Source organism: Cucumis melo, chromosome 12 (genome assembly GCF_025177605.1).
Source record: "Cucumis melo cultivar AY chromosome 12, USDA_Cmelo_AY_1.0, whole genome shotgun sequence".
In the NCBI taxonomy this organism is placed as follows: Eukaryota; Viridiplantae; Streptophyta; class Magnoliopsida; order Cucurbitales; family Cucurbitaceae; genus Cucumis; species Cucumis melo.
In genome coordinates, this window is record NC_066868.1 from 8,090,746 (window position 1) to 8,162,834 (window position 72,089).

General features: G+C 34.7%; 1 protein-coding gene and 1 long non-coding RNA gene across 3 annotated transcripts; one reads left to right on the forward strand and one right to left on the reverse strand.

The window, feature by feature from the left end:
* Window positions 1-42,028: 42,028 nt before the first annotated feature.
* Window positions 42,029-46,686, reverse strand: LOC127144205 (uncharacterized). 2 transcript variants are annotated; one of them, XR_007815773.1, is made up of 3 exons: window positions 46,580-46,686; window positions 46,156-46,415; window positions 42,029-44,023 (listed from the first exon to the last, which is right to left on the reverse strand). It is a non-coding gene; the product is annotated as an uncharacterized LOC127144205 (long non-coding RNA). The 2 variants fall into 2 exon arrangements; XR_007815772.1 differs by having other exon boundaries at window positions 46,558-46,661.
* On the forward strand, window positions 42,829-46,340 carry LOC103501011 (uncharacterized). Its single transcript, XM_008464490.2, has 3 exons — window positions 42,829-43,985; window positions 44,549-45,219; window positions 45,322-46,340. The coding sequence occupies exons 1-3, from the start codon at window positions 42,829-42,831 to the stop codon at window positions 46,338-46,340; spliced, it is 2,847 nt and encodes a 948-aa protein (XP_008462712.2).
* Window positions 46,687-72,089: the final 25,403 nt, after the last annotated feature.

Genomic DNA, 72,089 nt, shown 5'->3' on the forward strand with positions numbered 1-72,089 from the left:
AGACTGTAACGCCCCAATAATTTGGAATTTAATTTTGTCATCTTAAGCATAGTTATTGAAACCTTGGACGTTGTTATTAATGAATTTTGGTGGTGTAATTATTTAAGTTCGAGGATAAAATAATTTCTCTAATTGGATAATTAAATTTGGTAAGGTTGTTTGTTGAAGATAAGATAATTGAGTTAAGATAATGTGATATTTTGTTTAAAAAAAATATCTATATATTTATGAAAGGGAGTGTTGTGATTCGTTGATTTTGAAAATTTAAGATATTGGAGCATTAATTGAAGAGAGAAGATTTGTTTGTTTTGATTTAAATGAAGGAAAAGAAAAAGGGAATTTATTATTGGGTTCTTTTTATAAATGAGCCTTGGGACTCGTGCATAAGAAAAACAAAAAAAAAAGAAAAAAGAGAAAAATGAAGAGGAAGAAACCCTAGACGCCGCGATCCGTTGCTCCCGGCCGCCTCCATCGCGCAGTCGATCCGCTCAAGCTCTTCCGTCAGCCGCTCGCTCAGCCGCGTCTCCAGCCGTTCGCATGGAGCCCCGCCGCTCCATCCCCGCGTCGCCAGCCGATCGTTCCCCACAGATCGAAAACCCGACCGCAACGCCGATCGTGCAGTCGAGCGAAACGCTCCGTCGACCGCGTCTCCTCCCCATCCGGAAGCCTTCGCCGAGCAACCGTACTTCGTCTCTGCCATCACCTGAAGCCGACCCGACCCGCGCTTCTCCCTCACGACCGGAGCCGCCCCCCTTTCCTGTCAAGCCACACGCGGGCGCGCCTGCACTGTAGCCTAGCCGCACGCCGTGTGAGTCGCGCGTGCCCTGTCGAGCCGCACTCCTCCTGCCGTAAGCTATGTCCGCACCTGCACCAGCATTCGTGAGCCGAGCTTTCCAGCCAAGCCGCCAGCTGATTTTTTCACCTCTCCAACCAAGCCAGCTGAGCCGCCAAGCTCCCTTTTAGCCCTGTTTTGACCCACACTTTTTTGTAAGCCTCGGTAGGTCGATTTTGATTTTTCCTATCCATCTAGGGTAGTTTGACCCTAACTAAATTTGTTGTTGGATTACACTGATCTATCTTAAGATTATAGAGAGAGAGAGACAGATTTTTACATTGTGCCTGCTGATTGACTTTATGGTTAGCGTGAATAGTATATCGATGCTACGGTCTTCGTCCTAGAGACATAGTAGTAGTTGAGGATGACTGATATGATATGTTAGGGTTGGTACGTTATGGTTGATATGTTATGGCATGAACTGATGAAATTATTGATATGCATGAGCAATTATGATGTGGTTGATGAGATGTCGTGTACAAGCGATGTGTAGGGTGTATGTTAGCTTCTTATTAGAGTCGTACCCACATGGGTGTCCTTCGGGATCACCACTATTATGACACAGACATGATGGAGAGACCCAACGGGGTCGCTCACACTTAAGACTGTTTAGTCTGATGGGATTACCAGTCTGACATTGACATTGATATAGACATGACGTGAGTGATCCGACGGGGTCGTTCACAGCCCGAGCGTCTTAGGTATTCCCTTGGGAATTACCAAGGACCAGCTTGTCCCTACGGGAGCACATGTTACACGTGTTTGGGGACGTGCCAGTTCAGGGGTATCACTTTTCAGGGCTCTAATAAGGAGTTAACAAGCACCTAGTGGGACTAATAGGGGGTCCCTTACTGAGTATTTTTATGCTCACTCTTTCCATGTCCATTTTTCAGGCAGAGGCAGAGGTAGGAACAAGGGCAAACTGGCGAGTGACCAGAAGTGATCGTGGTAGGCCATAGGGACACGTTTGCTTCCGCTTGTGTCAAAATTGGATTTTAGTATTGCATTTTAGTTTTTCGTTTATTTTATTGGTTATTTTATTTCGTTAAAAGTAGATAGGGTCCGAGTTAGGACTTTGTTTTTCACTTATTTCACATTTTCTTTGTTAAATATTTTTATGTTATTTGAAAACTTGAGGTTTTGACTTATTCTATTTTCAAAACTTTACAAACTTATATATGTTCTTTTAAATAGTAATGACTTCGACTTAGTATAAGGAGTTGGGTCGCTACATAGGGTTTTGATTTAGATCTAATCTCTGATTCCCATCTTTAGATTCTTTCTTATACAGATCTCCACCTTCCAAACCTATTCATTTCTTGGTCAATTTTGGTATGTTTCAATGTTTGGAATTAGCTCTCAATTATTTGCTTTATTTATTTACTTTAATTCCATCCGGTGACTTTTGTTGCAGATTCTGTTTGGTTTTGAATTTCGTATTCGAGTAATTCCTTTCATGTTCTGTTTCGGATTCAAACTTTCTTCTCACTCTGAGTATTCTTCTTTTTCGTTACTCTTGTTGTTTGGTTAAACAGGGGGGATCGACTGGTTGTTTTTTTTATTTTTTTAATAGTGATTTTGTATACTTGATTTACTTTGTTTTTTCGGATGAAGCGGTGTTAAACAGACCTTGAAAATTGGCTCCACAAAGACAGCATCACATGGGCGGTCAGATGCAGTTAACCAATGCTACGGCGGCGACTACCTTTTACGAATACGCGGGCGGTGGGGACCCTGCATAATGCAGGTCCCACTAACAACGTTGGTGATGCTGTCATGGCTCGGTGGCTCAGTCCGCTGGCTTGCAGCATTTGGCCTCTCCTTTGGCTAATTAACGCTCCCTCCTCATATAGGTACACCGCTTATTATCTCCAAGCATTTCTGTATGTTGCAACTAAAAATTTGTTGTGAGAGTAATGAATCAACCCGTTTTTTTCTCTCTAAGTCAAAAAATATGTGGAGTTCGGGTGGGGTCTTTAGTCGAGACTACATATTTTTCCACGTAATCTTCTAGAACTGATTCGAAAGGTTACAATAGCTTCAGTGATTGCTGCAAATATTTGGACAAGCATACGACTCATAGCTAATCTATTCAAGAATTCAGGGTATTACAACTGGTTGCAGAAACATCTTAGTGAGGTTTGAATTTTAAACATACTTTTTATTTTTGCCTGTTTGAAATACTTGTGTAGTTTATATTAGATATATATTTAAACTAATACGTCAAATAATAGTTTGTCCTGTTTGTGTTTGCTAAGTTTCAACTAAAACGTTTCACTGGTTATCAACCTTACATCTGAGACTTGAAAGGAAATGAAAATTATGAACTCAACATTTATCTTTGTGCTTAAGTTTCAACTAACACGTTTAACAGGTTGTCAACCTTACATCTGAGACTTGAAAGGAAATAAGAACTAAGAACTCAATATTTATCTTTGTGCTTATGTGATAGTTTTGTTATGCTCGGTAATGACGCCGGGTGTTTCTTTATTTTCTGCATCTTAACTACTAATGTTGATGTGTTTATCATTGCATTTGTTATGCGCTGTAATCCTTATTTTTCGTGGTGGTAGTGTGTTTGTCTACCGATTTTTATTGGTTGTTTAGTATGTTGTAATTTTTTGAATTAATTAAGTTGTATTCTTATATTTTGAATTAGAGGTCTATTCTGCACCATATATTAAAGAAGAACTGTATGGAATTTTAGTAATGAAGTGATAAAGGTCCGTACAATCTCCCTAGAGAAAAGTTGGAAGAGTTGCAATTTTCATATTGGCTCGTGTTTGGAACTATTCAAGTTGCACTCTTACATTTTGGTTCCAAAGTATAAACTTTTGGTATTTGATTTTTTGGTTGCTTCCGCTCGTAATTTTTTTTGAATGCGTTGTAGTGGCTTAGTGAATTTATGTTTATATGGCAGTGTGATCATTTGTTTTCTATCAGTCTCTCTTTGCAGTTTCGTTGGTTGTGTTTGAGTTTTTTAATTTTTTGACTAATACACTCAGGTTTATGTATTTGTTTCAGAATTTTGTAGCAAATATTAGAAATAGAATACTATGAACATTTTAGAAACACTTATGTGTAATGATCAATCATATCTCATAAAGAAAACCATTCAAAAAGTTGCAGCGTGAATCTTTGTCAATGCTTTCTGTCGTTTGACAATTTTAGTTACTCCAGTTAACTCTCTTTTTTCCAAGTATTGTGCAATCGCCTGGTGGTGATATTGTGTTAACTTCCTTGTAGTCTTCTTTGTGTATAATTCTACGTAGAACTTTTTGTTTACTTTTGCATCATGTCATTTTTTTTTCCATTGTTTAACTCTCTCTATGAAAAACAATGTTGCAGTTGATGGGTAATTTTATAGAATTAAGAGTAAGATACTTAGTGGAGGGACAAAGAAAAGAGATTTAATTGTTATCTCGTGTTGAGGTGAATGTTGCTGATAAAGTTGGTGGCTATGTTATGTTCTTCATGTACTTTTTTGGTTTTTTTTTTTTTAAATCACGGAATGAAATACTATTTCAGTTTGAGATATGTTGAGGGTATTAAGAATATACCAACCTAGTTGAGATATTCAAGTACACCTTCTATATCTTTTAGTTTTCTTGCTCGGAAAAAAAAATTATACTTACGATTTGTATGAAATTTTATACAATACTTTTATTAGTTTTCAAAACTTAGCTTGTTTTTTGAAAACATTTGTAAGAAATAGATAACAAAGTATGAAATTGTGTGTTTATAAACGCACAACTTATTATAAGAGCTGTTTCTACAAAAGTTTGTCGATTTCTATAATAATGACAATATTAGGCCAGTGAGAACTTTCCCTATTTTTGTCGTTACCTTTTAAATTATTCAAGTCTTGTTATTATTTATTCAAAATAATTTACCTTGTAAAATAATTTTAATGCTCTGTTTTTTATTTCAATGGGACGGATTTGTTTTGGAGTCTAATTCAGCTTCCGATACTTTTTGTTGGATAATTATGCAGGACTACCATCATTTGTTGTCTTTTCTCCCGGAAAATCAATTGATTGCATTAATAGGTAAGCGAGGTTTCATTGGGGTTCAAATTTCAAACCAAACAAACCTAAATTGTTGTTAAATGTAGATCTCTTTCTTTTTGGAAACAAACAAGCGTAAAGAATAGATGAGGGTTTCTTTAAATTATCCTAAAGAGATAGGCTAGTTGAAAGAGCTTTTAGTTGGCCAAATCAAAGAGGGATATGTAATTATGTTAGTGCTGAAAGTCCAATTGTAAGCATTTAACTTAACTCTACCATTAACCTCATAGGTGATCCTTAGCATCAATCCAACGTTTTTGCTTACAAAAGTGTAACTTTAATTTACCCCTTACACTTATATTACAAGAATCTTTCTAAATATTTGAACATATTTCTTCCTAGGTTCAATGAAAATCTTTCTTTCGATGATATTACATATTGGTTTGCAACAACCGTACTGTATCTACCTCGAATCATTTACTACTCAAAGGACACATTGGTAATATTTAGGATCTCATGGTGTTATTTATGTTACATTTTTCAATGGTTCAATTTATTGTTTGATCGTGGTATTCTATGTCTCAATATCCCAAGTCTGTAGTGTAGGGCCATATCACCTTTACACTCCTTGGGGGGGGGGGGGGGGGGGGGGGGGGACTTTTAATCTTAGAAGTTTGTAGTCTTTCAAGCCAAAGATACATAACTGTATTCAAGTCTATTTATTGTTGGTTCTGCACAATCGTATATATTTCAAATTTATATGCTATTTTGCTCTCTCATCTCTAATTACCATGATCTCTAGTTCTCTCCTCTCTAATCGTAGTTACCTTTACACTATGTTGTTTTGTTGAATGTATGAGTAACTCTTTGCTAAGGGAGGGAGATACTTCTATGGGTCAGTTTATTCTTTGACAAAAAAAATACATATTTGTTTCTATAATTCTTTTGTAAATGAGAACAATTCCTTAAAAAGTGTTTGGTGCGAAATGCATATTTGTTTATGCAGTTCTAAAGATTAAATGATGCTTCAAATGGATTGTTGGTTGTTGATTGTGTATTTTGTGCTGATATTTTTGTTATGAAATGCAATGGTAGGAAAGGTGAAGGCCTTTAATAACACTAGAATGAAGCGGTCGATTAAGGTGCCCACGATTAGTAACAAGCTAGCAGATATGATGATTATTCATGGAAGAAATATGGTCAAAAGCCAATCAAGGGTTCTCCACACCCAAGGTATACAAATATGATTGCTTTACTTTTCAGCTTATTGTGTTGATGTTGCTTATTTCTTTATAGATTGATATTGGTTTTCATAATAATGTTATGTAAAAAAATGTTGATTATTCATTTGGCGGGCAATATTATGAGCTAATCAAGTACAAGAGTTCATAGGTTGCCACATAAAATGTTTTTTTTTTATTTGGGAAAAGAATTGTATATGATTGCATCTATGGAATATTTCTAACATTAGATTAAAGAGATTTAGGAAAGCCCGATGGATGGGGTAGACTAAAGAGAGTTATGTGGATTGGGGTGTGGATATAAAATCTTAAGAACTTTTCATCCTTCTCTGCAATTTTAGTGCTTCAAATAGCTTTGTTATTCTATATAAATGGTTTATTCGGATATTGTTTGTAGATAATTGAAGTCATATCGGGTTGAAAGCTAAGCGATTGTGCAGAGATGGCCAAGCAACCGTTGAAAATTGAAGACTGAGAAGGCATTTAGGATTTTTAATTATTTAATTCTTGTATTAGAATCTTTTTTCATGTACTATTGTAGAATGTATATATAAACATAATATTAAGATTTTATTTTGTGTATTCAAATGTAAAAGACAAATATTATAGTTTCTAACATAATATGAATTTCATTGATTTGTTGGAGTGTGAAAAACATATTTATCTATATTGACCCAATGTCGGTCTATAGGACAATAATGTAACAATTAAATAAAAATAAATTTGTAAAAATGAATCCAAAAACTAGGCATTTATGTCGGTTTTAAACCGACATCAGAGTTCAACCGACATCAGAGTTTAACCGACATTAAAGGACTTCAATAACACTATCAAAGATGTCGGTTGAAAACTGACAAACCGACATTAAAGAGGCCTTTAATGTCGTTTTTAAACCGACATTAAAGCCCAACCGACATTAAAGGGGTTCAATAACACCATCAAAGATGTCGGTTGAAAATTGACATTAAAGGGCTTTAATGTCGTTTTTAAACCGATTAAACCGACATTAAAGAGGCCTTTAATGTCGTTTTTAAACTGACATCAAAGGCCTTTAATAACGCTCACAAAGATGTCGGTTGTCAAGTCACATTAAAGATCTTTAATGTCTATTTTTTTAAACCGACATTAAAGGTCAGATTTCTTCTAGTGTATTATGGATATAACCAATATTACACTTAAAATTGTGTTATAATATATACTGTAACATTGAATATTAATTATATATATTAGAGATTTAAAGTGTTACATAGACACTTTTTAACTTGTTTTTAGAGTTATATCGATAATTTTACAGTTTTAAGGTTGACATTGATGTTATGTCTGAATACCCTTCGACTACGATAGATAATCATGCATATATTTCATACTTATTTATATGTTTTAATTGTAATAGGTTGTGGTTATCTTGCCGCTACGGTAGCCAATCATGTATATCTAAAATACTTTTTAGATATTTTGTAGTTAGTTTTTAGTTTGAAAGTTATGCTTTAGTAGTTTTACTTGTTTTGAGAGTTAAAGTGCTATTTAGATCATTTTTTGAGATTTTGGGGTAGGTTTTGAGTTAGGAAAGTACACTTGGACATTTGTAAGTTGTTTTGAGATTTAAGACACTTAAAATGTGATTTTTGTATGGTTTTTAGTTTCAATGTCCCATTTGAATAGTTTTCACTTAATTTGAAGGCTAACATGCTTGATTTGGGCACTTTTAACTTGTTTTTTAGTTTGAAAGTTGTACTTAGGCATTTTGAAAGGATTTTTTTAGACTCAAGACACTTTCAAGTTGACTTTTAGTTTGAAAATCACACTTAGTCATTATTAACTTGTGTTCATAGTTAAAGTGTCAACATTGATCATGCATATTGTGGTTTTAATGTTTAGAACAATTAGTAGTTGGATTTTTGTCGGTTTTTAGTTTCAATGTCACAATTAAGTAGTTTTCACTTAATTGGAAGGTTTACGTGCTTGATTTAGACACTTTTAACTTGTTTTGCATTTTAAAGGCTATACAGACTTTTTTTATATATATATTTTGTATTTGGTTATGAATTTAATTTGAAGGCTCACTTAGGCAGTTTGAAAGGATTTTTTTAGGCATAAGACACTTTTAAGAAATTTTTTAGTTTGAGAAGCATACTTAGACATTTTGAAAGGATCTTTTAGACTTAAGACACTTTTAAGTTGATTTTTAATTTGAAAGTCACACTTAGTCATAACTTGTGTTCATAGTTAAAGTGTCAACATTGATGATCATGCATATATTGGTTTTATGTTTAAGAAGTTACACTTGAGTAGTTTTAACTTGTTAAAGTACCACTTATACTATTTTTTGTACATTTTGAGGAGTTAGGAAAGTACACTTCAACTAAAAAAAGCAAGTTAAAAAGTGTTTAAGTGGCACTTAAACACATTTTAACTTTTTGGATCGGTTTGCCACTTTTGCTATACGTTGTTGTAATTTGCTACAAGGTTAACTTTTTGTCCATTCTATTTAAAGATGACTAGGGACTGGATTAATCTAAAAAGATAAATTTTCAAGTGATCATATTGATGGAGTTGCTCAATTTATGGAAGTGACTAAGTGTCATGTAAATGAAGTGGGAAAAACTAGGTGTCCATGTAAGTATTGTCAAAATTCAATAACATAAACATTGGATGGAGTAGAGCGCCATTATTTACATATGCAATATCTTCTTCATATAATAAATGAGTTTACCATGGAGAAGCAACGAACTTAGCTCGATTTGAGCATGGTGCTACTTCATTAGAAGGTGGTAGATTAAGTGGAGAGTCTATAATGTTGGCAACGAGGACGATGATATTTTAGATCTTTTAACTAATTTCCAAGGATCAATTGGGGTTGATGAATCCATACACGATATCCCATTTTGTAGAGGCGACGTTGAGCCTACTGTTGTTGATCAAAGACAGATAATCAAGATCAGTCCCGAATTGATGACGACTTTATAAATGACGAATGTGAACAACTAGAATCTTTGGATTCATATGGTAATGAATAAAGGGTATATATTATATATTTAATTTAGACATAATTATTTTAAAATATAACCACTAATATAGTTGATTTTGCAGCGTAATGGTACATCCATATCAAACATGATTGGCATTGATTGAAGTTGAACAAACAAACACTCCATCCGTCGATCCTTCCACTCCATCAGGTATTAATATGATATGTAAGTTTATTTCTTATACGTTACTTAAATTATCTAAAATTTGTGTTACTTTTAGGATCTCAATCACGAACTAAAAAGCAAGGAAGGAGTGTGAGAGGGTACGGTCGAAACATAGAACTCGACAAGTTTGTAAAAAACATGGGAAGATTAAGATAAAGACTAACGAAGAGGAAGGAAAACCAGTAACTGCTTTTGCCCCTAAAATTGCGTTAGGCATTGGTACTGCAATTCGAAACACTATTCCATTGAGTTATGAGAAATGGAAGGTGGTACCTATGGGCGTAAGAAAGCTCATGATTGATCGGTTGAAGGTACGTTTATGATTGTTTTACGCATTTTTATACAATTTTAAATGTAAAAGCGCTCCATTTATATATATTATTGAATATGCAGAAACATTTTGAATTTGATCCCATTAACATGGTTGTGAAAAAATATTTGGAAGAAAAGATGTAGAATACTTTTAGAGAATTTAGAGCAGATTTGCACAAATATTACTGTGAATTTGATGACCCGGTTGAAGCTCATGCCCATCCATTAGATAGGATAACACATGAGGATTGGAACATTATATGTGATAGATGTAAAACAGATGCATGGAAGGTATGTTTTCCTTAGTTCAGTAAAATTTTTTATGTATATTATGTACTTGTTATTATTCCTACTTCAATTAGAAAAAACGAGAGACAAACAAAAGAAGTCACTCTGCTGTCAAGTTCAACCATGTTACTAGGGTGAAGTCATTCCTCCATGTTTGACATGAATTGATATGATAAATTGTAATTATCTTTTGTATTATTGTATGAGTCTTTTTTTAGTAATCTTAATTGGATTCCTTTTGTAGAAAAAGATAAAATTTTGTGATGTTGATGAGGTAGAAGTATTCCATGAAACACACTTTCATAAAAAAGAAGGATGGATCAATGATAAGGCAAAAGATGCATATGTAAGTTCGTTTTATCATGACTACGTAAATTCATGTGTTATTAAATATATTTAATATAACTAAATATTTCATATAGTTGGAAATGCAACGAATCATTAAAGAGTCAATTGAAGCTGGTGTTCAGACGATCTCTAGTGCAAAGGCATGCAAAATTGTATTAAGGAGTCGCTCAATGGAAACTGTCAACCCAAAAAGTGGTGAATCGTTAGGTAGTAATATGTCGTGTTGGGTTTTATGTCCTAAAACTCGTAAATAGTAAATATAATCCATCGACCGTTATTAATAAAGTGTTTTATTATTATAATTTCAATAAGTGTTATTGATTATATTAGTTTTGTTTTAATAACATAAATCCAATAAACTAACATTCTAAGCTGTTTGATGAGTCTTGAACAATATGTAGGGACATACGGGGATCAATGTTCAAGATCAGCTTAGAGAGTCTATAGTATAGGGTTAAGATTGGGTACCTTATTCTGGTAACACTGTGGATACAGCTCACTTTGTATTTGATACAAACACATTGATCAAATGCGTTCATGTATGCGACATGCGAGTGAGGATATCTTATGCAATGAGTTTGCATAAGACTGGACCACGAAATAGTATCACTAGATGTAATTCCTTAATTATTTGGGTTTCTATTTCATTAGGATGACCTTGGTAACTTAGTCTTAATCCTAAGTGTATTATGAACTCCGATTTGCGAGGGATTGTCCTTTGATTTTTACGGGTAAGAGTAGCCAGATTGCCAACTCAATATTCTTATCATTTTAAGGACAAGACTGACTGAGGAGCTGGGAACATAATCACACAAGATAGAATTCACTCATTTCCACCTTTAGGGTAAGTACATAAGTGTTCTCTTAAATGGTGTCTCCGAGACTTGAACAAAAGGGTCCTACCCTCTCTATGGCACGAGAGGGGTTTCTGTTTAGTGGTTGGACCATAAACAGGTTGTTCATTAGAGGAGCACTAGTACTTAAGGACTAGAAGTAACCTAGGGGTAAAATGATAATTAGACTCAACTGGTGTTACGAACACTTGTGAAGGACTAACTTACTGGCATTGGTCTATATCCATGGACACATAAATATATCTACAGTGAGAAAAGTTCAACTATGAGTCTTTAGTGGAGTTTACACACAGTTAACGAATATTGATTAATGTGGTTAATGAGTATGCCAATTAATCTCATATCATAGTAGCTTTTGATCTGTAGGTCCATTAGGTCCCTTTCCTATTTATATTGGTTGTAATTTGAAATATTCAAATTTACTTTGGAATTAATATAATGTATATTGATACGTTATAATATAAAGTTTATATTTTAATTTAGACTTTATTATATAAATTTAATTTAGGATATGATTCAAAATTAAATTACGAGAGAATAAAATATTTGAATGAGTTCAAATATTAGTTTAATGTGAATTAGATTCATATTAAAACTATATGTTAAAATTTAATGTGTATGTGATACATATTAAAACTATAGGTTAGGAAAGAAATTTATATTTGAATATGATTCAAATTTTGGATTAAATTAAATATAAAATATTTAATTTAGAAATTAATTAATTAGAGAATTAATTAATAGTTTAGTTTAATTTGATTAAATTAAATTAATTAAATTAAAACTATAGGTTATGCGAGAGATATTCGTTTAAATATGATTTAAATGAAATATTAATTAAATATGATTTAATTAATTAATTAATTAATTAATTAATAATTTTAATATATATTAATTTAATATTTATTTATTAAATTAATAGGGAACGTGGGTGGTTTTCCCACGTTCCCATTTATTTTCTCAACTTCCCACTTCTTTCGTCTGAAGAAGAGAGAATTTTTTGTGTAATAAAACAAAAGAGAGTTATGTGATTTTAGAGGTAGACCGCATTCTCTCTAAAAATATTTTTCTCTGGAAAAATTTTCCTCAATCCAATTTGGTTCCCACAAACTATCTCAATCAGAGAATAGCTTTTCCAAGTGGTGGTGTCCCAAATTTGTGTGTAGTAGATTTAAAGTCATCAACGAGCGTAAGTTCTTCTTCTCTGTATTTTCTTGAAAGCATGCTTATTAGCCATAGAAATTCATTTTATAATTTTTTTTGCTAATGTATTGGTATTTTTAGGTTCCAATTAAAATTGGGTTAAGGTTTTGTAATTCTTTCGCTGTAAAGGGCTTTTTATCCCTTCAATCTACACGTGAGAAAGAGAAGAATGAGATGACGTACCTTAAAGAAGCAAATGAAAAGTTAACCAATGAACTTGTAAAGTGGAAACAAAGGTGGCCAACATAAAAAAAAAAAAAGTTGGATTTAGGAGAGGAAGAGGAAAAGGAGGATGCACCTTCTCTGAAAAAACACTTAGGTATCCTTCTAAACTAAAAATTAAAAAATTATATTGTTAAAGCATGTCTCGATATTATGTGTGGCTATCCTTTAGTTACGGTAGCCAATCATGCATACGTTTCTAATTTATTTTTGTACTTGAGTTGAAAACTTTTGTGGCTATTCTGCATTTACAGTAGCCAATAATGCATATAGTGACATTTAACACCTATTTAACACACTTTTGTCACCCAGACACTTTTTGAGGACTTTTTAGGTAGATTTTGGGTGTGAAAATCACACTTAAGCCATTTTCATCTTGGCTTAACATTTTTATGACATTCTTTTCGGGTTTTTAGTTTGAATTATTTGGGCATATAAGTGTTGTTTTAACCTTCACATCTTGCCTTAACATTTGAGGTCTTTTTATGTAGATTTAGCACATTTAAGGACTTTTTTTTTATATTAAATACATATGTCACTTGTTTGTACTTGTTTTCATACTTGATTTATTTGAAACAAGTAGTTAGAGATAATACACCTATTTAGCACACATTTTAGTTAGATTTTAGTTTGAAAGTTGACTTAGGCATATAAGTGTTGTTTTAAGACTTGGGCACTTGGGCATCTAAGGAAGATTTTTTTTTAGCTTAAATACATGTCATTTCTTTTTACTTGTTTTCATAGATTCATTTAAAACAAGTAGTTAGAGATATTACACCTATTTAGCACACTTTTTAGTTAGACTTTAGTTTCAAAGTTGTCGGGTGGTCTTCTCGAGTAACAAGTTCAAACATTTTCCTTTTCGGAGGATTTTTCGGGTGGTCTTCTCGCTTCCATTTAACTGGGTACGATTCTTCATGTTCTCGATCGCTTTAGTTGCTCCGTTCTCAGAAGTATTTAGCTTTCCCTTCTTCCACAAAAGTGTCCACTCGCAAAGGAACTTATCGTTCTTTAGTTTTGATCTCTCACTCTGCTGCTTCTACCATGTCGAATCCTCTGAGTTTTACTTAACTTGTTGATTGGTTGATTGTTTATAGACATTACTTCGAAGATATGTGATGCTAGGCTCTAATTTAACGACTTAATAGGCGACTCAGATGGGATGATGCAATAAAAGATGCACGTCCTACTTACGTGTTACTGATTTCATAATGTTATGCATGCAGTACAAGTTTTCCTCTCTATCACCCAAGTGTAAGGTAAAAGGGTTTCCTGGTAGGTCCAAGATCAAACTTAGAGAATTTCTATCAAGCTTAGCTATAATGGTTGCTTCGTACTTCTAACGGTATAAATATCTATACAGTATAATGTGAATGTATATTAATCCTAATATGTACACTAAAGATTTTGTAGAAGGTGGAATGGAATGATGTGATTATGAAAAGTGGACTAACTTGTATTAAAGAAAATGTTGGAAATGACTTATTGAGCTTGGCACAAATAGCAAAGTAACAAATATTGTCCCACATTGATAAACCTTGAAGTAGGAAGAGGACATATAATCTCAAGTCTTGAAAGGGGACTACAAACTAAGTAAGTGGTGATAGTATAACCCTGTCCCACACACGTGCCACCGTCCCGTCGAACGGACGGGCTCGGGCTTGGGGAGAAACCAACATAACGATTAGCACCACGGTCAACCGAACTTGCTTTCAGGGTAGTGGTTCGTCACAGCACAACAAGTTCCACTTGATGGAACGAACTACCACCGCTGGTCCCAAAAATTGTTAATCTTCTTTGAGCAACTAGAACTTGATCAAGTAAAGAAGGACCAAGTGATCGATCTAGAAAAACATGCAAAGGATAACAAGACCGTTCGTGGACATCTGCTAAACCACATGTCAAACCCGATGTTCGACCTATTCGTAGCCCAAAAATCTACCAAGGACATCTAGAGCACCCTAGAATCATGGTATGGAGGAGATGATGCTGGACGAAAGAAATATGTGGTTGGAAAATGGTTGCAGTTCCAGATGACTGGCGACAAGCCAGTCGTGGAACAAATACATGAGTACGAGAACCTGGTGGCAAACATCCTATCTGAAGGCATGAAGATGTGTGAAATACTTCAAGCAAATGTCCTGCAGGAAACGTTTCCTCCATCATGGAATGACTATCGTAATCATCTATTGTAAACAGAGACAGAACCAAGCAGGAAAAAGGACATAAAGAGAAAAACTCAGAGAAAAAACAGTTCAAGGCTCCTGGGGGACAAATTAAGAAGAAAAAGCTAGTCTGTTACGTGTGCGGAAAGGAACTTGTGAGATCATAGCAGTCGTAGTAGAGGCCAATTTGATAGAAAATAAGACGGACTGGATTATCGATACTGGATTATCGATACTGGAGCCTCGAGACACTTCTGCACCAATCGAGAACTTCTCCATGACTACGAAGACACTGCCGATGGAGAATGCGTGTTCATGGGAAACTCAGCCACTGCAGGAGTGATCAATGCGTGTTCATGGGAAACTCAGCCACTGCAGGAGTGATCGGGAAAGGGAAGGTTATTTTAAAGTTAACTTCTAGAAAAACTTTATGTCTAAGTAATATTTTATATGTCCCTTCCCTACGTAGAAACCTGGTGTCTGGGAGTTTGTTGAATCGGGTCGGGCTTAAAATTGTACTAGAAGGAGACAAAGTTTTCCTCACCAAAAACGGAGAATTTTTCGATAAGGGGTATCTGTCTAATGGTCTATTTGTGCTAAATACAATTTCCACGAATGCGAATGCTTCTAGTTCTGCCTACGTGATTTAATTTGTTAACTTATGGCCTGGTAGACTAGGACATGTAAATTTTGCATCAATTAGGAAGCTTAAATACTTGAGACTTATTAATACTTCTGAGTCGCATGAAACTGGTAAATGCCCTATCTGTGTAGAAAGTAAATTCCATAAGAAACCTTTCAAACCAGTTGAATCTAGAACTACTGATCTGTTAGAATTAATTCACTTAGATCTAACCGATTTTAAAAACACTACTAGTAGATGTGGTAAAAACTACTATGTATCTTTTGTTGATGATTACTCTAGATTTACTAAGATATACTTGATAAAAACAAAAGATAAAGCTGGTAGCATGTTTTTAAAATTTGAGGAAGAATCTGAAAATCAGTTAGGAAAAAAGATAAAAAGATTAAGATCAGATAGAGGTGGTGAGTATTCTAATAAAACTCTTAAAGACTTCCGTGAGTCAAACGACATTATCCATGAATTTACTGATCCTTACTCACCACAACAAAATGGCATAGCAGAATGAAAAATAGAACTCTTAAAGAAATGATGAATGCCATGTTATTATTAAGCTCCAGTCTATCTGATAATATGTGGGGAGAAGCTGTGTTGTCTGCATGTTTTGTTCTTAACAGGATTCCCTACAAAAGGCTAGCAAAACTCCCTACGAACTCTGGAAAGGACATGCACCAAATGTTTTCTATTTGAAGGTCTAGGGATGCTTGGCTAAGGTACCATTTCCTGCATTGAAGAAATCTACGGTAGGGTCTAAAACCTTTGACTGTATATTTATCGGGTATGCTCAAAATAGTGCTGCATATAGGTTTATGTGTTTAATAATAAAACTATAAACGAATCTAGAGATACAGAATCCTTTGAGCATTTATTTCCGTTAAAGAAATCATTGTCTGTTCCTAGCCTATCTAAAAGAATGCATGATCCTGAAAACCCCTCAATCGTTAGTGAAACACCTGTTTTTGAAACTGTTAATACTTCAAACTTAAGGTGTGAATTAGAACTTAAGAGAAGTAAAAGACAGAGAACTGAGAAAAGTTTCGATCCAGATTTCCTAAGCACTTTCATAGTGGAAAGGCGGGATGAAATTGACTATAACATCATAAACTTGTCCTTAATAGATGAGGATTCTAAAACTTACCAAGAAGCGCTGAACTTTATAGAGTCAAGTATGTGGAAAGAGGCCATTAAAAGTGAACTGGATTCACTGATCGTGAATCATACATGGGACTTAGTGGACCTTCCTATGGGAAACAAGCCAATTAGGTGTAAGTGGATCTTCAAAAGAAAAACAAAACCAAATGGATCAATAGAAAGATACAAGGCTAGATTAGTGGTAGTAGGGTATACCCAGAAACAAGGCATTGATTACTTTGACACATATTCCCCTGTAACTAAGATAACCACAATTAGGGCCCTAATTGCATTAGCTGCAATTCATAACCTACTTATTGACCAAATGGACGTAAAAACTGTCTTTCTGAATGGTGACTTAGAAGAAAAAATTTATATGACACAACCAGAAGGCTTTAAAATTTCTAGCCAAGAAAACAAAGTGTGTAAAAGAAGAAAATCCCTATATCGTCTCAAGCAAGCTCTCAAGCAGTGGTATGAAAAGTTCAATAATACGTTGATAAACAATGGATTTAAAATAAGTTCTTCAGACAAGTGTATTTATTCAAAGGTGTTTGGAGCTGATTGCATATTAATATGTTTATATGTTGATGACATGTTAATCTTTGGAACAAACATGGAGTTAATAACTGATACTAAGTTATTTCTCTCATCCCACTTTGAAATGAAAGACCTAGGAGAAGCAAACGTAATCCTAGGTGTTAAAATCAAGAAAAACAAAACTAGTTTGTCCCTATGTCAATCTCACTATGTGGAGAAAATACTAAAGAAATTTGATTCCTTTGATGTTTCTCCAGTGAGAACATCCTTTGATGCTAGTAAACATCTTAAGAAGAATAAAGGAGATAGTGTGTCTCAACCTGAATATGCAAAGATCATAGGAAGTGTGATGTATTTAATGAATTATACTAGACCTGATATTGCATATGCTGTCAGTAGATTGAGTAGATATACACATAATCCTGATAGATACCACTGGGATGCTTTACGCCATCTATTGAGATATCTTAGAGGGATGATAGATTACTGTTTTCACTTCAACAAATTTCCTGTTGTATTAAAAGGATATTGTGATGCAAGCTGGGTCACAGATAATGATGAGGTTAACTCAACTAGTGGGTATGTATTTTTGCTCGGAGGTGGAGCAATATCTTGGAAGTCTGCAAAACAAACTTGTATAGCTAGATCCACGATGGAATCCGAGTTTATAGCATTAGAGTTGGCAGGACAAGAGGCTAAGTGAATCAAAAATCTACTAGAAGATGTACCATTGTGAGGGACATCTGTACCTGTGTCCATACAGTGTGATTCCCAAGTCGATATGTACTGCCAAGAACAGTGTTTATAATGGTAAAAGTAGACATACGTCTTAGGCATGCAGTCGTAAAACAACTGCTAAAGGAAGGAACCATTTCCTTAGAATTTGTTCGATTTGAGAAGAACTTGGCTGATCCTTTAACCAAAGGACTAACAAGGAAAGTGGTCCTAGATTCCTCTGTGAACATGGGCCTAAAGCCCTTCGAAGATCCATAGCACTTGATAATTGGGTGGTCTATTGCGATAGACTTGATGGTCCATAGCTTCTTATTGGGTAGTCTGTTGCGATAAACTTGATGGTCCATAGCCCATTGTGTGGACAGTCCTTAATATTATCCATTCCGACTATGGACCCAGAAAAAGTTTTGGATCATCCATCTAGTCCATTTAAGGACTGTCCATACAATGGATGATCCAAAACTTTTTCTGGGTCCATAGTCGGTATGGATAATATTAAAGTCTCCATAGCTCTTTTTGAGTTGTTTGACTTGGAAAACTTGATGGAGCATATAATGTGACAGTGAAGGTGGGGCCACCTTCTATGAAAGAGTTTAAAGGTCTCTTTCTAGAGCTCTCACGTCGACCAAAGGTTCGATCATTGTGCATGACCATAAAGGCACAATTTTACATTGCAGAAAAAAAGACTCTTACTAGAGATAGAGCGTGTCGTAAGGGTCTCAACCAAGTGTTACAAGGAGTTCAAGATATAATTCACTCCCTCTAAACAAGGTTGTTGCCTTACTTCACTACGCATCAATTCAAATCTTCAGATATTGGTGCCTAAGCTTAATATCTCTTCTATGCTCAAAACAAATCTCATTCTTCTTCGCCTACCCAGAAACTTTGCTGCTACAGTCATTTGTGGAGGATTGATGGAAATGACTTATTGGACTTGGCCCAAATAGTAAAGTAACAAATATTGTCCCACATTGATAAACCTTGAAGTGGGAAGAGGACATAAAATCTCAAGTCTTGGAAGGGGACTACAAACTGAGTAAATGGTGATAATATACCCTGTCCCACACACGCGCCGTCGCTGTCGTCTGTCCGGGCTGGCGGGCTCGGGCTTGGGCAACCGCGTTCATGTTATTTAACGTTCGTCGTGTAACGTGTTTGTCTGACGTTTGCTCGGACACTCTTTTTACTGATAATCATTCTCCTCCACACTCTTCCTTCATCGCCTCTCTATAAATTGGACAGAACTCCTTTCATCTTTCACAACAAAACATATTCACTTCGACCTCCTCCTCTCTTTCTCTCATTTCCATACCCCATTCGTTCTGAGCATTTAACCCTTTGTTTATATTCCCTGTGCTTACGGGTGCACGTTAGTACTGGAAAGCTATGTTAACCTTGGGGAGCAACCGACATAACGATTAGCTGAACAATTATCCTGATCGACCAACTTTTCTAACAGAAATATGCAGGATGGTCCCCGCGTTATAGGCGATTAAGCGCAATTCTTGATGCGATAAATATTACATAACCATCTTCTAATTAAGGTGAGCGACCTCTTGACGCCTAAACACCACACTTGTTCGCCTTTTGGGATAAAAATGATAAGGATAATTATGCTATGGCTATCTAAATTTCCTTGTAAGAATCACATTGCCTCTTTGTTTAAGGTGGACATCTCGCCTAGTGATGTTAATAGCGATAATAATAAGGCATGGAGACTTATGTAAGTTGTATTCTCTTATCTTTATAAATTTGCAGTAAAAGTTACGCGTTTTGGTACTTTATCTTGCATTATGACTCATTGTTTTACTAAAGGCTACAATAACTTTTATTTGTACAAGTTATCACTACTTCTGACCGTGTTGTGCCTCTGTCGTCTAAGCGAGTTAAATTGATTCCTGTTTGGAGTCCTCTCAAGAGAAGAGTAGTCAAGAAAATTCCCAAAATGATCAAAGGCTTCTCATTTTTCTACATGTTGGTGGTGAGTCTTCAGTTCGAGCCTTTGTGGCTCCCTCCACTTTTCTAGAGAACGAACCACATCTCATCATAATTAGCATCGACACAAGTTCAATTACGTTGATGTTGTTATTGTTGTTTTTGTTTTTGTTGTTGTCGTTTTTGTTGTTGTTATTGTCGTTTTTGTTGTTGTTGTTGTTGTTGTCATTTTTGTTGTTGTTGTCGTTGTTTTTGTTGTTGTTGTTGTCGTTTTTGTTGTTGTTATTGTCGTTTTTGTTGTTGTTGTTGTTGTTGTTGTTGTTGTCGTTGTTGTTGTCGTTGTTGTTGTTGTTATTGTCGTTGTTGTTGTCGTTGTTTTCGTTGTTGTTGTCGTTGTTGTTGTTGTTGTTGTTGTTGTTGTCGTTGTTGTGGTTGTCGTTGTTGTTGTTGTTGTTGTTGTCGTTGTTGTTGTTGTTGTTGTCGTTGTTGTTGTTGTTGTCGTCGTTGTTGTTGTTGTTGTCGTTGTTGTTGTTGTTGTCGTTGTTGTTGTTGTTGTTGTCGTCGTTGTTGTTGTTGTTGTCGTTGTTGTTGTTGTTGTCGTTGTTGTTGTTGTTGTTGTCGTCGTTGTTGTTGTTGTTGTCGTCGTTGTTGTTGTTGTTGTCGTCGTTGTTGTTGTTGTTGTCGTCGTTGTCGTTGTTGTTGTCGTTGTTGTCGTTGATGTCGTTGTCGTCGTTGTCGTTGTTGTTGTCGTTGTTGTCGTTGTTGTCGTTGTTGTTGTCGTTGTTGTTGCTGTTGTTGTTGCTGTTGTTGTTGCTGTTGTTGTTGCTGCTGTTGTTGCTGCTGTTATTGCTTATTATTATTCTTGATTATTATGGATTCTTATTGATTTTTAATTCTTATTCTTATTCTTATTGATTATTATTGTTGTTATCCTTGGTATTCTTTTTATTCTTATTACTATTCCTGATTATTCTTGATTCTCGTTGATTCTTAATTCTTATTCTTATTGATTAATGTCGTTGTTATCCTTAGTTTCTTCTTATTTTTATTATTATTCTTATTATTATTCTTGATTATTCTAGATTCTTATTGATTATTGTTGATTATTGTCGATTATTGTTGATTCTTATTATTATTCTTGATTATTATTGATTATTATTGATTCTCAAATTCTTATTCTTATTGATTGTTGTTGTCATCTTTAGTTTCTTCTTATTCTTATTATTATTCTTATTATTATTCTTGATTCTTATTATTATTCTTGATTCTTATTGACTCTTAATTTTTATCCTTATTGATTATTAATGATTAGGTTAAAATAAAAATTTTACTTCGATGAAAGATAACTTATCTATCTCAACTTTTGGAGGACAACTAATTTTACACTCATGAATTCTAATTCAAAATTTGAAAATAAAATTAAAGATTTAGAAAATATTATTTTTATATATTTTTTAAATTTAACTACCTAATATTTGGTTCTTTAATTATAATAATTAATTAAAAAGGTCATATTGCAATTCACCCACAAAAACTAAAAGAATCCAAAGCTTTTGCTAGTATTGAGAATTTGAGAGGGTTAATTAGTAAAGGAAAGCTGAATTAAAAAACGTTACAAAAAATATGTTTTAGTTTATTACTGAAGTAGTTATCAATTAAAATAAGTCAACATAACTTACACAATCTTATACCCTTTATTATTATTATTCAATAATCATTTTTTTTTCATCTCGTGATCTCGTGGTAGATATCCATAAATAATATTTTATTATAGTCAAAATTAATTAATCAAAGTCATCTTCAATGTAATTCCTATGATCATACAGAAAAAATATATATTACAATTTATTTTTAGAAAAAAATTATCACTATAATATTCGTGATTGGACACACTTGATGAGTTACACAAAGATGGTGCAACCTAAGATATACCTAAATGTTTTTGGATATGAAAATAAACTTTGTGTATATATTTCATGATTATATTGACGTTCATTTTCTTCCTTCAAACTCCTTCTAAAATCACTTATATCTTGGAGCTAGCTCTTTTCATCACAACTTTCATCTTACATTTAACGATGTAATCAAAGTTGTCAATTTTACAAGGAGCTTGATTGAAGTTTTGAGAGAAGATATCTAATTACTGAGTTATGTTTTATTTGATAATTAAAGAGCAATTAATTAGTAATTGGCATAAAACATTAACAAGAAATGTTTTTTAATCTGCTTTTAACTGGAAATATCACAAAACCAAGGTTTCATTAGCACATTTTAGTTTCCTTATGAAATTTAGGAATTTAATGAAAAATTGCTTCTTTATATTTTAATATGCTTGAACTTGAAATGCGAAAACCCTTGGCATAAAATTGTCTCAAGGTGTAAATTTAATTATAAAAAAAAAAAAAAAAAAAAAAAAAAAAAAAAAAAAAACACACATTATGATCATCTACAACATAAGTCATCAATAAATTAAATAAGGATTTAAACATTTTTAGCATTATCAAAACAACTAGATCCACTCATTTGAATATGATCACCTGCCAACTCATACAATATTAATATATAGATTATATTGTGTATTAAAAACGTGAAAACACGTAGTAGTAGAGACTTATTTTTATGGATTTTAGAAATATTTTGATTTAGTATATGAAAATTCTTTGTCATACTTGCAAAAAAAAATATGAGATCATAACATCCACTTGATAATATCGGTGTCAAGTGAATATTGAAGGAGTAAATGTCGACCTCAATGATATGAAATATTGAATGTCTTTTAACAAAATCTATAACTTGAATTGTTATTTCATTCCCTTGTGTTAAAAAATTGAAACAAAAGTTGTAAATTAGAGGAAAACTGGCATTGCAACATATATGAAGTTTGAGAAATATATGATATTTTAAAGAAGCAAGCCTAAAAAAAAACATATTATGATCTTCTAAAATAAATCACATTATAAAGATTTCAATATTTGAATTTTAAAAAATAAAAAAGATATTTGATTTCAAATCATGTTTTTAGCCGAAAACTTTTCTAACAAAAATGTACAAGTTTTATAGAATTTTAAGAGTAAATTGTATAAATCAACTACTTCATTTTAAAAAAATAACTACTTCATTGTCTGAGAATATAGGATATGAAGATTAAAAGATAACTATATTTGGTTGTACATAACTATTCAAATTTAATTTATGAAATTAAATTTGACAATCTTATATAATATCATTCATTCCCTTGCTTGATAGTTTTTTTTTTTTTTTTTTTTTTCAATTTCCATACAATTATATTATCACGTTTTTGTAGAAAAAGAAAAGAATTAATAGTAAAAAAGGTTGAATTAATTAAGTAGTGTTTCGAGTGGGGGTTTTATTTGACATGGAGGAGAACTGTAAGCATTCAATTTGTAAGGTGCAATACAGAAAGTTGAGCATTGTGTTATTTCATTAAGGGCATAATGGAGACAAAGATTAGGCAATGTCAAACTGTTGAAGTTTGGATTTGAAGAAAAGATAAAGTAAACCAGCTTGGGATGGGATTCACATGCCTTTCCAATTTTTAAATACTATATGACAAACTTTTCAATTTCTTCATCAAATTGGAGTTAAATCCTTTCCTTTCTTTTCATTTAAACTTAGCGCACGTGTGTATGTATATGTATGTATGTATTTATATATATATATATATATATATATATAGTAATTAAATTTAAAATATTTGTATTTATATCTCAAAATTTATAAAAATTAAAAAGATAACAAAATTTCTCTAATTTATCACAAATAGATCATTTTTACAAATATTGGTCTATCATTAATAAACCACAAAAACCCATTCGTCGTGGACTTACTAATAGATTCTTATTTTAACCATCGTAGTTATTCATATTATATTGTATTATATATATATATATATGAAAGGGTTGGTTTTCAATCACACTAATCGATACGATATTTGTAGTCAAATTTCAAAGAGTATATGCTCTTTTTTCATAGTTTATTAATTTTGAACTTCGATGAACTTTCATGAGAGAGAGAGAGAGAGAGAGAGAGAGAGTGAAATGTTATTGGGTGTGCCTCCACTTACTTCAACTTGAAGTATGCCATTAATGAACTCCCTCTATTGACCATTGACTTTTTACAACTAAACCTCTTTTCATACAACTTTATATTAACCTTTATGAAATTAATTATATTTTATTAATTAAACTATCATCTTACACTAATTTGAAATCTGATTTGATCACAAGGTCAAGATATTATTAATATTATTTAATTTCATTCCTTAATTATATTACAACTTTTTTAACAACCTTTTGAGATTAGGCAAACCTTGCCAACTAAACATGCTTAATTACTTTTGTCCCTCAAATAATTGACATCTTTTAAACCCAAATTTGTTCATATTATCACTCTATTATTAATTGTAAATCTCTTTGTAACGCATGTTATTATTGCTTCATTCAACATATATTTTATCATTTTTAGGTTTAGTTGACTAATTGGTATTTATCTTCAAAGATTGCTCCTTAACAAAATCTTAAACTACTGTTAAATCCAATATAATTTTTTTTTATCACCATGTTTACTCTACAAATATTAAAAAATTATTATTATAAATTATATTGCTCGTTGAAATCCTAAGATCCTCTTTAGTTCGTGATAAAAAAATTACTTTAAAAAACAAAGAATTTAGTGGAAAACAAAAACAAATTCTTGTTTTTCATTGTATTCAAATACACGTTTGATTCCAATTAAAATTTTAAAATTGGGGAATTACAAAAAATGGCAAAATAGATAAACTATTTACCCCTATGGCTAAATAAGTGTAAATGAGTTTTCGCTGTTTAATGGTTTTTTTGTCATAAAATATAAATAGTTTGGTTTTTTTTTTCCATAAAGTATAAACAGTTTGTATTTTTTATTATTATTGAAAAACCCTTTAAAATTCGTATTTAAAATTTGTGTTTCGTCGTGAATATGAGAACACAAGAATGTATCTCATTTTCAAATTTTTTGAAAACAAAATCTAAAAGAAAAACATAAATTGAAATTCAACCTCAACTTTGGGTAAGTTGAATTAAATGGATTTTTGGATCCTTAAGCAACTGTTAATTAAGTTATTGAACTTAGTATATTTTACTCTTACTTTTTAGGATTTTTCTTAGGAAACTTGACCATGCTGTCAGGATTTTATTTTTGAAATAAGCTAATCTCAAAATAAGAGATTCTCCTACTAGACCTTCGAACTGCAGTAAAAGTTTGCATGTAATTTTCCATTATGCATTGATGTAGTTAATGTGCATCATGTGTTGATGATAATGACTGATAGTTATGGCTGACTTTATGTTGATGATGACCGATAGTTATGACTGAGTTTATGTTGATGATGTTAATGTTAATGCATGCAATATTAATATCATGATTAGAAATGTTATTATTAATATTCATGTCATGCTCATGATATTATGTCATGCTTATGATGTTGTGTTATGCTATAGCTTTATCTATTAGAGTCGTACCCACTTGCCCCTTGGCATCACCACGTTTTTATGACTGTGTAGTCGGACGGGATCACCAGTCAAGTATGAGATGATATGTATATGAGTGACTCGACAAAGTCACTCACAGCCCGATTGTACTAGTGTTTTTTTCGAGTTCACTAAAGACCAGTTTTGTCCTAGGTGTTCTTTTGTGTTCACCGAAGACCAGTTTTGTCCTAAGTGTTCCTTTAGGTTCACCAAAGACCAAAGATGTTCCTACGGGATCACAGATTGTGCATGTTTAGGAACGTACCAGTTTAAGGGTACTACTTTATAAGACTCTAATAAGAAGTTAACAGACACCTAGCGGGACTGGTAGTAGGTTCCTTACTGAGTATATTTTTATACTCACTCTTTAAATGTTTAATTTTTCAAGCAAAGGTAGAGGTAGAGGTAAAGGAAAACTGGCGAATGACAATAAGTGACTGTGGCATGTCATAGGGAAACGTTTTGCTTTCCCCATTATGTTAATTAGTTTTGATTTCAGTATTTTTACTTTTTCATTTTTATTCTTTTAAAATTAGATAGGGCCCAAGTTAGGATTTTATTTTAAAGATTTATTTCTACATACATTAGTTTATTTATGATTTTTATGAGTACTTGAGGTTTTGATTATGAAAACTTTTTTTTTTACACATTTTGATTTAAGAAAGTTTTATTATCCTTTAAGTTGTAATGTCCTCAGCTCAGTATAAAGAGTTGATCGTTACACCCCCTTCAACCCACATTCAAAATTTCCATTTCAAAAACAAAAATCTATTTCTAAACAATATCATTAACGTAATTAATCATTCAAATCCTAAAACTAATTTAAGAAAAAAAAACCCTAAACTATCTAAATAAACCTAACATAAACTAAAATTAACGATTGTAAACTTACCTCAACTAGGAATGTGCGACGGCAGACGGCGGGAGAGAGACACAACAGGCTCACGACGGCAAGGGCAAAGGCTGGGCTTCTCTTCTCTTCAATTGTTGGCGGAATCGCTCTCCTCTAACTTCTCTCTTTCGTTTCGGTTCTGTGTTTCATAGAACTGAAACATCAATTTTATAGGGAAACTCCCGACGCAAGACGAAAATGTCGGGAGATCCCCTTACTCCCAACGTCATTTCCAACGAATAACTAATGGCGTCGGAAGATCTTCACGCTATTTTTGATGCACCAAAATAGCATCGGAAGACCCTCACGCTATTTCCGACGCACCAAAATAGCGTTGGGAGATCCCCACGCTATTCTCGACGCACCAAAATAGCGTTGGGAGATCACCCCTTACTCTCGACGCAGTCCCCGACGCCAAGTAGCATGTGTCGGGAATATTTGTCTGACAAAATTAATGTTAGATAATTCCGATTGATAGTTCCTGACGAGGCACGCGTGCGTCAGAATAAGTTGTTATTCCCGACGTTTTCTCCAACATCTATATCACAGCGTCGGGAAAAGGAGGTTCGCCCAACATGTAAAAATGTGCGTCGGGATATGGTATCTTTCTCAACGATTTTTCTTTCGATGTCTTTTTATGCGTCAGGAGAACCTCGATTTCTTGTACTTTCACAAAATATCTATAGATCTTACCATTTTCAATTTTGGGTTTGATTAAATTCTTGGTCCATTCAATTTTACTTTCAATTTATGGGATTTTATTATACAAAAATTTAGTGTATTTTATATCTAATACATTTGTTGATATTTAAAAAAAAGTTAGAACAAAAAATGTTCATAACCAACTAGACTTGAAGATAAATTTAGTAAGACATATATTACAGGAAATAAGAAAAGAATAATTAAAACACTTTATTAGGGTAATTAAACATTTGATTAGACTTTTTCCCGCAATTCAAGAGCCTCTAACTTTTTTCCCTTTGCACCACATGTTTCTCCATGTCCCTTTTCGTTTCTTCTTGAGCTTCTATCTGCTTACTTTTTAACTCTCAATCTTATTTCCAACACACTGTATTGCATATTATCTACTTTAAGATTATCTCTTACAAAATTAGAAAGATAAAATAATTAGCATTTGGGGTATGAGTAAAAAATTTAATTATGCTAGTTCGAAATCTCTCAAAACTTTGAAAATTTTACCTCTCGATGACATTTCTATTTACAAAAGACAACATTTCAAATTTGGTTATTATTATTATTATTCAAAATAGCTTAGATAACATTTAAAGTGTGCTTGGATTGACTTTTTAAGTATGTTTATATACATTTTTATAAACACTTAAAAACTCAATCCAAACATGCCTTTAATTTAGGGTTTGGGAAGGTAAATTATCCGATTTAAGAGAAATTACTTCCTTATCTATACAATAATATTTGTGTATTTAACCATATTTTTTTCTCATGTAAAACAAATCAAGAATATTAATAAAAATATTCAAGAATAGTGTTTAACAATTAGCATCAATATAGTTCAATCAGATTTCAAACAAATCATAACAAAATGTTGTTTATCACAAATTAAATATACTCCTTTATGTTATATATAATTGTGTTTTAGCACAACGAAAGTAAGGTATAAAAATTTGAATCTCCAAATTTTTTTATCTATCTGTTTTCACTTTTATTTATGAAATAGTTTTTATTAATGTTCTTTAACAATATGAAGATTACAATTGCTAACTTTTTTTCATTATTATATATTCAAACAACAATAAATGTACAATGTATTTTGTTAGGAAATGAGTGTAGAATGTTTGAATAATGGTAGGATCCCACAGAAGTAGTACGAACAAAATTTTCCGTTTAACATAAACTTTAAATTTTGTATGCAAATGAGAAACAATGTATTTGCAATCAAACAAAGACAATTATAAAATTATGTTTTCTAATTTGAATTTTCTACATTGTCAGGCCAAATATAGAACTTCACCAAACTTTGGTCTTCTTTTTAATCTAATTAATTCTAGTGGTCAATGGCAATTGATCAGGTCAACCCACTTAGTGCTTTTGTTACTGTAAATTTTACAAGTTGTTGTTAGAAGCTTTTCAATTCGAATTCTAATTTTATTATCAATTTATTAGCTTTTCAAAAGGTTTTCCACATTTTCTTTTTTTGTTTATTTTATCAATAATGCACTTTTAAGTCTCAGTTTGATAACTATTATTTTTTTTTTTTTTAAATTGTACTCTTATTTTTCTCACTATATTTTTTTTTATTATTGTTTTCTCTAAGAAGGTTATTTAAATTTGTAGTGAAATTTTAAAATCTATTTTTTTCTGTTGGATTTTATTAGTATCTCTAAAAGATAGACAATAATAAAATATAATTATGTTTATAAACTAAGTTTTTTATTATCAAATAATTTTTCTTTTCAGTTTTTATATTTTAACCTGGAAGAGTTAAATATACAAGTAAAAATCGTATTTACAATCAAATGGTTATTGAAAGCATCATCCTATACCATTTGATAATCATTTTAGTTTAGTTTTTTCGAATTTTGACATGAAAGAATTTTTATTATTTTAGTTTTTTTATTTAAGATCTTTTTTTTTTTTTTTTTTTTTTGCTTTTTTATAATTTTTAATCACAATTTTCATCTTTTCTAACTAAAATATTTAAAAAAATTTGCCAAATTTTAAAACAAAAGTTACCGTTCCGAACACTTCTTTTCTAAATTCACTTTTTTTAGAAAAAAATGTTTAATAAGCCTTAAAATTTACGACCTAATGGTTTTTGATAAACGAATGAGTTCTTGCTGAGGTAATTTTAAAACCAATTGAAAATGTAAAAAAGAAAAATTAAAATTCATATTTTCTAAATCAGTAGTTCTAATGAAAGGAAATAGATAATAAATTCTTACTATTAATTTATGTATCCTAATTTTTTATAGATAATAAATTTATCAACGTTATTTTCTAAAAACAACTAAAAAATTATTGTAAATGATAAACTAATAAAAATATTTATAAAATTTTAGATTTTAATAATACTGCTAGACTTGATTTAATGTCTACAAATGTATTGGCAGTTTATCGTGTTTATCATTTCTAGAATCTAAAAATTTAGTTATATTTCTTAAAAACACAAAAGAAAACCATGATGACTACTCGCAAAATAAATTTTAAATAATTATTTAGTTTATTAATTCTGAAGAAAAAAGGGGATGGAGTGATTACTTAAATTATTAGATAAGCATAACTTTAATTGATTTTATTTATTCATAGATTAAACGATCAAATCACGCATATTTTTATATTTATTATTTTATACGCGTTAAAGTGCTTTTCAAAATCTCTTTCTTTCATAAAAATATGCCTTTTAAAATAATAATTAATAGGCTATATTATAAAGAGCCCGAATTATTAAAATTTGCTCTTCAACTTTTTATCTTTGTATCAAAAATATCCAAACTTTTTAAATGTCCTTAAAACAACTCTCAAAATGGTTCAAAAGATATAGTTATCCTTAGTTTTGGATGGAAACCATTAAAATTTTGCTTCAAAAATATTCATAAACTATTAAGATGTTTCATAAATACCCTTAAACTTATACAAGATTTTCAAAAATGTTTCCATTAATCTAGTTTTTACACCAAATTTCTTAGCCCCAAAATAAAAACCAAAATTTTAAGTCAAGACTATAGTTCTAAATTTTCATTGATTCGATAACAATAGAAGAGGTAAATCAATATATTCATTACATAGTAGAAAAAACCACTAATCCCAAAAAATAAACATGAAATTGACGTTAATATAAATGTAATATAAATAATAGACATGTTTACGTATTTGAAAATAATAAAATATTTATTTTCTAATTTAAAAGAAGAATTTATCCCAATTTAAAATTATATTTTGAATTTGTTGTTTTTATAATTTTCCATAAATATCTATTAAAATCAAATTCTATAAAGTTGAGACTTCGGTACATCAATCAACATCCATATTTTAAACCGTGGTTATAAATAAAATTCTACATAATCTTACAATTAGTTTTTAAAAGATTCTCCTTAAAACATACTAAAACAATAACTAGCCAAATAAAAAAAAAATCTTAAAACGATAGATCTATCAAACCATCACTGTATGTTACTAGTCAAATATATTTTTTAAACTTTTTAACTTTTATGTATATTTTTTACACAAACATCAAAGTTGAGTAACTTTTTTGTTATTTGTCCTTATAAAAAAATACCCCAAAACTTCAAATTTTGTTTAAAAAATACACTTAAACTTTCAAAATTTTCAAAAACACTCTCAAACTTTCCAAAAGAGTTCAAAAGTACATTTACCGTTAGTTTTGGATGGAACCGATTAATGTTTTGTTTCAAAACTACCCCTCAACTCTATTGAAAAGTTTCAAAAATACCATTTGAACTAAAAAAAAAATTAAAAAACGACTCTCATAATTAGTATATGAACCAAAACCATTAATATCTCATTACAAAAGTAACATTAAATTGAAAATACTCTATCGTTAGTATGGTGATAAATTTATTTGAAGTTTTCTTGAGATCGAAAAGAATAAATTTAGAAACAAATTATATTGGTCTCTTTTGGTAGTAATGTGATTTAATTTTTTAGTTTTTCTATTTTAATTAAGCTTATAAACGTTAATTCCAACTCTAAATTTATTCAATTGTCAATTACTTTTTAGTAAAGACGGTTTTAGGCTCTCCTAAGACAAAGACTCACTCTCTGAAGAACTTGAGCTTCCCTCAAGTTTGTGAGACTCCTTTTCAAAGTGTTGTGTATCTTTGTGTTGAACAAAATCCCCTTTGAAAATGCACAACGATAACACAATAAGCAACCCTAACTTCTATAGCAATTGCACACTAAATGAAGGAAGATGTCGGTAGGAGAAAAAAAGGCAATCATTGATAAGGAAAGTATTTTGCATAATCAACATTTATGTAAGCCATCATTCTTTTTTCAAAATAACAGCAATACAATAACTGTAACGCCCAGCTTTTCTTTTCGTTTTTCTTTTATTTTATTTTTTTTTATTTCTTTTGTCTTGCTGGAATTAATAGGGGGAAACCCTTATTAAACTAAGGTTGGAATTTATTCTATTTTTTTTTTTTATTTATTAAAGGAGGATTTAATCAATTAATTAGTAGCAACTAATTTATAAGCTTGGAAAGGGTCAAGGGTGTTTCATTGAAGAGAGAGAGAAGAGAGATACTTTTGGAAATAAATAATAAAATAATAGAAAGGAAATTAGTTTCTCTCTTATTTAAAGAGCCTTGGAACCCGTGCTAATTTAATTCAAAAAAAAAGAGAGAAGAAAAGAGAAGGAGAGGAAACCCTAACTCCCAACCACGCCGCCGCCGCCGCCTGTCGTCCGCCTCAGGCCGCCGCGCCAGTCTCCCAGCCGTCGAGGGTCGGTTCACGCCAAGCCGCCGCACGCCGAGCAAACCGAAGCCACGCAGCCGTAAGCCGACGCCCTCGCCGAATCGAAGCCCCGAGCCGCGACGTCTCAGTCGGGAGTCGAAGCCGCAGCCGTGCCGCTCGTCTGCCGGGAAGCGGAAAAGCCGAAGCCGTCTCCCTCAGCCAGCCGTAGTACCGCGCCGCTTCTGAAAGCCGAAGCCGGAACTCGCCGCGCCGCTTCGATCGGAGGAGGATAGCTCAGCCACGCCGCACCGCTGAGATCCGACGCAGCGCAGCCGGATCGTTCGTCAGCCAGCCGCCGCGCCGACGGGAATCCAGCAGCTAAGCCTCGCGCGCCGCCAGCCGTCGAACCCGAACCCGGAGCCGCTCCGCATCCGCGCGCCCTAACCCGAAGCCGATTCCGCGTGCGAGCCGCGTCCGCGTGCGAGCCGCGTTCGCGTGTGAAGCCGCGCCGCGCGCTTCTGCGTAGCCGAGCCGCGTCTCCCCCTGTTGCAAGCCGAGCCGCACGCGTGAACCCCTGTGTCAAAGCCGAGCCGCGCCTGCGCCAAGCCGAGCCGGTCCCTGTCCTCTTCCAGCCGAGCCGCCAAGACCAATTTGGCTCCATCCACCTACATTTTGGTAACTTAATTAATTATTGTGGCATTTTCCCAGTAAGACTCCCTGGTCCGGACGTAAATTAAATTATTTTAGGACTAAGTTAAGTTATTTTTCCTAAGGGCGTCTTGGACCGAGTGACCGGTGCGGCGAGAGACTCTCTTCAGTAGGGACTCATCCACTGCAACCTTTTCTGGGGTAAGTTATTTCAACGTAGTCTTAACCGTTAATCGTTGGTGACCTAATTACGGACTTTGGCGTTATTAAATATTTAGGATCCCGTTGCTTGGAAAGCACACGTGTCTTGCGGTTAGGACTCGTCGGGTGAATCTCCAGGTAAGAGATTCCACTACTGGCTTCATGTTTAGAAGTGTGAGACTATGTATGCTCCAATTTCTCTCATGTTATGAATTAAACAGTACAATGCCTGAAATAAATGTTAGCATGATATAACTGATGATGTGATTAGACTTTAGCCCGTCATGTTTGGCGAGAGCTGTTGTGGCCATGCGGCGAATGTCGAGATGGAGAGTGTAGAGATGATTTATGTGATATGTTTCATACTGATGCCATGTGTATGTATACTGCAAGTAGGGTACCTGTTAGCTTAGTCTGTTAGAGTCGTACCTGCATGGGTGTCCTACGGGATCACCACCTATTGAGGACTGTGTGGTCCGACGGGACACCAGTCTAGCATGAGATAGATATGACTCGAGTGACTCGACGGGGTCCTCGCATCCCGACTGTCCTAGGTGTCCCCCGGGGCACCGAAGACCAGAGCTACGTTCCTACGGGAGCGCATGTTGCACGTGTTCGGGAACGTGCCAGAGATTGGGTACCAGTTTCAGGACTCTGACAGGAAGCTAACAGGCACCTAGTGGGACCAGTAGTGGGTCCCTTACTGAGTATTTTTTTTTACTCACTCTCTTCATTTTATGTTTTCAGGTAGAGGACGAGGCAAGGGCAAGGGCAAGCTGGCGAGCGACCCGAAGTGACCGTGGAGGGCCATAGGGACTACTGCTTCCGCTTATCCTTATTTTAGATTTTCGTAATTGAGTTTGAAACCTTTTCATTACTTGCCATCTTTTATGTAGATAGGGCCCGAGTAGGACATCAGAACGCATTTACACTTTTTGCATGGCTATCTTGTTTAACTTTTTCACAAATGGAATTTCTTAAACCGTATGCTTTTTAATAAATTTTATGACTTAAACCACTGGTTCTATATTGAGTAATGACTTCGATTCAGTATAAGGAGTTGGGTCGTTACAGTTGGTATCAGAGCCAAGTGTTTTAGGTTCTGTAGACTGACCTACGATGTAAGTCATTTCGTTTTGGTTTTACTTCACCCTATGGCTATACGGTCCTTCAGCACTCGCCAGGTATGCCTAAAGCCTTGCTAATGTTAAGATTACGATTTTGCCTGAATAGTCTAGATCTAGAGATAGGGCGTTAAGTTCTTGTGGTGAAAAGTTTGTTGGTGAATTTTAGGGAGAATGCCGCCACGTAGAGGTGCACGCCGAGGAGGTGGTAGGGGAGGCAGAGGTGCCGGTCGTGGCCAGCCGGAGGCGCCACCTGCTGCACCGGCAGTCGACCCAAATGCACCGGTCACCCAGGCGGATCTCGCCGCGATGGAGCGGCGCTATCAGGACATGCTGCAAGCTGCTTTGGCGCCTTTCCTAGCCGCCCAGCAGAACCAGGCCGCCCAGCAGAACCAGGCCGCCCAGCAGAACCAGGCCGCCCCTGCTCAGGCCCAAGCCGTTGTTCCTCCAGCCCCTGAGGAAGCTCCACCAGTACCAGTTCAACTGTCGGCCGAGGCGAAACACTTACGGGACTTTAGGAAGTATAATCCTAAGACCTTTGACGGATCTATGGACAACCCCACAAAGGCCCAAATGTGGTTGACGTCCATAGAGACTATTTTCCGGTACATGAAGTGCCCAGAAGACCAGAAGGTGCAGTGTGCAGTCTTCTTCTTGGAGGACCGAGGCACCGCCTGGTGGGAGACCGCTGAGAGAATGCTGGGGGGCGATGTCAGTAAGATAACTTGGGAGCAGTTCAAGGAGAACTTCTATGCTAAGTTCTTCTCTGCCAATGTGAAGCACGCCAAGCTGCAAGAGTTCCTAAACTTGGAGCAAGGCGACATGACGGTGGAGCAGTACGACGCCGAGTTCGATATGCTGTCCCGCTTTGCTCCCGATATGGTAAGGGATGAGGCTGCCAGGACGGAGAAATTCGTTAGAGGACTCAGGCTAGACATTCAGGGCATTGTCAGAGCTCTCCGCCCAGCCACGCATGCTGATGCACTACGTATAGCACTGGATTTGAGCCTGCCTGAGAGAGCCGATTCGTCTAAGGCTGCCGGCAGAGGGTCAGCCTTGGGACAAAAGAGAAAGGTTGAGACGCAGCCTGACGTAGCACCGCAGCGAACACTGAGATCAGGAGGTGTTTTCCAGAGACACCGACGGGAGCTGGCAGCAGCCGGGAGGACGCTGAGAGAGCTACCCGCTTGTACTACCTGTGGGAGAGTCCACGGAGGTCGTTGTTTGGCTGGAAGTGGAGTCTGTTTCAGATGTAGACAGCCGGGGCATACTGCTGATGTGTGTCCTCGGAAACCCTTTGAGACGACACCGCCCCAGCTTTCTGCGGCCCAGCAGGGGAGAGTTTTCGCCACTACCCGGCAGGAGGCCGAGCGAGCTGGCACAGTGGTGACAGGTACGCTCCCAATTTTGGGGCATTATGCTTTTGTGCTATTTGACTCTGGGTCATCCCACTCGTTTATATCCTCAGTTTTCGTTCAACATGTGGGTTTGGAGGTAGAACCCTTGGGTAGTGTTTTGTCGGTTTCTACTCCATCTGGGGAGGTCCTGTTGTCCAAAGAACAAATAAAGGCATGTCGGGTAGAGATAGCGAATCGTATGTTAGACGTGACCTTGCTAGTGTTAGACATGCAGGATTTTGATGTGATACTAGGCATGGATTGGCTGTCAGCCAACCATGCAAATATAGACTGTTTTGGCAAGGAAGTTATCTTCAACCCTCCCTCCGGGGCTAGTTTCAAATTCAGGGGGGCAGGCATGGTATGTATACCCAAGGTCATCTCAGCCATGAAGGCTAGTAAACTACTCAGCCAGGGTACTTGGGGCATCTTGGCAAGCGTAGTGGATATTAGAGAGCCAGAAGTTTCCCTATCTTCCGAACCAGTGGTGAGGGAGTACCCCGACGTTTTCCCAGACGAACTCCCAGGACTTCCGCCGCCCAGAGAAGTAGACTTCGCCATCGAGTTAGAGCCGGGCACTGCCCCTATCTCGAGGGCCCCTTACAGAATGGCTCCAGCCGAGCTAAAAGAGTTGAAGGTCCAGTTACAGGAGTTGCTGGACAAAGGCTTCATCCGGCCCAGTGTGTCACCTTGGGGAGCCCCAGTATTGTTCGTGAAGAAGAAGGATGGGTCGATGCGCCTTTGTATTGACTATCGAGAGCTGAACAAGGTGACAGTCAAAAACCGCTATCCCTTGCCCAGGATTGATGACTTGTTCGATCAGTTGCAGGGAGCCACTGTCTTTTCCAAGATCGACCTGCGATCGGGCTATCACCAGTTGAGAATTAGGGATGGTGACATTCCCAAGACGGCCTTTCGATCGAGGTACGGACATTATGAGTTCGTGGTGATGTCTTTCGGCTTGACTAACGCTCCTGCAGTGTTCATGGATTTGATGAACAGGGTGTTTAAGGAATTTCTAGACTCGTTCGTCATAGTCTTCATTGACGACATCCTGATTTACTCGAAAACCGAGGCTGAGCACGAGGAGCACTTGCACCAGGTGTTGGAGACTCTTCGAGCCAACCAGTTGTATGCCAAGTTCTCCAAGTGTGAATTCTGGTTAAAGAAGGTGACGTTTCTTGGCCACGTGGTTTCCAGTGAAGGAGTTTCAGTGGATCCCGCAAAGATTGAAGCGGTGACCAATTGGCCTCGACCGTCCACGGTTAGTGAAATTCGAAGTTTTCTGGGCTTGGCAGGTTACTATAGGAGGTTCGTGGAAGACTTCTCTCGTATAGCCAGCCCGTTGACCCAGTTGACCAGGAAGGGAACCCCTTTTGTATGGAGCCCAGCATGCGAGCGCAGCTTTCAGGAGCTTAAACAGAAGCTAGTGACTGCACCAGTCCTGACAGTGCCCGATGGTTCGGGAAACTTTGTGATCTATAGTGATGCCTCCAAGAAGGGACTGGGCTGTGTCCTGATGCAGCAAGGTAAGGTAGTTGCTTATGCCTCCCGCCAGTTGAAGGTTCATGAGCAGAACTACCCTACCCACGACTTGGAGTTGGCAGCTGTAATCTTTGCACTGAAGATATGGAGGCACTACCTGTACGGTGAGAAGATTCAGATTTACACCGACCATAAGAGCCTGAAGTATTTCTTCACTCAGAAGGAGTTGAATATGAGGCAGAGGAGGTGGCTCGAGCTGGTGAAAGACTACGACTGCGAGATCCTTTACCACCCAGGTAAAGCAAATGTAGTGGCTGACGCGCTGAGTAGGAAGGTTGCACATTCAGCAGCGCTAATCACCAAGCAGGCCCCCTTACTCAGGGATTTTGAGAGAGCCGAGATTGCAGTCTCAGTGGGTGAGGTTACCGCACAGTTGGCTCAGTTGTCAGTTCAGCCAACCTTGAGGCAAAAGATCATCGCTGCTCAATGGAATGATCCTTACTTGGCCGAGAAGCGTCGTATGGTGGAGACAGGGCAAGGTGAAGACTTCTCCATATCCGCTGACGATGGCCTTATGTTTGAGGGACGCTTGTGTGTACCGGAAGACAGCGCAGTTAAGACGGAGCTTTTGACCGAGGCTCACAGTTCCCCGTTTACCATGCACCCTGGAAGTACGAAGATGTATCAGGACTTAAGGAGTGTCTATTGGTGGAGGGGCATGAAGAGGGATGTGGCAGACTTTGTCAGTAGATGCTTGGTGTGCCAGCAGGTGAAGGCACCTAGGCAGCATCCAGCAGGGTTGCTGCAACCCCTGAGTGTGCCAGGGTGGAAGTGGGAGAGTGTGTCGATGGATTTTATTACGGGACTGCCCAAGACCCTAAAGGGCTACACGGTGATCTGGGTTGTGGTCGACAGACTCACGAAGTCGGCCCATTTCGTGCCAGGAAAATCCACTTACACTGCCAGTAAGTGGGGGCAGTTATACATGACAGAGATTGTGAGACTACATGGAGTACCCGTATCCATCATTTCAGACAGAGACGCTCGTTTCACATCGAAGTTCTGGAAGGGACTTCAACTTGCCTTAGGTACGAGGCTGGACTTCAGCACGGCATTCCACCCCCAGACCGATGGTCAGACAGAGAGATTGAACCAGATGTTGGAAGATATGCTGCGGGCCTGCGTGCTAGAGTTTTCAGGAAGTTGGGACTCCCGTCTGCATCTGATGGAGTTTGCCTATAACAACAGCTACCAGGCTACCATCGGTATGGCACCGTTCGAGGCTCTGTATGGCAAGTGCTGTAGATCCCCGGTCTGCTGGGGCGAGGTTGGAGAGCAGAGGATGCTAGGCCCCGAGTTAGTGCAGACTACCAACGCAGCCATACAGAAGATCCGAGCTCGTATGCTGACAGCACAGAGCAGACAGAAGAGTTATGCTGATGTACGACGTAAGGATCTCGAGTTCGAAGTAGGAGATATGGTCTTTCTGAAGGTTGCACCCATGAAGGGTGTTCTGAGGTTCGCGAAGAAGGGGAAGCTTAGTCCACGCTTCGTAGGGCCGTTCGAGATACTGGAGCGGATTGGCCCCGTGGCTTATCGCTTGGCGCTACCCCCATCCCTTGCTGCAGTGCACGACGTATTTCATATCTCCATGCTGAGGAAATATGTCGCAGACCCAACACACGTGGTGGACTTCGAGCCACTACAGTTTAGCGAGAACTTGAGCTACGAGGAGCAGCCTGTCGAGGTCTTGGCAAGGGAGGTTAAGAAGCTTCGCAGTCGAGAAATTCCACTGGTCAAGATCCTTTGGCAGAACCATGGAGTGGAAGAGGCCACATGGGAGAAAGAAGAGGACATGAGGGCCCAGTACCCCGAGCTGTTCGAGGATTAGAACTTTCGAGGACGAAAGTTTTTTAGGAGGGAAGATTGTAACGCCCAGCTTTTCTTTTCGTTTTTCTTTTATTTTATTTTTTTTTATTTCTTTTGTCTTGCTGGAATTAATAGGGGGAAACCCTTATTAAACTAAGGTTGGAATTTATTCTATTTTTTTTTTTTTATTTATTAAAGGAGGATTTAATCAATTAATTAGTAGCAACTAATTTATAAGCTTGGAAAGGGTCAAGGGTGTTTCATTGAAGAGAGAGAGAAGAGAGATACTTTTGGAAATAAATAATAAAATAATAGAAAGGAAATTAGTTTCTCTCTTATTTAAAGAGCCTTGGAACCCGTGCTAATTTAATTCAAAAAAAAAGAGAGAAGAAAAGAGAAGGAGAGGAAACCCTAACTCCCAACCACGCCGCCGCCGCCGCCTGTCGTCCGCCTCAGGCCGCCGCGCCAGTCTCCCAGCCGTCGAGGGTCGGTTCACGCCAAGCCGCCGCACGCCGAGCAAACCGAAGCCACGCAGCCGTAAGCCGATGCCCTCGCCGAATCGAAGCCCCGAGCCGCGACGTCTCAGTCGGGAGTCGAAGCCGCAGCCGTGCCGCTCGTCTGCCGGGAAGCGGAAAAGCCGAAGCCGTCTCCCTCAGCCAGCCGTAGTACCGCGCCGCTTCTGAAAGCCGAAGCCGGAACTCGCCGCGCCGCTTCGATCGGAGGAGGATAGCTCAGCCACGCCGCACCGCTGAGATCCGACGCAGCGCAGCCGGATCGTTCGTCAGCCAGCCGCCGCGCCGACGGGAATCCAGCAGCTAAGCCTCGCGCGCCGCCAGCCGTCGAACCCGAACCCGGAGCCGCTCCGCATCCGCGCGCCCTAACCCGAAGCCGATTCCGCGTGCGAGCCGCGTCCGCGTGCGAGCCGCGTTCGCGTGTGAAGCCGCGCCGCGCGCTTCTGCGTAGCCGAGCCGCGTCTCCCCCTGTTGCAAGCCGAGCCGCACGCGTGAACCCCTGTGTCAAAGCCGAGCCGCGCCTGCGCCAAGCCGAGCCGGTCCCTGTCCTCTTCCAGCCGAGCCGCCAAGACCAATTTGGCTCCATCCACCTACATTTTGGTAACTTAATTAATTATTGTGGCATTTTCCCAGTAAGACTCCCTGGTCCGGACGTAAATTAAATTATTTTAGGACTAAGTTAAGTTATTTTTCCTAAGGGCGTCTTGGACCGAGTGACCGGTGCGGCGAGAGACTCTCTTCAGTAGGGACTCATCCACTGCAACCTTTTCTGGGGTAAGTTATTTCAACGTAGTCTTAACCGTTAATCGTTGGTGACCTAATTACGGACTTTGGCGTTATTAAATATTTAGGATCCCGTTGCTTGGAAAGCACACGTGTCTTGCGGTTAGGACTCGTCGGGTGAATCTCCAGGTAAGAGATTCCACTACTGGCTTCATGTTTAGAAGTGTGAGACTATGTATGCTCCAATTTCTCTCATGTTATGAATTAAACAGTACAATGCCTGAAATAAATGTTAGCATGATATAACTGATGATGTGATTAGACTTTAGCCCGTCATGTTTGGCGAGAGCTGTTGTGGCCATGCGGCGAATGTCGAGATGGAGAGTGTAGAGATGATTTATGTGATATGTTTCATACTGATGCCATGTGTATGTATACTGCAAGTAGGGTACCTGTTAGCTTAGTCTGTTAGAGTCGTACCTGCATGGGTGTCCTACGGGATCACCACCTATTGAGGACTGTGTGGTCCGACGGGACACCAGTCTAGCATGAGATAGATATGACTCGAGTGACTCGACGGGGTCCTCGCATCCCGACTGTCCTAGGTGTCCCCCGGGGCACCGAAGACCAGAGCTACGTTCCTACGGGAGCGCATGTTGCACGTGTTCGGGAACGTGCCAGAGATTGGGTACCAGTTTCAGGACTCTGACAGGAAGCTAACAGGCACCTAGTGGGACCAGTAGTGGGTCCCTTACTGAGTATTTTTTTTTACTCACTCTCTTCATTTTATGTTTTCAGGTAGAGGACGAGGCAAGGGCAAGGGCAAGCTGGCGAGCGACCCGAAGTGACCGTGGAGGGCCATAGGGACTACTGCTTCCGCTTATCCTTATTTTAGATTTTCGTAATTGAGTTTGAAACCTTTTCATTACTTGCCATCTTTTATGTAGATAGGGCCCGAGTAGGACATCAGAACGCATTTACACTTTTTGCATGGCTATCTTGTTTAACTTTTTCACAAATGGAATTTCTTAAACCGTATGCTTTTTAATAAATTTTATGACTTAAACCACTGGTTCTATATTGAGTAATGACTTCGATTCAGTATAAGGAGTTGGGTCGTTACAATAACATTTTTGATATCTGTAACCATAAAAAATATTGTCAATCTCATAGAACCTTATAACTTCAAATAAACTTATCACTATACTAAGAAGATAGATATATTTTTAATTTAAAGTTATTTTTGCAACGAGATATTAGTGGTTTCAATTTATACCCTAATCATGAGAGTAGTTTTTTTTTTTTTTTTTTTTACTCTTTTCAAGTTCAAGGGTATTTTTAAAACCTTTTCATAATCCAAGGATATTTTGAAACAAAACTTTAATGATTTCTAAAAAAAATTGGTATTTTATTAAGCATTTTTCAACACAAGATACAAAGTTGTGAAGTTGAGGTAATTTTTTTTTTCTTTTTGTACATTCTAATATAATTATGATAATGCATCTTGACTCATCTTCTAATCAAAATAATCCTCATTTTCATTTATTTATTCAAATTAGAAAAAAAATAAAATAAAAGAAAAACCAACTCTTTTTCATCATCTTCCACTGAAACAACCTAACCAAATTAAAAACCAACATGAACACTTTTTTTCTTCTTCTTCGCATTCAAATTCGCCAAAACTAAAGTTTGGTTAAAACCCATTTTCAAGAACTTGCTAATTCATTTCTATACGTTTCAATCTGTATATAAAAAAGTCAAACACTTTTCTTCTTCTTTTTGGTGTTGTTTGATAGTATTTTAAGGCTTATTTTGATGCATTTTTGTGTTTAATTTCAAGCTGTGGATTTCTTTTTTTCTCCAGACTTCATTTTGGCTTTGGATTGTTTGCTGAAGAAGATATCTTTTCTTTATTCTTTTGCTTTAACTTCAAGTTTTTTTTGTAAGTATTATTATTTTTTTTTTTTACTTCTTTTTTCGTTTTCTGTTTTTTTTTTTCTTTTGGCCATCTTCTTCTTCCTTTGGTTGCTTTCGCAATTAGATCTGCCTTGAAATATGGCGTTTTGACCATTTTTTTCACTTTTGAATTAAAAAGATTTTCTTAGGTGGTTGATTATTTTAATTTAGAGATTTGAGTTATGAATTTAGTTTATGAATTTCAAACTAAGGATTATTTTCCAATTTTCCAATGTAAAGGATGAAATAATCAAAATTTTAATCTCGAAATTGACCGTACACATTTATGCCAATTGAGTTATTTTCGTATTTAATAAAATGTTTTAGTTTCTTTAGTATATTATTGCAAGGAAAAGAGGAAAATATATGAGGTTGGTAATTCTTTTAGTTTTTATCATTTTTTTAATATTTTAAATACTAAGTTTAGTAGGTTTACCCTTCTAAAACATTGAACCGTGAAATAGAGGTTGATGACTCTTGTATAAGGAAATTTTAAATTATAAGGTTAATCAAAGTATAAATTCACATCGGAATTCATTTTTACATTTTTTTTTAATTATAAACTAGCTTTTTAATAATTAATACGTTTAAATAATAAGTACTAAATTCTTACTTTCTCTAAATTATATAAAAACTATCATTGTAATTTAAACAAAGATTAATATTTTATAAAACTTCATATACTTTACATTTACGAGTCTTATACAATTCAATAATTTAAAACGGTAACATTTAGCTCTTTTACGAGTTTTTTACAATTCAATAATTTAGAACGGTGACATTTAGCTCTTTCAGTATACCTCAACCTAAAGCATAGGTCCTCAACCAACCGGTTAAAAGTTCATCACCCCACTTCTACCTACAGTTGAACAAAAAAACAAAAGATAGGATGAAACTCCTTTGGCGGGTAAAGATATTTTAAATTACTTTCTAGAGAGAGAGAGAGAAAAGAGTAGAGAAGTGCCAAAACGCAGGGGAGATGGCCATCTTCTAAGGCTTCAAATCCGGGGCCTTGTATTTAAAGTGTTGTTTATCTTCAAGGCTTTTCACATTGTAAGACAAAAAGGCATTGAGGGTAATGTGTTTCTTCACACTGTTTGTTATAGAAAAACTCTAATACTATTGTTTTAAGTGTCAACCCCCATGTGATATTGATTGCATTTCTTCAGATACAAACTCTCTTTTTATCATATCTCACACCTTTCTTTTCTCTTTTATACACTAACTCAAAACTTTCTGCTCTTTTTAAGTCTCCTAATTCCTCCCCTCTCTCTTCTGATTCATCTCTCAACTTCCTTCACAGAACCCCTTTCTCATTCCAATTTCTCTGTCACAGAATTTCTCAGCTGGAAGTTATAGTTTTCACCCCGCTTCAGAAAGTTTTAAGGTGAAAATTTTATATTTTTCTTACCTTCGTCTGAGTATCATTTCAAAAGGACATGTCTCATGTGTGGTTGTGTGACTTGTGTTGGTTTTTCAGGTTGTGTCGAGATGAAGATGGGTAAATTTCGAAATTCCGCAATGGGAAACGGGGATTGTTTAGAAGGGATGATCAATGATTACGTCGGAGGGAAGGGAAAGCTAAGACCCCAAAGAAGTTCTTCAACAAAGATTGTTGCTGGTCTCACATGTCTTCAGTTTGCCTTTGCATTATATGCAACGTTTCTTTTGTATTATGTCAGTCCTGCAATAGACTTGAGAACCAAGCCGGATTTCTCTTGGGCTACAAGAATTGCTCAACAATGGACACAGTTCGTAATACCCCCACATGTTGTGGGTCGATACCAAGAACCGACTTCTATGATGATGCAAGCAGAATTAAGACCGATCACTCCTGAGGAAGCTTGTGAGAACGAGAAGATTGATTTTGAACAAAAGAAGTCCAACGATGGGCAGATGATAAAGTTGAAAACAGAGCTTTATAACGAGATTCTAGATTTTCAAAGCAAAAGCTTTGGAACTGAAACTCTTCCTCAGCTAATGGCAATGAAATCTAAGTGGGATTTGAAAGGGCCAAAGAAGCCAAAAGTTACAGTGATCTTGAACCATTTCAAGAGAAAAACTTTGTGTGCACAGCTGAATTCTTTGCTTCATCAAACCCTTCCTTTCCACCATGTTTGGGTGCTTGCATTTGGGAGTCCAAATGAGCTCTCTTTGAAAAGAATTGTAGATAGCTATAACAACTCGAAAATTAGCTTCATTAGCTCAAGCTATGACTTCAAGTACTACGGAAGGTTCCAAATGGCCTTACAAACCGAAGCCGATTTAGTATATATTCTTGATGATGATATGATTCCTGGTCGTAAAATGCTACAGATTTTATCTCATGTAGCAGGGACTGACAAGTACAAGAATGCAGTTTTAGGTAGCATAGGAAGAATTTTACCATTTCGACAGAAGGATTTCACGTTCCCGAGTTATCGAAAGTTCCGTTCCAAGGAGGCAGGGCTTTACTTGCCTGATCCTGCTTATGACATCACCGTCAATAAAATTGTGCAGGTCGACTTTCTCTCTAGCTCTTGGTTCTTATCCGCAGAGCTAGTGAAGACACTTTTCATTGAAACCCCTTTCACCTTTGCAACTGGAGAAGATCTTCATCTAAGGTAACTTACTCCATTTACGTTACTGCCTTCTTCATTCCCTATAGTTTGAAAATGAACTAGGTCATAACATAAAGTAATGAAGGAAAGCATTAAAAAATTACAATAGTGGAGGAAAACAATAAAGAAATCATGCACTATTTCAAAGAATTTTGTAGTATAAGAGAAATCATGCCTTGCTCATATTTTTATATCTCCTAATTTGTTTGTATTATGTCACTATTCTAATTAAATTAGGAACATGTGAGATGGAAAACTCAGAATCTCTCGGTGCCTTTTCTTTATAAAACTAGCATTCCCCTAGAGAATATTTCAATCATGCAATTCATGTGCGAAGCTTACATGGACTCCAAAATAAAGATAACCAATTACAACATTTCAAAAACTAGTAACTCATTTTTTTTTTGGTACAATATGTGCAACAAACACAACACTAGAATAGAAATTATAGAAATTTTCCATACTGTAACAAAGCTTCCTTTGTATGAAGCATTATTTATCAGATTTTCATTTCACATGTCCTGCAAGTTCTGGTAAGCTAATTATTTTGATCCAAAACTATGCAGCTATCAGCTTCAAAAGTATAGAAATGCTGGCTCATTTGTTCTTCCTGTAGACCCAAAAGACAAAGAAACATGGGGAGACAGTGAACACAGACTGGCTTATGTGTCCGAGACAACTGTGATATTCAAGGACATTGTTCAAGTTCGAGACGATCAATGGTGGAAAGCACTGTCTACGGGTTATGTCACACAATGGGCAGCTATGCATCCTCAAAAGATAGATGCTTTATTTTATGCTCATTCTGTTGATGAAGCTAAAGCACTAGCACCACTTCTTGAAAAGTTTAGGTCCACTGTCGGCAAGAAGGCTTATATCGTAGTGTCGGGCGGCAGATTTTGCCCGTGTGAAGATGTAACAGATGCTCTTAAATGGCCAAAGTTGGTTTGTAAAGAACGGAGGTTCAAGATATTTGACTTAGCTATTGGGGCTCTCTCTGGACTATCAAATTCTGAGGTTCCTGTGGTGCAAGCAGTGTATGCTAGTATGAAGGGATTGATCAAAATACACAATCCTAGCGTCATCATCACTGTGGCCGATATTGATCCTAACGTGAAGAAAGCTCTAAAAATGGCATCAGAAGCTAACTTGAATGGTACAACACTGATTCTTTTACCAAGGCCTTCCATTTCGAAAGTTCTTTGGATGGCTGATCTTCGATCAACAGCACTTCCAAGTAAGAATGATATGATGCTTCTTAATTTCCTTTTCTCCATGTCTCCTAATGGAAACTCTTATCATGCAATAACGAAACCCTAATTCTGTTTTTTTCTTTCAGATTGGAACAAGATGAAAATTTCGATCAACATTATCACACAAAACCGTGTCAGCTCGTTAACAAGGCTTCTCAAATCACTAAAAGATGCATATTACTTAGGGGATGAGATACCTATCAGCTTCAACATGGACAGTAAAGTAGACGAGAAAACTATAAAATTAGTAAGCTCCTTTGAGTGGCCCCATGGTCCTAAAAGCCTCAGAAGGAGAATCATCCAAGGAGGGCTAATCCGAGCAGTAAGCGAGAGTTGGTATCCTGCTTCAGACGATGATTATGGACTGCTACTTGAAGACGATATTGAAGTCTCTCCATACTACTACCTATGGATCAAATATGCTCTCCTAGCGTACCACTATGATCCACAAATATCTCTCCCGGAGCTATCATCAATCTCCCTCTACACACCTCGACTAGTCGAAGTGGTAAAAGAAAGACCTAAATGGAATGCAACAGAGTTCTTCAAGCGGATTCATCCAAATACACCGTACCTCCATCAGCTCCCTTGTAGTTGGGGAGCAGTTTTCTTTCCCAAACATTGGAGGGAGTTTTACGTTTACATGAACTCGAGGTTCACAGAAAATGCTAAAGAGAATCCAGTTCAAATCCCTAAATCTAGAACAAATGGTTGGCAAGCATCATGGAAGAAGTTCCTAATCGACATGATGTACTTAAGAGGCTACGTAAGTCTCTACCCTAACTTCCCAAATCAAGCCAGTTTTTCAACAAACCACATGGAACCAGGGGCTCACATAAGTGCTAAAAACAATGTCGTGAAGCACAATAAGGAAGATTTTGAGGTTCCTTTATTGAAAGAAAACTTTGTGAATTATTTACCCAATGGGAAATTGCCAGCAGCTTCGAGATTGCCATCATTGAACCTATTCAATCAACCAGTGTCATTGAAGGGCCTCAAGTCCGCTGGAGCCAAGCTAGGGCAAGATGTGCTGAAATGCGAAGTTTCTGAGATTGTAATAGTGAATCATGGGACTGGTTTGCCTTCACACTGTGCAAAATTTTGATTTGTTCTTGATGATTCTTTGCTTCTTTCCAACCATTCATTGTCTGTAAGAGATTTGTTGAACTTCATCTCTTGTCTGTAATTTGGTCAATATGATACAATCGAATTAATAAGAAAAGCATTCAATTTCAAGGAGTGAAGATGTAATGGGAGGTGGAATTTGGTCGTAATCGTCCTAGTCCCACAATCAAGAACAAACATCAAGATAAATTTATAACCTAATAGAGATGTGAAAATTACTTCTGCCCTTCCAAACAAACAACACAAGATCGAAATCAGAAGCAAAAAAGCAGCAACATTGTCCTAAGATTGTCCATTCCCACGACATGGAGCAAAAATTTTCACCATAAGAAGACCACTCGTCAAAATAAATCGTAATTATTATAGTATATATAAAAGTCTAGAATGTGAAAAGTTCAATGTCAATAATTTTTCATTTATGCACTATATTTTTAATTAATTATACTTAATTTAATTAGTGAAATTAAAATATAGGAGGTGAAGATTGGAAATGCAAATAGTTTTTTATTTACATTTTAGAAATTAGTTACAAATTAAATATCTTATTAATTTCAATTAACAATACAAATTTAAGAACTTGAAATTAAAAAAATTTTGTTCCTTAATTTTTTTTCTACCAACGTTGTTATTGGAAAATTTAGATCCATCTAATAGATTGTGTAATGCGACAAGATTGGTATGTCGATCATTTAGAAAAAATATTATACATGCTGAAATAGCAAGTGGTGATCATGTAGAAATAGGTTTTTTTTCCATGAATACCATTAAACCTACCAAATGACGATGGATATCTATTCAAGTTCAAGAGAAAACAATTTCTCAATTTATTTATGCTTTACAATGACAATTAACAAAGCACCCGAACAAACAATTCCTAATGTTGGAATATATTTTCCTAAAAAATGTTTTTTTCTCGTGAACAACTTTATGTTGTATTATCTAGATGAATTTCAGTAAATACAACAAAAGTTTGGATCAAGGCAATAGGTGACAATAAGTTACCTTAGAATTATACAAAAAATATTGTTTATAAAGAAATTATTTTTTGATATATGCAAGTCTTACATTTAAATTTTTATATTTTAATCTAATTATTGTAACTTTTTTCTCATGTACATCTAATTCTATTACATTTTGAATTTCGTACTTTTAAAAGAACTAGGTTTTTTTATTTTTTATTACTGCTTTTGTAATTAAGTATGTTTTTGATATGAAGATGAAGGATGTGTTTACCAATATAGTGGGATCTTATAATTGAGGTATCGAAGGAAAAAATTGTCTTCTCTATTTGTATTATTTCAATAATATAATTTCATATAAATTTAATTATTAATTTCAAAACAATAACTAATTATAATTCTCGAGAAATTTGTTAAATAATTATACTTCTTGAATAGGATAGAAATACCTAAAATATATAGAATTAGCACAAATGCCCAAATAATAATCAAGCTAATGTCGATGTCCAAAATTCCAATTCATTTAAACATTTGGTATGTAATTGATACATATAAAAAGAAAACCTACTCATCAATCTAAAGTTTGATTGAATAGATTGTTTCATAGTTATACTATCAAATTCTTTATATCTTTTAACTCATTTGATTTATATACACGCGTATAACTAGTCTTAAGTAAGAGGTCTCTCAAGAATAAAGCTGAAAAATATATTTCAAAAAATCATGAGTAAATAGATATAGTTTCATACTATTTGTGTAATTAATTACTCTCTTTTTATTTAGTCAAGTAAAATGAAAAGTTAATGTGCATAGCACGTGTTACCCACTAGTATTTACCGACCTTTCAGCCACCACAACATTCTTTTTTCTTGTTGCAATTATACTTAAAAAATTTAAACCCCCAAATTTTAATCAAAATTGTGATCTATTTTCACTTTTACTTATATAACAGTATATGTGAATTTTCTATATTATTGAATAAATCAAAATATATAATTAAGAATAATTTACATAAATGTAACAAAACTAAAAATTATTTACGATGCGTGTAACAAAAAACAAAAGTTTATGGAATCGATAAAAATATTTCGAGAAATTTTCATAAATATAACAAATCGGTAAAATATTTACGACGCGTGTAACAAAGTTCATGAAATTAACCATTTTTAAATATTCTAGGTTTTCCCTTCCCTTTGTTGGTCTTTCTTCTCCATCTTTCTTCTCTTCTTCGTCTACAAATTTTTTTCCTTTCTTTCCATTGTCTTTCTTTTTTCCAAATTGTTATTTAGTTTAAGATTGTGTATCAAACATAAAATATTTATTTTTTTCAAATTTTTATTTGGTTGTTCAAGATTGTGTACTAAATATAAAAGACTTGAAAAAATCATCATTTAGATTTGGATAGCCAAATATAAACGATCATGTACAAAAAAAAAATGATCATGTAGACAAATCTAAATGATTGTGTAACAAAAGAATCTTAAAAAAATCGTTTAGTCAAATCTAAATGATCGTGTACAAAAAAATCTTGAAAAAATCGTTTAGTCAAATCTAAACGATCATGTACCAAATCCTAAAGAAAAACCATTTAGATTTGACTATCCAAAATCTAAACGATCGTGTAACCAGATCTAAACAATCGTGTAGCCAAATTCAATGAGTATTTACAAAAAAAAATTGAAAAAATAAATCATTTAGATTTGGCTATCTAAATCTAAACGACAAAATCTAAAAAGCCTATATAAAACAATAGCCAAATCTAAACGATCGTGTACCAAATATATTATGCGGTGTTGATGACGTGGTTAATGGGACATTTTTAGTATTTCTCATTGTGAGTCTGTGGGCTTTTTCCATTTTTGGAATTATTCTATACAATGTAAATATTTTGCCCGTTTTTTTATATTTTTGAAAAGACCCTAAACATTTTTATAATTTCCAAATTTGCCCTTGAATATTGTAGATGATTCATCACTTTTATTTTTTCTTCTTCTTTGCTATTTTTTATCCTCTCTTCCAGATTTCTTTATCTCATCTTCTAGATTTTCTTTATTTTATTTTTAAATGATTTATTCTTGTTTTAATCTCCTATTTTGTCTTTACTATTTTCGACAATATTCTATGAAGCTACTTCGTCTCTTCCTCATATTTGAGCATATCGAGATCGATTAAATATCATTTTGGCATGATCTAAACGATCATTATTTACCATTGTCAGCACGATCGTTTACTATGAACATGATCGTTTAAATTTGAAAACTTTTTTCCATCGTTTTAAACGAATTACATGATCGTGTTGGCATGATCTAAACAATCGCTTATCATAATCAACATGATTGTTTTCCATGATCAACACGATCGATTCTCATATCAACATGATCTTTTATCATTATCAGAACACAATTGTTTAAATTTAAAGCCTTTTTTCTCATCGTTAACAAGAACTACACGTCGTTTATCGTGACCTAAAACATAGTAGATCATTCGTTTAGACTATAGTACACATCGTTTAGAAGAAAAATACTTGTGCGCGTGTGTGGCCGATTAATCGCATAGTGACTGAAGCATTTTTGATATTTTTCACTATGGGCATGTGAGCCTTTTTTATTTTAAAAATTGTTCTATAAAAATACCTATAATTAACCTTTTAAATCATGAATAAATAGAAAAAAAAACTAATAAAGAAAATATCAAAAAAGAAAATATTAATTAGCAACAAATCTTAATTTTCTTTAACAATACTAAAATTTCAATTTGCTGAGTTTTTCCAGTATTATTATATATTAAATAACAATATTTCTTCTATGTATTTTATTACGAAATTAGTGTACTATGTTTGAATAATATGGTATCCAACCAAACTAATATGAATAAAAAGACTTTATGGGTCTTTTTAAAAATAGAATAAAATGACAAAATATTTACACTGTATAGAATAATTTCGAAAACGGAAAAAACCTACAGACCCATCGTGTAAAATATCATAAATGCTCCGTCAATAACGCGCATGTAATATATTTGGTACAAACGCGTGCGTAATATATTTGGTACACGATCATTTAGATTTGGCTATTGCTTATTACATGATCGTTTACATTTGGTCATTTAATTTGATAATTATTTTTTTAATTCTATCGTTTAATTTGGTTATGTTTAAAATTGGTTACACGATCGTTTAGATTTAGGTAGACAAATCGTTTTTCTTTTAGTACACGATCATTTAGATTTGGCTAAACGATTTTTTAAAATTTTTTGTACACAATCGTTTAGATTTTTTTTACACGATCGTTTAGATTTGTCTACACGATCATTTATTTTTTTATACGATCATTTATTTTTTTTAGATTCTTTAGCACATGATCGTTTAAATTTGGATAAACGATTTTTTTAATTATTTTGGTATGCGATCGTTTAAATTAATTTATCTACATTATGGTTTGTTTTTTTACACGATTGTTTGTTTTTTTTACATGATCGTTTATATTTGGCTACTTCAATCTAAATGATTTTTTTCAAGATTCTTTGTACACGATCTTTTAGATTCTGCTATTTTTTGTACATAATAGTTCGACATAAAAAAGAAGAAGAAGAAAAGAATAAAAAGACGATGGAAAGAAATCGCAGAGGAAAAAAAGAAGAGAAAAAGAAAAAAGATGATGGAAAGATTAAACGACGTATAAAAAAGAAGAGGAAAAGAAGAAAGATGATGGAAAGAAATTGCAACGAAAAAAAGAAGAAAAGAAGAAAGACGATAGAAAGAAATCGCAGCGAAAAAAAAAGAGAAAAAAGAAAGACGACAAAAGAAATCACCGCGAGGAGGAAGACGATGAAAGAAATTGTAGCAAGGAGGAGAAGAAAGATAGAAGGGGCAAACCTAGAATATTTAAAAACTGCTAATTTTATGGCCTTTGATACATGGACCCTAAATAGTTTTGTGTTTTGTTACTGTAACGACCCAACTCCTTATACTAAGCCGAAGTCATTACTAATTTAAAAGATAAATAAATTTGTAAAATTAAAATAGAAAAATAAAACAAAACCTCGAATTTCTCATTAAAAGCATAAACAAATGTATTTAAAAATAAGTCTAAAAATAAAATCCTAACTTATCTAATTTTAAAGAAATAAAATAACAAATAAAGAATAAAATAAAAATGCAAATACTAAAATCCGAACTATGACATAAAACAGAAGAAAACGGGTCCCTATGGCTCTCCACGGTCCCTTTTGGTCATTCGCCAGCTTGCCTCTGCTCTTACCTCTGCTTCTGCCTGAAAAATAGAAATAGTAATAGTGAGTATAAAAATATACTTAGTAAGGGACCCACTACTAGTTCCGCTAGGCGATTGTTAACTTCCTATTAGAGTCCTGAAAAGTGGTACCCCTGAACTGGCACGTTCCCGAACACGTGCAATCTATGATCCAGTAGGAACAATTTGGTCTTTGGTGAACCTAAAGGAGCACCTAAGACAAACTGGTTTTTAGTGCACCCGAAGGGAACACTAAGACAATCGGGTTGCGAGTGATTTCATCGAATCACTCGAATCATGTTTATGTCAATGTCAATGCCAGACTGGTGGTCTCGTCGGACTACGCAGTCCTAAAAAGGTGGTGATCCTGAAGGACACCCATGCAGATACGACTCTAATAGCTAAAGCTAACATACACCATGCCCATAGCATGTAACATGTCATAACATCATCGTAAACATGACATATCAAACAATCATAGCATACTTTAACCAATATCGTAAACTTGAACAAAATGCAATCATCCTCATCAATATACTACTAGTCATAACATAACATCAATTCTCAGCATCAGTAGTCAACACAGCGTCGCTCATCATCAATATCATGTCGTTATGCAATTTAGCTACCATCCAGGCATAACTATAAATATATGCGATCTCTTAATATCACTCGTAGGTCTAGTAGCAGAATCTCCAACTTGGAGCTTTGCTCAATCAAAATCTAACAGTAAAATCACGTTTTCTAAGCAGCGAAGTCCTAAATGGTTAGAAAACAATAATTTAATAACCTATCCTTCACAGAATTAAAGTCCACAAAATTCATTCGAAGTAACTTACCCAAGATCAAAGTTGCAACAATTTCCTTTAACTAGAAAGAGTTCACAGTCCAAACTCCAATTGGTTCAACCGGTCCTTTAGGATAAATAATATTTTAATTTAATCCAAAATTAAATCATTTAGGTCCAAAAATTAATCTTGGTTAGGCATACCAAAAACCCAATCAAAACCTACCAAAACAAGTGAAAAAGGACCCAAAACAGGCTTGTGGCTCACAAAAGCTTGGCGGCTTGGCTGGAAGGTAGACGCGGCTCGCGGCTGGAGACGCGACTCGTGGTTGGAGGCGCGACTCAGCTGAGAGGCAGGTGCGGCCGTGAGGCTCGGCTAAGGCACGCGCGGCTCACACGGGTGGTTGGCGTAGGTGCGGGTTCGGTTCACGGAGAAGGGGGCGCGGGTCGGGTTTGGTTCGCGGCGACGCACAACACGATTGACGACTTCAGCGGTGCAACGGATGGAAGGCTCGGCGACTTGCGACGGTCCTACTGACGGCTACGGCTATGACGGGGCAAAAACGACAACGGTGGTGGTTCTTGGCAGACGACGCGACGGACGCAAGTGAAACTGAGAGGGCTCGACGACGCTTGCGACGGTGGGGATGGAAGAGATCGGACTGAGGCAGAGATGCAGTGGACGCGCGCGACGGAAGTGAGGGGCGGCTAGGCTTGAGAACTTGGGATTAGGGTTTATTTGGGGAAGATGGTGAATAGTTCCATGCACGCATACCGAGGCCTACTTAAACAAAATAATAATAATATAATTATTATTATTTTCCCTTTTCCTATTTCTTATTCTATTCCAAAACCATCAAATCTTCTCTCTCTTCATTTAAAACCCATCAAACCACCTTTTTTTTAAAAAAATAAATATTCTCTCTCCTCAATCACATCAATTTGTAATATAATTATTTCATCATCCCTTTATTAATAAATATACTGTAACGACCCAACTCCTTATACTGAGCCGAAGTTATTACTAAACGTAAAACACACGATTTAAGCCATAAAGTTTAGTTAAAACGAATAAACTTCAGAATTTTATTTATAAAATCAAATCAGGGTAACATGCAAAATGTAAATAAATGTTAAAATCCTACTCGGGCCCTATCTACTTTTAAAGAAATGAAATAGTAAATAAGGAAGAAGAAAAACTCAAGTGCTAAAGGTCTAAAACGAGGTGTAAGCGGAAGCAGAAATCCCTATGGCTCGCCACGGTCACTTCGGGTCGCTCGCCAGCTTGCCCTTGCCCCTACCTCGACCTCTACCTGAAAACATGTCATGGAAAGAGTGAGTATAAAATACTCAGTAAGGGACCCACTACTAGTCCCACTAGGTGCCTATTAACTTTCTATTAGAGTCCTGAAACTGGTACCCCATAATTGGCACGTCCTCGAACACGTGCAACACGCGCCCCCGTAGGGACAAACTGGTCCTTGGTAATTCCCAAGGAAATACCTAAGACGCTCGGGCCGTGAGCGGTCCCGTCGGATCACTCACGTCATGTCTGTGTCAATGTCAATGTCAGACTGGTAATTTCGTCATACTACGTAGTCATAAGTGGGAGCGACCTCGTCGGGTCTCTCCATCATGTCTGTGTCATAAAGGTGGTGATCCCGAAGGACACCCATGTGGGTACGACTCTAATAAGGAGCTAACATACACCCTAACCATAGCATACATATACATAACATCATCATGTAATCATATCACATCTCATCACCACAACCAAACATAAAGTCATAATCAGCCGTCACACATTAACCATGTCATCATAATAAGTCACATCAGTAGTCACATCATGCCCTCATTAATTATGCTATCGTTATGCAATGTAGTCCTCAAGTGCATAACTATAAATGCATGCAGTCTCATGATTCTAGTCGTAGTAGTAGTAAAAATCTCTTACCTGGAGATTTGGTTGACGAGTCCTAATAGTAAGAAAAGATGTGCTTTCCAAGCAGCGGGGCCCTAAATGATTAGGAACAATAATTAAAACCTAACCTTCAAGGAAAAGAAGTCCAAGAGTCGTTTGAAGCAACTTACCCAAGATCAAGGTTGCAATAATTCCTTTAAGTCGAGAAATCTCACGCTCCAACTCCAATTGGTCCAACCGGCTCTTTCAGAAAAATAATTTAATTTAATCCAAAATTAAATTATTTAATACCAAAATTACTCTTCGTCGGGTATGCCAAAAACCCAACTAACTTACCAAAATCTTACCAAGGACACACGAGGAAGGACCAAAAACTAGGTGGCTCCAAAAAGCTTGGCGGCTCGGCTACGACGCGGGCGCGGCTCGGCTTGGCGCATGTGCTGTGCGCGTGCGGACACGGGGCGGAGGCTCGACCGGGTCGGGTTCCGGGTCGAAGGCGAAGCGATGCGACTGATGAGTCAGGGCAAAGCGACGCGGCTGACGAGTGGTGGTGCGGCTCGGCTGTGCAACTCGGACGACGGAAGGGGTCGGCTGGCGAAGTCGGGCGACTGACGGCGCGAGTCCGACGACTTGGAGGCGCGAAGGAAGGCGGATCAGATTGGCTGCGATGCGGTCAGCTTCCGATCTACGACGCGCGGCTACTCGAAAGGGTGACGGTCGACTCGGCTACCGGCTCGGACTGACCTGCTCGGCGAACACCCGACGGCGGCGGCTGGCGAAGGAGGAGGAGGCGGCGGCGGCTAGGGTTTTGTCCCTTTTTCATTTTGGTTGGTTGAAGGAGAAGATGAATAGTCCCTATTTTAATACAACAATAATAATTTTTATTATTATTATTATCTTTTCTCTTCCCCAAAAGTCTCACTCTTTCTCTTCCATTAAACCCATAAAAATCTCCCTCCTTCAATTTCAACCAATCACATCACTCCCTTCTCTTTCTCTTTTTTTTTTTCCCAAACAATATCTAACCATTAACTACCAATTAAATTTTCTCTCTCCTCCACCCAACTATCTTAATCTTCACCAAATAACTTTACTAAATTTATTTTTCAAATAAAACTATTATTAACCAATTCAAAGTAAATATTACTCTAAACTTTAATTAATCAAATAACATTCGAAATTTCCAAATCCACACTTAAGATAATAATAGAAAATTAAGTTTGTTGGGACGTTACATATACATACGTACATACATAAAATCTCACCAAAACCAAATTCTTAAAACAACTTAAATCTAAAATTCCATTAGCACCCAAATAAATTTCAACACTAAATAAATTAAACTTAAAGATAATTAAAATAAATTACCTTAACTTAGGGCGTTACAGTTACCTTCATGAAAATTTCCCAAAATTTTATTTAACATAAACTTGTTCCGAATCCTTTTATCTTTGCCTTGAACCATTGGGTGTATATATATTAATTGTATGCAAATGGAAACCATTGATTTAAGTCAAACAAAGGGAATAAATTTATTGTTGTTATTATTATCCTTTTGTGTTCTAATTTGAATTTTCTACGTTGTCAGGCCAAATATAGAACTTTATCAGATTTTGGTGTATATGTCTAAATTCTAGTGGTCAAAGGCAGGTGATGAAGTCAACCCCACTTAGTGCTTTAGTTATAGAAAATTTTACAAGTTGTTAGAAGCTTTTCAATTGTAATTAAAATTGATAAATATCAATTAGTTAGCTTTTCAAAAGATACAACATTTTCAATATTTTTCTCCACATTTTCTTTATGTTTATTTATTTTATCAGTAATACATTTTTAAGTCTAAGTTGGATGACTATTATTTAGTTTTTTATTATTTTTTAAAAATTTGTACTCTTATTTTTCTCACAATATTCTTTTATTTTTTTTCTAAAAGTATCTAAATTTGGAGTCCAACTTTAAAAACTATTTGTTTTAGGTTGGATTTTGATAGTATTTCTAGAACTAGATAATAATAGATCGTACAACTGAATAAAATATTTACTCTTCATTATTAAATTAGGTGAGGTGTTGTCTTTTGATGAATTTTTATCATGCTTTGATAGACATTAATACAAATATATCAATATCTATCAATGATAAACTCTAAATGTTTATTAAATTTTGTAAATATTTTCGGTCATAGGTCCACCATATAAAATACCAAAAATGCTCCGTCAACAACGCGCGCATAATATATTTAGTACACAATTGTTTAAATTTTGTTATTGTTTAGTAAATTTTAGCTTTAAATATAAAAAAAATTGTTAGAGTGATCTCAATAAATAATGTTAAATTGTTGTGATTAGAATAATATTAGAATAGAATCACTATGAAATATTATTCTAAAATTTAAGATCATACCATTAAAATAAACTATACATTTAGTCACTAAAACACATCATATATGTTCATTGAGTCATATAGTTACTTTTATTTTTTTTACATGAAAATTATTATTATTATTATTATTTAACCAATTTATATATATATATATATATATATATATATATATATATATATATATATATATATAATTTACATAATTTATTTTTATTGAAAGACGAAAGATCACGATTAAGATTTATTTGGAATTATATATGGACTAAAATTATACTATTGAACAACATAACGCCATTGTTAAATGGAATGAAGCAAAAGTATAAGAACCACAAAAATGTTTTTTCTTTCTTTTCTTTAGCACGACAATGGTAGAGTATCAAACCTTCAACTCTTATGGAAAAAGATCATATAAATCACTGTTGAACTAAGTTTACACTCAAAATTATATATTTTTTTATTGCTAATCGAAAACAAGGTTACAATGGTTGCCATGAATAACTTGTTGAATAACTATATATAGAACATTGTATATGTAATCAATCAAATCAATAGTTGAAAAGTGAGGAAGATTGATAGAAAAGAAAAGGTTATCAAAATCATTTTTCCATTCAGTTGAAAGTTCAAACAACTTTAAGCTTTCTAATGAATGCTAATACACCCACTAAGAATATATCCTAATTTGATGCCAAAAAGATGAACACTTTGATTGTGATATGTGTTGTCTCATTTCAAAGTAACAAATCTTGCTTTTTATTTTTCTTATTTTTTTAATTATTTTCTATATTACCTTTTCTAGATGAGTCTCCTATGGCTCTGTTAGTAACCCATTTTATAATAAAACAATGGTTAAATCATGATTTTGGGTTTTTTTTTTTTTTTTTTTTTTTTTTTTTTTTTTATATATGTTAGTTCATGCACTTTTTAATTGTCCAGTTTTAGTTGCCTTTTAAAAGTCATTAAATTTAGTTCTTTAATATTATTTTTTAGTGATAAAATAATGATACGTGAATATACATCTTTTTAATAAGTAGAGTTTGACGGGAGAAATCAACAATAAACTAACAATTGAGACTAAATTTTATCGAAGGTATACAAACTAAAATTAAATAAATTTTTAAGTGTTTAGATTATTGTGATATCTTGACTTGAAATAATTTACTGGTCAACCTGTGAATAGATTTTTAACTTTTTACTATAAAAAAATATTGAAGGGTTCTTTTAAGAAAAATAAAAAATAAATTATCTATATTTCATGATAAAGAAAAAACTACTCAACGATAGTAAACGACAAAAATCAACTGTATTTAGTTTTATCATGAAATTAATATAAATATTTTATCATGTGTTATCTTTTATAATTTTTTTTATTAAAACATAAAATATCGATGATTCAAATCTTCACCCAAGAGTTTGAGTTATATAGGTTGATAATGTTTCATAGTCATTTCATTTAAATTATGGAATTAATAATAAAATTGAATCTTTTAAAGCATACATGGCGATAACTTTTTTTTATAAGTAGAATTGTGATAGTAAATTTGAGCGATCTCATAATTACTAATACTTCTACGCCAAAATCATGATTTTAGTGAATTTCTAACATTCATTTGAAAACAAGAAAAATATATGAAATAAATTCTGAAGCACAAACATTTTTCCAAAATTTACATATAAAAGAAGTAAAAAACCAAATAAAAACAAGATTTTTAAAAAATAAAATAAAGCCGTAAAATATTTACATTGTATATAACAATTTAAAAAATAGAAAACAACCAATAGGTCCACGGTAAGCAATACCAAAAATACCCTAGTCAATACACGATTAATCGACCACATGCTTGCGTGAGTAATCTTCTTTAAAACGGTCATATACTACAGTTTAAATGAATAATCTATGATCGTTTAGACCATGATACTCGATCGTGTATTTCATTTTAAAGTATGAGGAAAAATCTTCAAATTTAAACACAATTGGATAATAAACTTTAAATGATAGCGAGAAAGCTTTAGACGACATAAACGATCCTATAATATAATCTAAATGATCATCGAATCCGTATACAAGATCTTTTAAAAAATATATTACAATGATAGACGATCACGCAGTAAAATAATATACTTTACACAATCGTATTGATCATAGTAAACAGTAATCTTGTTGATCATGATAAACGATTGTGTTAATCATGGTAAACAATTATGTTGATCATGGTAAACGATCGTGTTGACCATGTTAAACGATCGTGTTGACTATGGTAAATGATCGTGTTGACCATGGTAAACGATCGTATTGATTATGATAAAGGATCGTGTTTATTATGGTAAATGTTCATGCTGATTATGGTAAGCAATCATGTTGGCTATGGTAAGCGATCGTATATTCCAATATAAATGATCACGAAAATCTTCAAATTTAACAATCGTGTTTACCATGGTAAACGATCGTGTTGATCTTTTAAAACGATGTTTAAATGATTTTGATATTCTCGAACATATGAAAATATCATACCATCTTGGCCAAAATAATGAAGATGAAATAAGAGATTTAGAAGAAAGAAAATATAAAAGAGGAGATGAATAAATAGTAAAGAAAAATAATAAATTGCAAAGAATAATAAGAAGAAGAAGTAAAGAATCGTTCCGAAATATGAAAATATCATATATTTTTATTTTTTATTACATACGCGTAATTATTTTTTGGTTTCGTATAAATTAAATATATATATATATATATATATATATATATATATATATATATATATATATATATATATATATATATATATATATATAAAGTCTCCAGAAATACCAAGAAACTTTAATTTTCTTTTTACCTGGAAGCAAAAACTCCATAAAACTTTATATTTGCATGCCCCAAAAAGTAAAAAACATATGGTAATGCATAATTTAAAAAAATGACTTTCAACTTTGCAACTCTATCTCTTATAATTTCATATGCTAATTAAATTCTAATATAATTATGACAATGCATATCGACTCATCTTTTAATCAAAATAATCCTCATTTTCATTTTCTTTTTCAAATTATTAAAAAATTATAAGGAAAAAGCCATCTCCTTTTCATCATCTTCCACTCATGAACAACCTAACCGAATTAAAAAACCAACATGAACACTTTTTTACTTCTTTGCTTTCAAGTTGGCTAAAATTAAAGTTTGGCTTATAAACCCAATTTCAAGAACTTATATGCTAATTCATTTCTATACGTTTTAATCTGTATATAAAAAAAAAGTCTAAACACTTTTCTTCTTCTTCTTGGTGTTGTTTGATAGTATTTTAAGGCTTATTTTGATGCATTTTTGTGTTTAATTTCAAGTTGTGGGTTTTTTGGTTCTCGAGACTTTATTTTGGCTTTGGATTGTTTGCTGAAGAGAATATTTTTTCTTTATTCTTTTGCTTTAACTTCAAGTTTTTTTTGTAAGTATTTCTTTTTTATTTCTTTTTCTTTCTGCCATCTTCTTCTTCCTTTTGGTTTCGCAGTTAGATCTGCCTTGAAATATGGCGTTTAGACCTTTTTTTCTTTTTTTATCTTTTTTGTTTTTCTGTTTTGAATTAAAAAGCTTTCTTTTTGGGGTGTTGGATATTTAAATTTTGAGATTTGGGTTAAGAATTTAGCTTATGGGTTTCAAATTGGGAAACTTTTGTAAAAGTAACAAACATCAAATTATTTACGGCCCGTATGACAAAACATGTAAAGTTAGCCATTTTTTAAATATTTTAGGTTTGTCCTTCCATTTTTTTTCTTGCAATTCTTCCTCTCCTATTTTGTCTTCCCCATCTTCCCAATTTCGTCTTTCTTTTTTCCTCTTTTATTTTTGTGCGATTTCTTTCCATCATCTTTATTCTTTATTTACGTCATTTAATCTTTCTATCGTTTTTCTTCTTTTCGTTTTTTTTTCGCTTTGATTTTCTTCCATCATCTTTCTACTTTTCCTCTTTTTTTCACTGCGATTTCTTTCCATCGTATTTCTTCTTTTCCTTTCTTTTACGTTGTTTACATTTGGGTAACCAAATCTAAACGTCTGTGTACATTGTACAAGACTATGTACAAAAAAATAGCAAAATTTAAAAGATCTTGTATAAAGAATCCTAAAAAGAAAATAATTTAAATTGAAGTAGTCAAATGTAAACGATCATGTAAAAAAAAATAAAAGATTATGTATAAAGAATTTTGAAAAAAATCATTTAAATTGGAGTAGCCAAATGTAAACGATCGTTTACATGTAAAAAAAAATAAAAGATCTTGTATAAAAAATCTTGAAAAAAAATCAGTAGCCAAATGTAAATGATCTTGTAAAAAAAGTAAATGATCGTGTAAAGAAATCTAAATGATAGTGTACCAAAAGAATTAAAAGAATTGTGTACAAAATTTTAGAAAAAGAAAATCATTTAGATTTGGGTTCCCAAATCTAAATGATTGTGTAACAAAATTAAACGATGGTATTGAAAAGATAAATTGTACCCATATTTAAACGATCGTGTATAAATTGTAGTCATATCTAAATGATTGCGTATCAAACAATAACCAAATCTAAACGATCGCAAATATGTTAGGTACGCGTTGTTGACAACATGGTTGACGAGGCATTTTTGGTATTTTACATCGTGGGTCTATGAGCTTTTTCCGTTTTTGAAATTGTTGTATAAAGTGTAGATATTTTGCCGCTTTAAAAGACCCGTTTCAAATAAAATACTTATTTATTTTTCAACAATATATTAAGCGGAAGAAATGGAAACTTTAAACTCAATATTATTATGCTCTCAAAATTGATGATATAAAATTATATGAAGTGAGTTATGCTTGTGTTAGGTCAAATGTTTTAATTTCTTTTGTATATTGATAAGGAAAGAGGAATTGAAGTATATGATTTCGGAAAGTTGTTTTAGTTTCTATCTTTTTTTTTTTTTTTTCCCCTCTTATTTAGTATTCTTACTACTAAGTTAGTAGGCTTACATATTTAAAAATTGAATCCTTCAAATAATGGTGATGTCTATTGTAGGAGAAAATTAAAATTTGCCTTATTTATTTATTTATTTATTTATTTAAACAGTTTAGAATTCATTTTTACATTTTTTTTTTATCATAAACCTTTGTAAAAGTCCCTCTGCTCAGGGTTATGGTTTAATAAAACAAAACATTTACCATAATTACTGAATTTTAACTTTCTCCAAACCAATTAAAGTTACCATTTAACCAAATCATAACATATTTTTTTAGATTATATACTTAGCAAAACTAAAGTATATAATCTCAACATAAGGCAAATATGTCCTCGACTAAGGGAAGTTTAATATCTCACCTCCACGAACGGTAGAACTAAAAGACAAAAGATAGTATGAAACTCCTTCGGCTAGTAAAGTTTTATTTTATAAATTACTTTCTAGAGAGAGAGAGAGAGAGAAGGGAATAGAGAAGTGCCAATAAGCAGGGGATCGGAGATGGCCATTTTCTATGGCTTCAAATCGGGGGCTTTGTATTGTAAAGCGTTGTTTATCTTCAAGGCTTTTCACATTGCAAGACAAAAAGGCATTGAGGGTAATCTGTTTCTTCACACTGTTTGTTACCAAAAACTCTAATATTATTATTATGTGTCAACCCCCATGTGATATTGAGTGCATTTCTTTCATGTATAGACTCTCTTTTTATCATATCTCATACCTTTCTTTTCTTTTTTGTATGCTAACTCAAAATCTTCGGCCTTTTTTAAGTGTCCTAATTCTTCCTCTTTCTCTTCTTATTCACATCTCAACTTCCATTCACAAAATCCCTTTACCATTTCAATTTCCCTTCCACAGGATTTCTCAGCTGGAAGATATAGTTTTCACTCTACTTTGGAGAGTTTCAAGGTAAAAGAAAGTTGGGGCGTATACAAAAATAGCAAAATGATTTTATGATAATACAACACATGCCACTACATTTTCTAAATTTCAAAAATAGCAAATTTAGGAGCGGATAACCCTCTATCGTCATTTGATAATCATTTAATATATCTAATTACTTATCAAATTTGTCATATTTGCAAAATGGAAAAAAATTATGGACTTTTTTTTCTAAATCTTTTTGTCATTTGATGCAATTTTCCAAAAACGTTTATACTTTTTCAGTTTCGTTTGAGTATCGTTTTAAAAGGATATGCCCTCATGTGTGGTTGTGTGAGTTGTGCTGGTTTTTGTAGGTTGTGTCGCGTTGAAGATGGTATGTTTCCAAATTCCCCGCAACAGAAAAAGGGAATTATTTAGAAAGGATGATCAATGATTATGTTATATGATGGAAGGAAAAGTTAAGACCCCAAAGAAGTTCTTCAACAAGAATTTTTGCTGGTCCACGTGTCCTCGGTTTTGCCTTTGCATTACATGCAAAATTTCTTTTGTACTATGTCACTCTTGCAATAGACTTGAGAACCAAGCCGAATTTTGGCAACAAAAATTGCTCAACAATGGAGATAGTGCGTAACATCGCCACATGTTATAGGTTAATACGAAGAACAAACTTCTATAATAATGTGAGACCCTGATTGCATTCTAAAACTACGCATTAAGACTCCAAGCGAACAGGAACTGGCTGCATTGAGGTTGCATGCGATGGGAGTTGACAACTACTGGAAGTGTTTGTGAAGCAAACTGTGTAATGCCCGCATTCTAGCCATGCGTTAAGAAAGAGCTATGCGTTGAGATGGAAGCAAGTGTGAGCTTTCTTCATCGTGAAGTAGTTGACATCATCCTTACGTAATAAGGTAACTCTTTGAAGTAACTTTTTCGCCCACTTTGATCAGGATAGGGTAGTGGCAGTGGTCACATGGCATTTTGAGATTGCATAATCATCATCGCTAAGCAGAAGTAATCATTCTGGCATGGAAGAGTACTCTTTTTTGTTTCGTTACATGTATGTAATGTAATGCCAAAAGCTTTCTTGTGTTCTGTTACATGATATGCATTACAAAATTCATTTGTGGATACATCATGAAGATTCTAATAATGCGACTCAACATGCATGTAGGTTAGGGTCATGTGATAAAAGATGCATGTCCTACCTATACGTTGCTAAATTCATGATGATTAATGTTTAGCACAAGTTTTCCTCTTTCTCACCCAAGTATAAGTGGAGAAAGAGGTTTCCTGGTAAGTCTAGGGTCAAACTCAGAGAATTTTTATCAAACTTAGTTATAACTACTACTCATAATTCCAAGCAGTATAAATTCTATACAATATAAAAGTAAAAGTACACTATTCCAAATATTTAGATAGAGGATTCTATAGAAGATGGAACGAAATGGAATGATTATGGAATGTGAACTAACTTACATTTAAGAAAAGTGAAGGAAAGTCTCCGCATTGTTGGCGATTTAAGCCATGCGATATGCATCATGATGCAATATAGATTGGTTAATTATCTTATATTTAAGGCGAACAATCTCTCAGTGCCTAAACACCACATTTGTTCTCCCTTTCATGACATAAATGGTAAAGGTAAACCAAGCGATATTTAAGGCGAGCAACTTCTCGATGCCTAAATGCCACACTTGTTCTCCTTTCATGACATAAATGATTGGAGGCAAAATGCCAAAACGAAGTTTGTTTCCAAACTCCCTTCTGCACGTGTTTAACAAGGTCTTTACTGTTTACTTTCTCAAGTAGTTGGCGACCAATGCTTGATTCCTTCTCTTGAAGATAACTAGGTGATAGAGTTAATCTCAGGCTAAACACGATGAGTCTTATAATTAAAGGACCCTTATCAAGCACATAATCACATACTTAAACTACTTAGAACACTTCAACAACATGGTGAATATATAGTAAAGAGATGAGAGAAAAACAATGGATAAAACTTGCATTGTATTGATAAATGTAGGCCTTTGCCAGTCATACAATACATTATAAAGTACAAAAGTGGAAAGTAAAGAAATGTGTTGAGCCGCCGAATGTATTGTCGTGCATTCCTAGGCTCTTTTACAAGTTAGGGGAATGGATGGTGAGCTTCTCTCTCTAAACTCTTCCTAAGCTCTCACTCAGAAGTTGATCGGAGAAGAAGTGGAGGAAGAAGAACTTCTACAAATAGGAAAATATTTTAAAACTCATCCTTCCACCGGCCTCCTTAAGAGAGGCCCCCTCTGGTTTTTTTTTTTTTTTGTTCATAGTGGAGTTGGAGGTACTTATAGGCATTTTTAGGCTGTAAATTAATTACACTATGCTGCATATCTGTTCTTGCCTACAAATGTTAGCACAGAAAGTATTCGTTTCATGTCACATCAGCTCCAACTACCACTCTTATCTTTACCGAATCATCTTGCGTAATGATGTGCTAACATCTCGCCTTACGAATCACTAGGCAACTTGCTTTTCGCTAAGTTCTTGACGTGATCTTCTTGCAATTAAATTCATTTCTTCTTTTTACTGTCCTATGTGTACAAATACTTAAAAGCATAGTTAGTCATGCATAGTTACTTTTGTAAGTTGCATTCTCTTAACATTATATATTTGCAGTTAAAGCTATGTGTTTTGATACTTTAACTTGCATTTTGACTCTATTGTTTTACCTAAAAGGTCATAATAATTTGTATTTCTAAAAGTTATGATCACACCCCCAAATTTTAAACAATGCTTGTCCTCAAGCATAGCTCCACATTTAAGTTTTACCTTCCTTTTTGTAACCACTAAACTTCTCATAATGCGATCTAGTTTTACTCACCATTCAGTTCCTCCCTCATCACAGACTTCCAATTATGAAACTTTTTTCAGGTTCAGAATGCGACAAACTTAAGTCTCAAAATACCCTTGTTCATTCTCCAGAAAATCTTATTTTCAATTTTTAGAAACGACTTTGTTTTCGAAAAATTTGGTTCCTTCTTGGCAAAGAAACTTTTATTATTTAATTTGGGTTTGGCATTGAGTGAGAAATCATTGGTATTCTATATATTCGTTCCTCTCCTCAACTATAACTTTTATTGCCACTTTTTACTTTACTCTTATATTTTTGAAGCTTTGCTTCTTATTTTTGGTTGAGAGGCGGCAACATGTTCTTATTTCAGTTGAATTTGAATGAAAGATTTTTATTTTACTTTATTTTGAATGGATGGTTTCAACTTTTGTTAAAACATCTTATTTAAAATGTCTTGTCAGGATCTTTAAAATTTTTTGAAAGCTTTAGCTCAGACCTTGCACACTCCCAAATTTATACTTCAATTGCAAATAATATAATTACAGAAGAATGAAATTGACATAAGTACTAGAAATTGAAATTATAAAAGGAGAAAAAAAATAACACCCCCAAATTTATGGTTCAGGCTGCGCTTTGAAGGCTCTGGTGTGGCACTTGGTTCGTTCTCTGATAGGGGTTCCTCAAATTCTAGTAGAATGGTAGGTACATGCACTAGGCTTACAATAGCCTTGGATATAATTTTTCGATGACTTGTATTGCTTACCAGTTTGCGATAATGCTTGCTTGATCAAAGTACTCAACACCTGGATCTGTGTTTGCATTGCCTCTCCTTGAGATTTGAGAAGTGCAACGACCGAGGCGAGCTAATCATGTTGAGTGCGATGATGTTGATCGCAATTGTCAATTTTTAATTCCAAGTGCTGAAGTTGCTTTTCATGTCTCAGTGCACCTTCTTGCAGACTAACTTGGCTCTGAAACGTGTCTTAAAATCCATCCATGACAGGTTTTCCAAATATATCGCTGATGAATTTGAAATAACGATTTTCCTCATCAATTTCTTTGACTGTGTTATGTTGTTGATTGCTCATTTTCTTAGGTGGCGAAGGAGCATGTGTCTCGCTTGCTTCATTAGAGACAATTTGTTTACCTTTGAGAAGTGGTCATCAACATGCTCCTTCAAGACCTTTTTGCCTTGAAACCCAACAGAGACTAGGGCTGCATTCTCTTGATCCTTAGTTATTTCTTCGGACATGGTTGGTGGAATGCAGAGAGTGCTTTAAATCAGCCTTGGGATAACTCTTCATCATCCTCTTGGACAGGTAGGGGTTCATCATCATTATTTGACGTCGTGGTTTGATCAGGCAAGCTTGCAACAAGAAATTGAGGATTTTCCTCTTGCTGTGGGGAAGTGGTTTTTCCTTTTGCGACAAATGAGCTTACAAACCTGTTGTTGCACTTCGGTGGAGCAATACGTCAAAAGAATAAATCTGCAAAATAAAAACTCGTTAGTAGTTTCTTTAAGACGTTTCATGGTTCTGCTCAGTATACAAACAATTATGAAATTGTTTTGTCGTCTCCAGGATAAAATAGCCTTTGTTCATTGTTCGAAACTACATCGAAATCGAACAAAAACTGACACTCAAATAATACTTGTTCGAAAAAAACAATAGAAAAAAAGAGAACTTTCGGAGAGGGAGAGAATGTGATAATATTTTGATTTTGATTTTTTTATGTGATAAAATGAGAAGGGAGGTGATGTATATATAGTGGAGCAAACACGTAACGTCCATATTGAGAAAAAATATTTCAAAATTAATTTCAGTCATTCCACCATGCCACACCATGCCACGCCTTATTCGACCGGAATGAACATTATCAAATGATACTTGCTCGAAAAAAAAAACAATAGAAAAAGAGAGAACTTTCAGAAAGGGAGAGAATGTGATCCTCTTTAGATTTTGATTTTTTTTTTGTGATAAAATGAGAAGCAAAGTGATGTATATATAGTGAAGCAAAAATGTAATGTTCGTATCGAGAAAAACGTTTCAAAATTAATTTTAGTTATTCCACCATGCCAAGTCACACCACACCTCATCTATCCCAGGGGATGGACAACAACATGCATGTGGAGATATTGACAAAGTCACAAATATAATGCCTATCTCCTCACCCTCTTTAAAACTTGGGGTACCCCTTTAAGGCTCAAACCCATAACTCAAAGTATGATTATTTAAGGGAGTTTCCACTTTGCTTTCTAAGTAATGTAGAAATCCTACTTTGAATATAATAATAATATTTTGCTTTAAAATATTTTTTTCATAAAAAATCTCCCACTTGAAAAATTTTAAAACATTTTCATGGAGCAATATCTATCTCTGTAATACTATGCTAAAGCAAAGGTGTTTTACAACTTGAACCTTTATGTAGTGACCATATTATGAAGTAACCCTTGGTTTTGATCTTTATCTCTAACAACATTGCCGACACAATATTATTCGAGTGAAGTTCTAAATGGTCAGGCTTTAAGGCTTTACATGTATATCTTAGTTTAATGGATGCTCTAGAGAATTTGCATAAAATTCCAGAGGAAGCGACCCTTACTTCCACATCCACAAAGATGAATCTATCATGAGTACTCCAGTAGCTATGTACTCCACTTGTCATCAAGTATAGAATTCATTTGCTTCAGGATGGGATTCATGCCTTTTCATTCGCTTTAGGATGTCATGCTAATCATTGTACCCTAAAATGGAACTCCTGGTTATTCTAGTATGATTCTCTTTGTATCACTTATGATCAGTTATTATCCATTGAACTTGTTTCTCGGGATCTCCAGTCTTTGAAGTTGGGTTTACCTCATAAGTGACTCAGTTTTCTATAGGCTTGAGTTCCATTCTTTCTGAGGTTTTGAAAACCTTCTCTCTAGCTAATCCTTTCATCAAAGGATCAGTCAAGTTATCATTAGTTCGTATATGATCCACTATTATTGCATAAGTAGTGAAAAACTCTCTACTGGTACTGTGCTTATGACGCGTCTATTGTCTCTTGCCGTTGTAATAACGGTTCTAAAATTTTACGATAGTAGTGGATAAGTATGACTGGTACTGGTCTTTCCAATACGAGAATCTCTGTTAGCAAGCTTTAAAGCCAACTTGCTTCTTTACTAGCAGTAGCTAGTGCTATAATTACTGAATCCATTGTAAACTAGACTAAAATAGTATATTTCTTGAATTTCTATGCAACTGTCCCTTATGCTATATTAAGATATAGCCACTTGTATCCTTTAAGTCATTTGGGAGGGAGTTCAAATCGGCATCACTGTATCCTTCTAGAACAACGAAAACTTTTGGTAATGTAATCCTAGTTTTTGGGTTTTTTTAAGGTATCTCATGACTCTTTTGATAGCGTTCTAGTGTTTTCAGCCTAGGTCCGCTAATTAACCTACACAGTAATCCTACAACATAAGTTGTATTTGGTCTAGTGCAATTAGCAGCATATGTCAAACTGCCTATGATACTTACATATTCTGATTGGTTAACATTGTCTCCAATGTTCTTGAATAGCTTAACACTAGGATTGTAGGGTGTACAGGGTGGTTTGGTATCAAAGTAATTATATTTCTTTAAAATCTTCTCTATGTAATGAGACTTTTCTAAACAAATTCCCTTTTTAGACCTAGTAATTTTGATACATAAGATTACATAAGCCTTTTCCAAGTGTTTAATGTCAAAATTTACGCATGGAATTGATTTTACATCACGTGCAAATTTGATCCAAAGATTAACATGTCATTTACATATAAGCATATGATAGTGCATAAGTCATTCTCAGACTTATAGTAGATGCATTTATCACTCTCATTTGCTTTGAATCTCTTAGACAAGATTAGATTATCAAACTTTTCTTGTCATTGCTTAGGAGCTTTTTTTAAGCCATAAAGAGATTTATCTAGCTTACAAATTTTAGACTCTTGACCATAAACTATGAAACCTTCAGGTTATTTCATATGGATCTCTTCTTCTAAATCACCGTTATTCTTAACTGTCTATTTGGTGTACTAATAGATTGTTCAGGATAACTAAAATCGACACTCTAATTAAGGTGATTCTAGTTACTAGAAAGAATCTATCAAAAAGTCCATGTTTTCCATCTCTCTAGAGGCTATTGCTACTAATCTAACTTTATACTGTTTTAGTCACACTTGAAATAAAAGAAGGGTGGAATTGAGAAGAATGTATGGTTAAAAATAAAAAATGTTTGGACTTAAATTTTTCTTGACACAAATTTTTAGTCCTTCCTTCGTACGAAACCATCGCGAAATCTCTATTCGCCTCTCAAAAAACCCTTGCGAAATCGTCGTTGTTGTCAGTTTCCTTGCACCAACGATTCGCCTCCAATTCCATGTTGTTCTCGTCAATTTATTCTTGTTTTGATTCTCTTCTGAATAGACCTTCAATTTTAGTTATACCTTTTTGGAATTTCGTATTCTATTTTACAGCACAGTTCTTAAGGAACTCATGGTTGATTTTGATTGGTTATGTTCTTCTGATTGTGACTAGTTGTGTGGTGTTTGAGTTATACGAGATAAAAGAGGAAAATGAAGCTTAAGAATTCTCCTTAGAATCATGCCATGTTAGGTAGTTTTGGTTTGCAAAACTAGATTCCAAATTAAAGTAGTTAACAGAAGAGAAAAATGGTATTGGGACTTTGAAATAATCCGTAATTAAACTATTTCAGGGATTGAATATGTTATATGATTATTGATCACCAAAGCTTAAACTAGTTGGGTTACGATAAATTTAAATTCATAATATTTCCTGTCACTTTTGGGATTGGAAATTAGCACGTGGTGAAACAAATAGTTATGTTGGTCTGTTGCTTCGTCGTCTGGTAAAGATATGTTTGCTGGTTTCCTTTCTATTTGTTGCTTTTTTTGTTTTGGTAATGAATTCTACTCTGTTTAAAATCAATTTTAGTTCGGACTTAAGTCATTTCGTGGGTGTAGACGTTTGAATTCAATGTTCTATTTAGTGGGTTTGTAAAAGCAAACAAAAAACTATGTGGTCTTGTTTGGTTATTGATACTTGTTTGATTTGAATGCTTTCTAATTTCAACTTACTGCTTTAAGAAAACAATGGGTGCATTTCTTTTTACTTGCTATATAATCTATACAGATGGGTGTTATTGATTTGGTGTTTATTGTGTTAATGGGTTATTATATTTAGTTGTGGAATAGAGCTTCTTGGCAGTGTTTGGGTATGCACCTTTCGACTTAAACCTTAATCTAGAATTGGTAAATTATTATTATTATTATTATTATTATTATTATTATTATTATTATTATTATTATTATTATTATTATTATTATTATTATTATTATTTAAATGTGTTAATGGGTTATCAAGGATAGCCGGTGTATATCTTCTTTACGTGCAACTGTTTAGAAAGATTACATTCCATCCTTTCTTTTCCTGTCTATTAAGGAAGAAAAGGACCTTATTTATAACTATGTAATTAGTTTATAAAATCTCAACACCTAACATAGTGGAACTTAGTAGGCTAGGTGTCTACAGCTCATGTAGCCACTTATCCCCACTAAGTATTTGTGGGATTATTCAATAAAATGTTGGATTTTTCCAGTAACTAGTCCAAGGGCAAGATGGTCATTGGTCATTTAAGCCAAAGTAAAATATGGACTTTTTACAACTTTGATCATTTCCATCAATTCCGAGCTTCCGAATATGAATCTGTATTCATATTTTTAATATGTAAACCACATTGAAACATAAAGCTCTATCTCAAACTTATAACCATTATATAACATACATTCGTCGGTTTCTCTTTCTTTACCTAATCCGTATAATTCAAATTGTTCCAACATATTGTTTTAAGTTAATTCCATATGAGCTAGTAGGGAAACCTAATGGAGCTATGGATTATGGGCTTCCAACTATCTGAGATTAACTGGCTAAACCCTTTTAGATCAAGCTAATCAACATTCGTTAACTAACAAGTCATTTCACTAAAGTTTTGTAGTTGCACTCCCCTCACTATAGATATATTTGTGTCCATTGGATATAACCATCATCAGTAAGTTAATCCTTAGCAGGTTGTTCGTAACCTAGACTTGATCAAAATACCATTTTACTTCCGAGACTACATCTTGCTCTTTAAGTACCACTGACCCATTATTGAATAATTAGTTTAAGATCCAACCTATAAATCGAATCCCTCTCAGGCCTCTTATTTAAGACTTGAATTCAGTCCTTAATGGAACAACCTATATACTAACCCTAAAGCGGGTATGAGCGAACTCCATCTTGTATCCTATGTCTCTAGCTATCCACCTTGTCTTACCCTTAAAATGGGAGGCTTATTGGGCCAGCGTTGTTGAACTGCCCTGACCTATATAGATCTAAGGATAATTTCATGTGAGAAGTTCATAGTTATCTTAGAAGTTACCTAGATCATCAATAATCGAAATAGTCAGTTTTATATAGTCAATGGTGTTATAACTGAAAAGTGACTATTTCATTGTTTCAGCTTATGTAAACTCTTTACATAGGATGCCCCCACTCCCATGTCTCTACATGAAGGATTCAGGATCACATCGTTTGTGCTAACTACAAAGTGGATCACATTCATAGTGTCCGCAGAATAAGCCACCTAACCTTATTCATACACTATAGACCGTTTGGACTATATACTCGAACTTGATCCATGTTTATGTCTCTACATAAAGTTTAAGTCTACACTAGAT

Bases quoted from the DNA above. Each gene is read 5' to 3' on its own strand.
- LOC103501011 (XM_008464490.2), top strand. From the start codon at position 42,829: ATGTGTGGTTGTGTGACTTGTGTTGGTTTTTCAGGTTGTGTCGAGATG. The intron at 43,986-44,548 runs GTAACTTACTCC...AAAACTATGCAG, and splicing joins GGAGAAGATCTTCATCTAAG to CTATCAGCTTCAAAAGTATA. The intron at 45,220-45,321 runs GTAAGAATGATA...TTTTTCTTTCAG, and splicing joins TCGATCAACAGCACTTCCAA to ATTGGAACAAGATGAAAATT.